Genomic DNA, 68,122 nt, shown 5'->3' with positions numbered 1-68,122 from the left:
GGCGTTCCAGGCGAATGGGGCGGAAAGCAGGCCCCCGCGGCCGGGCCACTAGACCAGTCAGAACCTCCGGAGGGGCCGGGGAGGTGCCCCCAGAGTGGAAAGTGATAATTTCTCGGACTTGACACAGCTCTCTCCCGGTTGTCAAAGCCCATAGGCAGGGCTCTGGGCGTCCCAGGACACTCTGCTCTGAGCTGCCCTTTGGTGGGAGCGATGGGGGCCGGGCCGGGGGGGTTAGAGGGCCGGCCCCGAGGCTCTTGGAGGCCCCTGGGTGTCCTGAAGGGAGGGCTGGCTGGTCTGCCCACGCTTGGGGACCTGGGAGACACCCTGTGAGCAGAGGGCTATGTGCCTTTACATCCCAGTGGTGGGGCTATTCCTCTGTGTTTGGGAGCAGGGCAGGCTGGCTGGTGCTGATCGCTTATTGGTCGAATGGACCAGGGGCGTGGTTTCCGGAACCAGGAGTCGGGCCCAGGCCCACAGCTGAGCCAGGTCAAGTCAAGGAGGGGGCGGGGCCAGGTGAGCAGCTGGAGGCGGTCACGGGATCACGGGGTCGGGGCCAGGTGAACAGCCTGAAGTGGTGAGGTAAGCAGGAGAGAGGGTCGCGGGCAGGGACACGGGTGACCAGCAGAAGGGTCTGCCGGCGGCAGGGACCTAAAGAGGGGGCCCGGCGGCTTGGCCGGCCCCTTAGCTGACCTGCGGGAAGTGGTCAAGGGAAGAGTGGGTTGGGCCAGTGTCAAAAGCTGGAGGTGGTCCAGTGGGGAAGGCCCTGGGGCCCGGTGAAGGTGCCCCAGGAGCGCAAAGTGATTTTCTCGGACTTGACACAGCTCTCTCCCCGTTGTCAAAGGCTCACCGTAACCCTAAAACTAAGCCTATCCCTCAACCTAACCCTCACCAGTGGCTAAGGCCCTGGGGCCCTGTGAAACCTGGACGAGGGTCTCAAGTGCCCACAAAAGCCTCACCTGCCTGAGCTTCAGATTGGATGCCAGCAAGAGGGACCCTTGTCCTCAGGGCTGGGCGTTCCATTCGAAGGGGGCAGAAAGCAGGCCCCCGGGGCCGTTCCACCAGACCAGTCAGAACCTCCGGAGGGGCCGGGGAGGTGCCCCCAGAGTGGAAAGTGATAATTTCTCGGACTTGACACAGCTCTCTCCCGGTTTTCAAAGCCCATAGGCAGGGCTCTGGGCGTCCCAGGACACTCTGCTCTGAGCTGCCCTTTGGTGGGAGCGATGGGGGCCGGGGCGGGGGGGTTAGAGCGCCGGCCCCGAGGCTCATGGAGGCCCCTGGGTGTCCTGAAGGGATGGCTGGCTGGTCTGCCCACGCTTGGGGACCTGGGAGGCACCCTGTGAGCAGAGGGCTATGTGCCTTTACATCCCAGTGGTGGGGCTATTCCTCTGTGTTTGGGAGCATGGCAGGCTGGCTGGTGCTGATCGCTTATTGGTCGAATGGACCAGGGGCGTGGTTTCTGGAACCAGGAGGCGGGCCCAGGCCCACAGCTGAGCCAGGTCAAGTCAAGGAGGGGGCGGGGCCAGGTGAGCAGCTGGAGGCGGTCTCGGGATCACGGGGGCGGGGCCAGGTGAACAGCCTGAAGTGGTGAGGTAAGCAGGAGAGAGGGTCGCGGGCAGGGACACGGGTGACCAGCAGGCGGGTCTGCCGGCGGCAGGAACCTAAAGCGGGGGCCCGGCGGCTTGGCCGGCCCCTTAGCTGACCTGCGGGAAGCGGTCAAGGGAAGAGTGGGTTGGGGCCGGTGTCAAAAGCTGGAGGTGGTCCAGTGGTGAAGGCCCTGGGGCCCGGTGAAGGTGCCCCAGGAGCGCAAAGTGATTTTCTCGGACTTGACACAGCTCTCTCCCCGTTGTCAAAGGCTAACCCTAACCCTAAAACTAAGCCTATTCCTCAACCTAACCCTAACCAGTGGCTAAGGCCCTGGGGCCCTGTGAAACCTGGACGAGGGTCTCAAGTGCCCACAAAAGCCTCACCTGCCTGAGCTTCAGACTGGATGCCAGCAAGAGGGACCCTTGTCCTCAGGGCAGGGGGTTCCAGGCGAATGGGGCGGAAAGCAGGCCCCCGGGGCCGGGCCACCAGACCAGTCAGAACCTCCGGAGGGGCCGGGCAGGTGCCCCCAGAGTGGAAAGTGATAATTTCTCGGACTTGACACAGCTCTCTCCCGGTTGTCAAAGCCCATAGGCAGGGCTCTGGGCGTCCCAGGACACTCTCCTCTCAGCTGCCCTTTGGTGGGAGCGATGGGGGCCGGGGCGGGGGGGTTAGAGGGCCGGCCCCGAGGCTCATGGAGGACCCTGGGTGTCCTGAAGGGATGGCTGGCTGGTCTGCCCACGCTTGGGGACCTGGGAGGCACCCTGTGAGCAGAGGGCTATGTGCCTTTACATCCCAGTGGTGGGGGCTATTCCTCTGTGTTTGGGAGCAGGGCAGGCTGGCTGGTGCTGATCGCTTATTGGTCGAATGGACCAGGGGCGTGGTTTCCGGAACAAGGAGGCGGGCCCAGGCCCACAGCTGAGCCAGGTCAAGTCAAGGCGGGGGCGGGGCCAGGTGAGCAGCTGGAGGCGGTCATGGGATCAAGGGGGCGGGGCCAGGTGAACAGCCTGAAGTGGTGAGGTAAGCAGGAGAGAGGGTCGCGGGCAGGGACACGGGTGACCAGCAGGCGGGTCTGCCGGCGGCAGGGACCTAAAGAGGGGGCCCGGCGGCTTGGCCGGCCCCTTAGCTGACCTGCGGGAAGCGGTCAAGGGAAGAGTGGGTTGGGGCCGGTGTCAAAAGCTGGAGGTGGTCCAGTGGGGAAGGCCCTGGGGCCCGGTGAAGGTGCCCCAGGAGCGCAAAGTGATTTTCTCGGACTTGACACAGCTCTCTCCCCGTTGTCAAAGGCTCACCATAACCCTAAAACTAAGCCTATCCCTCAACCTAACCCTCACCAGTGGCTAAGGCCCTGGGGCCCTGTGAAACCTGGACGAGGGTCTCAAGTGCCCACAAAAGCCTCACCTGCCTGAGCTTCAGACTGGATGCCAGCAAGAGGGACCCTTGTCCTCAGGGCAGGGTGTTCCAGGCCAATGGGGCGGAAAGCAGGCCCCCGGGGCTGGGCCACCAGACCAGTCAGAACCTCCGGAGGGGTCGGGGAGGTGCCCCCAGAGTGGAAAGTGATGATTTCTCGGACTTGACACAGCTCTCTCCCAGTTGTCAAAGCCCATAGGCAGGGCTCTGGGCGTCCCAGGACACTCTGCTCTGAGCTGCCCTTTGGTGGGAGCGATGGGGGCCGGGACGGGGGGGTTAGAGGGCCGGCCCCGAGGCTCCTGGAGGACCCTGGGTGTCCTGAAGGGAGGGCTGGCTGGTCTGCCCACGCTTGGGGACCTGGGAGGCACCCTGTGAGCAGAGGGCTATGTGCCTTTACATCCCAGTCAGTGGTGCGGGCTATTCCTCTGTGTTTGGGAGCAGGGCAGACTGGCTGGTGCTGCTCGCTCATTGGTCGAATGGACCAGGGGCGTGGTTTCCGGAACCAGGAGGCGGGCCCAGGCCCACAGCTGAGCCAGCTCAAGTCAACGCGGGGGCGGGGCCAGGTGAGCAGCTGGAGGCGGTCACGGGATCAAGGGGGCGGGGCCAGGTGAACAGCCTGAAGAGGTGAGGTAAGCAGGAGAGAGGGTCTCGGGCAGGGACACGGGTGACCAGCAGGCGGGTCTGCCGGCGGCAGGGACCTAAAGAGGGGGCCCGGCGGCTTGGCCGGCCCCTTAGCTGACCTGCGGGAAGCGGTCAAGGGAAGAGTGGGTTGGTGCCGGTGTCAAAAGCTGGAGGTGGTCCAGTGGGGAAGGCCCTGGGGCCCGGTGAAGGTGCCCCAGGAGCGCAAAGTGATTTTCTCGGACTTGACAGAGCTCTCTCCCCGTTGTCAAAGGCTATCCCTTACCCTAAAACTAAGCCTATCCCTCAACCTAACCCTCACCAGTGGCTAAGGCCCTGGGGCCCTGTGAAACCTGGACGATTGTCTCAAGTGCCCACAAAAGCCTCACCTGCCTGAGCTTCAGACTGGATTCCAGCAAGAGGGAGCCTTGTCCTCAGGGCAGGGCGTTCCAGGCGAATGGGGCGGAAAGCAGGCCCCCGCGGCCGGGCCACTAGACCAGTCAGAACCTCCGGAGGGGCCGGGGAGGTGCCCCCAGAGTGGAAAGTGATAATTTCTCGGACTTGACACAGCTCTCTCCCGGTTGTCAAAGCCCATAGGCAGGGCTCTGGGCGTCCCAGGACACTCTGCTCTGAGCTGCCCTTTGGTGGGAGCGATGGGGGCCGGGCCGGGGGGGTTAGAGGGCCGGCCCCGAGGCTCTTGGAGGCCCCTGGGTGTCCTGAAGGGAGGGCTGGCTGGTCTGCCCACGCTTGGGGACCTGGGAGACACCCTGTGAGCAGAGGGCTATGTGCCTTTACATCCCAGTGGTGGGGCTATTCCTCTGTGTTTGGGAGCAGGGCAGGCTGGCTGGTGCTGATCGCTTATTGGTCGAATGGACCAGGGGCGTGGTTTCCGGAACCAGGAGTCGGGCCCAGGCCCACAGCTGAGCCAGGTCAAGTCAAGGAGGGGGCGGGGCCAGGTGAGCAGCTGGAGGCGGTCACGGGATCACGGGGTCGGGGCCAGGTGAACAGCCTGAAGTGGTGAGGTAAGCAGGAGAGAGGGTCGCGGGCAGGGACACGGGTGACCAGCAGAAGGGTCTGCCGGCGGCAGGGACCTAAAGAGGGGGCCCGGCGGCTTGGCCGGCCCCTTAGCTGACCTGCGGGAAGTGGTCAAGGGAAGAGTGGGTTGGGCCAGTGTCAAAAGCTGGAGGTGGTCCAGTGGGGAAGGCCCTGGGGCCCGGTGAAGGTGCCCCAGGAGCGCAAAGTGATTTTCTCGGACTTGACACAGCTCTCTCCCCGTTGTCAAAGGCTCACCGTAACCCTAAAACTAAGCCTATCCCTCAACCTAACCCTCACCAGTGGCTAAGGCCCTGGGGCCCTGTGAAACCTGGACGAGGGTCTCAAGTGCCCACAAAAGCCTCACCTGCCTGAGCTTCAGACTGGATGCCAGCAAGAGGGACCCTTGTCCTCAGGGCTGGGCGTTCCATTCGAAGGGGGCAGAAAGCAGGCCCCCGGGGCCGTTCCACCAGACCAGTCAGAACCTCCGGAGGGGCCGGGGAGGTGCCCCCAGAGTGGAAAGTGATAATTTCTCGGACTTGACACAGCTCTCTCCCGGTTTTCAAAGCCCATAGGCAGGGCTCTGGGCGTCCCAGGACACTCTGCTCTGAGCTGCCCTTTGGTGGGAGCGATGGGGGCCGGGGCGGGGGGGTTAGAGCGCCGGCCCCGAGGCTCATGGAGGCCCCTGGGTGTCCTGAAGGGATGGCTGGCTGGTCTGCCCACGCTTGGGGACCTGGGAGGCACCCTGTGAGCAGAGGGCTATGTGCCTTTACATCCCAGTGGTGGGGCTATTCCTCTGTGTTTGGGAGCATGGCAGGCTGGCTGGTGCTGATCGCTTATTGGTCGAATGGACCAGGGGCGTGGTTTCTGGAACCAGGAGGCGGGCCCAGGCCCACAGCTGAGCCAGGTCAAGTCAAGGAGGGGGCGGGGCCAGGTGAGCAGCTGGAGGCGGTCTCGGGATCACGGGGGCGGGGCCAGGTGAACAGCCTGAAGTGGTGAGGTAAGCAGGAGAGAGGGTCGCGGGCAGGGACACGGGTGACCAGCAGGCGGGTCTGCCAGCGGCAGGGACCTAAAGAGGGGGCCCGGCGGCTTGGCCGGCCACTTAGCTGACCTGTGGGAAGCGGTCAAGGGAAGAGTGGGTTGGGGCCGGTGTCAAAAGCTGGAGGTGGTCCAGTGGTGAAGGCCCTGGGGCCCGGTGAAGGTGCTCCAGGAGCGCAAAGTGATTTCCTCGGACTTGACACAGCTCTCTCCCCGTTGTCAAAGGCTAAACCTAACCCTAAAACTAATCCTATCACTCAACCTAACCCTCACCAGTGGCTAAGGCCCTGGGGCCCTGTGAAACCTGGACGAGGGTCTCAAGTACCCACAAAAGCCTCACCTGCCTGAGCTTCAGACTGGATGCCAGCAAGAGGGACCCTTGTCCTCAGGGCAGGGCGTTCCAGGGGAATGGGGCGGAAAGCAGGCCCCCGGGGCCGGGCCACCAGACCAGTCAGAACCTCCGGAGGGGCCGGGGAGGTGCCCCCAGAGTGGAAAATGATAATTTCTCGGACTTGACACAGCTCTCTCCCGGTTGTCAAAGCCCATAGGCAGGGCTCTGGGCATCCCAGGACACTCTGCTCTGAGCTGCCCTTTGGTGGGAGCGATGGGGGCCGGGGCCGGGGGGTTAGAGGGCCGACCCCGAGGCTCATGGAGGCCCCTGGGTGTCCTGAAGGGAGGGCTGGCTGGTCTGCCCAAGCTTGGGGACCTGGGAGGCACCCTGTGAGCAGAGGGCTATGTGCCTTTACATCCCAGTGGTGGGGGCTATTCCTCTGTGTTTGGGAGCAGGTCAGACTGGCTGGTGCTGCTCGCTCATTGGTCGAATGGACCAGGGGCGTGGTTTCCGGAACCAGGAGGCGGGCCCAGGCCCACAGCTGAGCCAGGTGAAGTCAAGGCGGGGGCGGGGCCAGGTGAGCAGCTGGAGGCAGTCACTGGATCAAGGGGGCGGGGCCAGGTGAACAGCCTGAAGTGGTGAGGTAAGCAGGAGAGAGGGTCGCGGGCAGGGACACGGGTGACCAGCAGGCGGGTCTGCCGGCGGCAGGAACCTAAAGCGGGGGCCCGGCGGCTTGGCCGGCCCCTTAGCTGACCTGCGGGAAGCGGTCAAGGGAAGAGTGGGTTGGGGCCGGTGTCAAAAGCTGGAGGTGGTCCAGTGGTGAAGGCCCTGGGGCCCGGTGAAGGTGCCCCAGGAGCGCAAAGTGATTTTCTCGGACTTGACACAGCTCTCTCCCCGTTGTCAAAGGCTAACCCTAACCCTAAAACTAAGCCTATTCCTCAACCTAACCCTAACCAGTGGCTAAGGCCCTGGGGCCCTGTGAAACCTGGACGAGGGTCTCAAGTGCCCACAAAAGCCTCACCTGCCTGAGCTTCAGACTGGATGCCAGCAAGAGGGACCCTTGTCCTCAGGGCAGGGGGTTCCAGGCGAATGGGGCGGAAAGCAGGCCCCCGGGGCCGGGCCACCAGACCAGTCAGAACCTCCGGAGGGGCCGGGCAGGTGCCCCCAGAGTGGAAAGTGATAATTTCTCGGACTTGACACAGCTCTCTCCCGGTTGTCAAAGCCCATAGGCAGGGCTCTGGGCGTCCCAGGACACTCTCCTCTCAGCTGCCCTTTGGTGGGAGCGATGGGGGCCGGGGCGGGGGGGTTAGAGGGCCGGCCCCGAGGCTCATGGAGGACCCTGGGTGTCCTGAAGGGATGGCTGGCTGGTCTGCCCACGCTTGGGGACCTGGGAGGCACCCTGTGAGCAGAGGGCTATGTGCCTTTACATCCCAGTCAGTGGTGCGGGCTATTCCTCTGTGTTTGGGAGCAGGGCAGACTGGCTGGTGCTGCTCGCTCATTGGTCGAATGGACCAGGGGCGTGGTTTCCGGAACCAGGAGGCGGGCCCAGGCCCACAGCTGAGCCAGCTCAAGTCAACGCGGGGGCGGGGCCAGGTGAGCAGCTGGAGGCGGTCACGGGATCAAGGGGGCGGGGCCAGGTGAACAGCCTGAAGAGGTGAGGTAAGCAGGAGAGAGGGTCTCGGGCAGGGACACGGGTGACCAGCAGGCGGGTCTGCCGGCGGCAGGGACCTAAAGAGGGGGCCCGGCGGCTTGGCCGGCCCCTTAGCTGACCTGCGGGAAGCGGTCAAGGGAAGAGTGGGTTGGTGCCGGTGTCAAAAGCTGGAGGTGGTCCAGTGGGGAAGGCCCTGGGGCCCGGTGAAGGTGCCCCAGGAGCGCAAAGTGATTTTCTCGGACTTGACAGAGCTCTCTCCCCGTTGTCAAAGGCTATCCCTTACCCTAAAACTAAGCCTATCCCTCAACCTAACCCTCACCAGTGGCTAAGGCCCTGGGGCCCTGTGAAACCTGGACGATTGTCTCAAGTGCCCACAAAAGCCTCACCTGCCTGAGCTTCAGACTGGATTCCAGCAAGAGGGAGCCTTGTCCTCAGGGCAGGGCGTTCCAGGCGAATGGGGCGGAAAGCAGGCCCCCGCGGCCGGGCCACTAGACCAGTCAGAACCTCCGGAGGGGCCGGGGAGGTGCCCCCAGAGTGGAAAGTGATAATTTCTCGGACTTGACACAGCTCTCTCCCGGTTGTCAAAGCCCATAGGCAGGGCTCTGGGCGTCCCAGGACACTCTGCTCTGAGCTGCCCTTTGGTGGGAGCGATGGGGGCCGGGCCGGGGGGGTTAGAGGGCCGGCCCCGTGGCTCTTGGAGGCCCCTGGGTGTCCTGAAGGGAGGGCTGGCTGGTCTGCCCACGCTTGGGGACCTGGGAGACACCCTGTGAGCAGAGGGCTATGTGCCTTTACATCCCAGTGGTGGGGCTATTCCTCTGTGTTTGGGAGCAGGGCAGGCTGGCTGGTGCTGATCGCTTATTGGTCGAATGGACCAGGGGCGTGGTTTCCGGAACCAGGAGGCGGGCCCAGGCCCACAGCTGAGCCAGGTCAAGTCAAGGAGGGGGCGGGGCCAGGTGAGCAGCTGGAGGCGGTCACGGGATCACGGGGTCGGGGCCAGGTGAACAGCCTGAAGTGGTGAGGTAAGCAGGAGAGAGGGTCGCGGGCAGGGACACGGGTGACCAGCAGAAGGGTCTGCCGGCGGCAGGGACCTAAAGAGGGGGCCCGGCGGCTTGGCCGGCCCCTTAGCTGACCTGCGGGAAGTGGTCAAGGGAAGAGTGGGTTGGGCCAGTGTCAAAAGCTGGAGGTGGTCCAGTGGGGAAGGCCCTGGGGCCCGGTGAAGGTGCCCCAGGAGCGCAAAGTGATTTTCTCGGACTTGACACAGCTCTCTCCCCGTTGTCAAAGGCTCACCGTAACCCTAAAACTAAGCCTATCCCTCAACCTAACCCTCACCAGTGGCTAAGGCCCTGGGGCCCTGTGAAACCTGGACGAGGGTCTCAAGTGCCCACAAAAGCCTCACCTGCCTGAGCTTCAGACTGGATGCCAGCAAGAGGGACCCTTGTCCTCAGGGCTGGGCGTTCCATTCGAAGGGGGCAGAAAGCAGGCCCCCGGGGCCGTTCCACCAGACCAGTCAGAACCTCCGGAGGGGCCGGGGAGGTGCCCCCAGAGTGGAAAGTGATAATTTCTCGGACTTGGCACAGCTCTCTCCCGGTTTTCAAAGCCCATAGGCAGGGCTCTGGGCGTCCCAGGACACTCTGCTCTGAGCTGCCCTTTGGTGGGAGCGATGGGGGCCGGGGCGGGGGGGTTAGAGCGCCGGCCCCGAGGCTCATGGAGGCCCCTGGGTGTCCTGAAGGGATGGCTGGCTGGTCTGCCCACGCTTGGGGACCTGGGAGGCACCCTGTGAGCAGAGGGCTATGTGCCTTTACATCCCAGTGGTGGGGCTATTCCTCTGTGTTTGGGAGCATGGCAGGCTGGCTGGTGCTGATCGCTTATTGGTCGAATGGACCAGGGGCGTGGTTTCTGGAACCAGGAGGCGGGCCCAGGCCCACAGCTGAGCCAGGTCAAGTCAAGGAGGGGGCGGGGCCAGGTGAGCAGCTGGAGGCGGTCTCGGGATCACGGGGGCGGGGCCAGGTGAACAGCCTGAAGTGGTGAGGTAAGCAGGAGAGAGGGTCGCGGGCAGGGACACGGGTGACCAGCAGGCGGGTCTGCCAGCGGCAGGGACCTAAAGAGGGGGCCCGGCGGCTTGGCCGGCCACTTAGCTGACCTGTGGGAAGCGGTCAAGGGAAGAGTGGGTTGGGGCCGGTGTCAAAAGCTGGAGGTGGTCCAGTGGTGAAGGCCCTGGGGCCCGGTGAAGGTGCTCCAGGAGCGCAAAGTGATTTCCTCGGACTTGACACAGCTCTCTCCCCGTTGTCAAAGGCTAAACCTAACCCTAAAACTAATCCTATCACTCAACCTAACCCTCACCAGTGGCTAAGGCCCTGGGGCCCTGTGAAACCTGGACGAGTGTCTCAAGTACCCACAAAAGCCTCACCTGCCTGAGCTTCAGACTGGATGCCAGCAAGAGGGACCCTTGTCCTCAGGGCAGGGCGTTCCAGGGGAATGGGGCGGAAAGCAGGCCCCCGGGGCCGGGCCACCAGACCAGTCAGAACCTCCGGAGGGACCGGGGAGGTGCCCCCAGAGTGGAAAATGATAATTTCTCGGACTTGACACAGCTCTCTCCCGGTTGTCAAAGCCCATAGGCAGGGCTCTGGGCATCCCAGGACACTCTGCTCTGAGCTGCCCTTTGGTGGGAGCGATGGGGGCCGGGGCCGGGGGGTTAGAGGGCCGACCCCGAGGCTCATGGAGGCCCCTGGGTGTCCTGAAGGGAGGGCTGGCTGGACTGCCCAAGCTTGGGGACCTGGGAGGCACCCTGTGAGCAGAGGGCTATGTGCCTTTACATCCCAGTGGTGGGGGCTATTCCTCTGTGTTTGGGAGCAGGTCAGACTGGCTGGTGCTGCTCGCTCATTGGTCGAATGGACCAGGGGCGTGGTTTCCGGAACCAGGAGGCGGGCCCAGGCCCACAGCTGAGCCAGGTGAAGTCAAGGCGGGGGCGGGGCCAGGTGAGCAGCTGGAGGCAGTCACTGGATCAAGGGGGCGGGGCCAGGTGAACAGCCTGAAGTGGTGAGGTAAGCAGGAGAGAGGGTCGCGGGCAGGGACACGGGTGACCAGCAGGCGGGTCTGCCGGCGGCAGGAACCTAAAGCGGGGGCCCGGCGGCTTGGCCGGCCCCTTAGCTGACCTGCGGGAAGCGGTCAAGGGAAGAGTGGGTTGGGGCCGGTGTCAAAAGCTGGAGGTGGTCCAGTGGTGAAGGCCCTGGGGTCCGGTGAAGGTGCCCCAGGAGCGCAAAGTGATTTTCTCGGACTTGACACAGCTCTCTCCCCGTTGTCAAAGGCTAACCCTAACCCTAAAACTAAGCCTATTCCTCAACCTAACCCTAACCAGTGGCTAAGGCCCTGGGGCCCTGTGAAACCTGGACGAGGGTCTCAAGTGCCCACAAAAGCCTCACCTGCCTGAGCTTCAGACTGGATGCCAGCAAGAGGGACCCTTGTCCTCAGGGCAGGGGGTTCCAGGCGAATGGGGCGGAAAGCAGGCCCCCGGGGCCGGGCCACCAGACCAGTCAGAACCTCCGGAGGGGCCGGGCAGGTGCCCCCAGAGTGGAAAGTGATAATTTCTCGGACTTGACACAGCTCTCTCCCGGTTGTCAAAGCCCATAGGCAGGGCTCTGGGCGTCCCAGGACACTCTCCTCTCAGCTGCCCTTTGGTGGGAGCGATGGGGGCCGGGGCGGGGGGGTTAGAGGTCCGGCCCCGAGGCTCATGGAGGACCCTGGGTGTCCTGAAGGGATGGCTGGCTGGTCTGCCCACGCTTGGGGACCTGGGAGGCACCCTGTGAGCAGAGGGCTATGTGCCTTTACATCCCAGTGGTGGGGGCTATTCCTCTGTGTTTGGGAGCAGGGCAGGCTGGCTGGTGCTGATCGCTTATTGGTCGAATGGACCAGGGGCGTGGTTTCCGGAACAAGGAGGCGGGCCCAGGCCCACAGCTGAGCCAGGTCAAGTCAAGGCGGGGGCGGGGCCAGGTGAGCAGCTGGAGGCGGTCATGGGATCAAGGGGGCGGGGCCAGGTGAACAGCCTGAAGTGGTGAGGTAAGCAGGAGAGAGGGTCGCGGGCAGGGACACGGGTGACCAGCAGGCGGGTCTGCCGGCGGCAGGGACCTAAAGAGGGGGCCCGGCGGCTTGGCCGGCCCCTTAGCTGACCTGCGGGAAGCGGTCAAGGGAAGAGTGGGTTGGGGCCGGTGTCAAAAGCTGGAGGTGGTCCAGTGGGGAAGGCCCTGGGGCCCGGTGAAGGTGCCCCAGGAGCGCAAAGTGATTTTCTCGGACTTGACACAGCTCTCTCCCCGTTGTCAAAGGCTCACCATAACCCTAAAACTAAGCCTATCCCTCAACCTAACCCTCACCAGTGGCTAAGGCCCTGGGGCCCTGTGAAACCTGGACGAGGGTCTCAAGTGCCCACAAAAGCCTCACCTGCCTGAGCTTCAGACTGGATGCCAGCAAGAGGGACCCTTGTCCTCAGGGCAGGGTGTTCCAGGCCAATGGGGCGGAAAGCAGGCCCCCGGGGCTGGGCCACCAGACCAGTCAGAACCTCCGGAGGGGTCGGGGAGGTGCCCCCAGAGTGGAAAGTGATGATTTCTCGGACTTGACACAGCTCTCTCCCAGTTGTCAAAGCCCATAGGCAGGGCTCTGGGCGTCCCAGGACACTCTGCTCTGAGCTGCCCTTTGGTGGGAGCGATGGGGGCCGGGACGGGGGGGTTAGAGGGCCGGCCCCGAGGCTCCTGGAGGACCCTGGGTGTCCTGAAGGGAGGGCTGGCTGGTCTGCCCACGCTTGGGGACCTGGGAGGCACCCTGTGAGCAGAGGGCTATGTGCCTTTACATCCCAGTCAGTGGTGCGGGCTATTCCTCTGTGTTTGGGAGCAGGGCAGACTGGCTGGTGCTGCTCGCTCATTGGTCGAATGGACCAGGGGCGTGGTTTCCGGAACCAGGAGGCGGGCCCAGGCCCACAGCTGAGCCAGCTCAAGTCAACGCGGGGGCGGGGCCAGGTGAGCAGCTGGAGGCGGTCACGGGATCAAGGGGGCGGGGCCAGGTGAACAGCCTGAAGAGGTGAGGTAAGCAGGAGAGAGGGTCTCGGGCAGGGACACGGGTGACCAGCAGGCGGGTCTGCCGGCGGCAGGGACCTAAAGAGGGGGCCCGGCGGCTTGGCCGGCCCCTTAGCTGACCTGCGGGAAGCGGTCAAGGGAAGAGTGGGTTGGTGCCGGTGTCAAAAGCTGGAGGTGGTCCAGTGGGGAAGGCCCTGGGGCCCGGTGAAGGTGCCCCAGGAGCCCAAAGTGATTTTCTCGGACTTGACAGAGCTCTCTCCCCGTTGTCAAAGGCTATCCCTTACCCTAAAACTAAGCCTATCCCTCAACCTAACCCTCACCAGTGGCTAAGGCCCTGGGGCCCTGTGAAACCTGGACGATTGTCTCAAGTGCCCACAAAAGCCTCACCTGCCTGAGCTTCAGACTGGATTCCAGCAAGAGGGAGCCTTGTCCTCAGGGCAGGGCGTTCCAGGCGAATGGGGCGGAAAGCAGGCCCCCGCAGCCGGGCCACTAGACCAGTCAGAACCTCCGGAGGGGCCGGGGAGGTGCCCCCAGAGTGGAAAGTGATAATTTCTCGGACTTGACACAGCTCTCTCCCGGTTGTCAAAGCCCATAGGCAGGGCTCTGGGCGTCCCAGGACACTCTGCTCTGAGCTGCCCTTTGGTGGGAGCGATGGGGGCCGGGCCGGGGGGGTTAGAGGGCCGGCCCCGAGGCTCTTGGAGGCCCCTGGGTGTCCTGAAGGGAGGGCTGGCTGGTCTGCCCACGCTTGGGGACCTGGGAGACACCCTGTGAGCAGAGGGCTATGTGCCTTTACATCCCAGTGGTGGGGCTATTCCTCTGTGTTTGGGAGCAGGGCAGGCTGGCTGGTGCTGATCGCTTATTGGTCGAATGGACCAGGGGCGTGGTTTCCGGAACCAGGAGTCGGGCCCAGGCCCACAGCTGAGCCAGGTCAAGTCAAGGAGGGGGCGGGGCCAGGTGAGCAGCTGGAGGCGGTCACGGGATCACGGGGTCGGGGCCAGGTGAACAGCCTGAAGTGGTGAGGTAAGCAGGAGAGAGGGTCGCGGGCAGGGACACGGGTGACCAGCAGAAGGGTCTGCCGGCGGCAGGGACCTAAAGAGGGGGCCCGGCGGCTTGGCCGGCCCCTTAGCTGACCTGCGGGAAGTGGTCAAGGGAAGAGTGGGTTGGGCCAGTGTCAAAAGCTGGAGGTGGTCCAGTGGGGAAGGCCCTGGGGCCCGGTGAATGTGCCCCAGGAGCGCAAAGTGATTTTCTCGGACTTGACACAGCTCTCTCCCCGTTGTCAAAGGCTCACCGTAACCCTAAAACTAAGCCTATCCCTCAACCTAACCCTCACCAGTGGCTAAGGCCCTGGGGCCCTGTGAAACCTGGACGAGGGTCTCAAGTGCCCACAAAAGCCTCACCTGCCTGAGCTTCAGACTGGATGCCAGCAAGAGGGACCCTTGTCCTCAGGGCTGGGGGTTCCATTCGAAGGGGGCAGAAAGCAGGCCCCCGGGGCCGTTCCACCAGACCAGTCAGAACCTCCGGAGGGGCCGGGGAGGTGCCCCCAGAGTGGAAAGTGATAATTTCTCGGACTTGGCACAGCTCTCTCCCGGTTTTCAAAGCCCATAGGCAGGGCTCTGGGCGTCCCAGGACACTCTGCTCTGAGCTGCCCTTTGGTGGGAGCGATGGGGGCCGGGGCGGGGGGGTTAGAGCGCCGGCCCCGAGGCTCATGGAGGCCCCTGGGTGTCCTGAAGGGATGGCTGGCTGGTCTGCCCACGCTTGGGGACCTGGGAGGCACCCTGTGAGCAGAGGGCTATGTGCCTTTACATCCCAGTGGTGGGGCTATTCCTCTGTGTTTGGGAGCATGGCAGGCTGGCTGGTGCTGATCGCTTATTGGTCGAATGGACCAGGGGCGTGGTTTCTGGAACCAGGAGGCGGGCCCAGGCCCACAGCTGAGCCAGGTCAAGTCAAGGAGGGGGCGGGGCCAGGTGAGCAGCTGGAGGCGGTCTCGGGATCACGGGGGCGGGGCCAGGTGAACAGCCTGAAGTGGTGAGGTAAGCAGGAGAGAGGGTCGCGGGCAGGGACACGGGTGACCAGCAGGCGGGTCTGCCAGCGGCAGGGACCTAAAGAGGGGGCCCGGCGGCTTGGCCGGCCACTTAGCTGACCTGTGGGAAGCGGTCAAGGGAAGAGTGGGTTGGGGCCGGTGTCAAAAGCTGGAGGTGGTCCAGTGGTGAAGGCCCTGGGGCCCGGTGAAGGTGCTCCAGGAGCGCAAAGTGATTTCCTCGGACTTGACACAGCTCTCTCCCCGTTGTCAAAGGCTAAACCTAACCCTAAAACTAATCCTATCACTCAACCTAACCCTCACCAGTGGCTAAGGCCCTGGGGCCCTGTGAAACCTGGACGAGTGTCTCAAGTACCCACAAAAGCCTCACCTGCCTGAGCTTCAGACTGGATGCCAGCAAGAGGGACCCTTGTCCTCAGGGCAGGGCGTTCCAGGGGAATGGGGCGGAAAGCAGGCCGCCGGGGCCGGGCCACCAGACCAGTCAGAACCTCCGGAGGGACCGGGGAGGTGCCCCCAGAGTGGAAAATGATAATTTCTCGGACTTGACACAGCTCTCTCCCGGTTGTCAAAGCCCATAGGCAGGGCTCTGGGCATCCCAGGACACTCTGCTCTGAGCTGCCCTTTGGTGGGAGCGATGGGGGCCGGGGCCGGGGGGTTAGAGGGCCGACCCCGAGGCTCATGGAGGCCCCTGGGTGTCCTGAAGGGAGGGCTGGCTGGTCTGCCCAAGCTTGGGGACCTGGGAGGCACCCTGTGAGCAGAGGGCTATGTGCCTTTACATCCCAGTGGTGGGGGCTATTCCTCTGTGTTTGGGAGCAGGTCAGACTGGCTGGTGCTGCTCGCTCATTGGTCGAATGGACCAGGGGCGTGGTTTCCGGAACCAGGAGGCGGGCCCAGGCCCACAGCTGAGCCAGGTGAAGTCAAGGCGGGGGCGGGGCCAGGTGAGCAGCTGGAGGCAGTCACTGGATCAAGGGGGCGGGGCCAGGTGAACAGCCTGAAGTGGTGAGGTAAGCAGGAGAGAGGGTCGCGGGCAGGGACACGGGTGACCAGCAGGCGGGTCTGCCGGCGGCAGGAACCTAAAGCGGGGGCCCGGCGGCTTGGCCGGCCCCTTAGCTGACCTGCGGGAAGCGGTCAAGGGAAGAGTGGGTTGGGGCCGGTGTCAAAAGCTGGAGGTGGTCCAGTGGTGAAGGCCCTGGGGTCCGGTGAAGGTGCCCCAGGAGCGCAAAGTGATTTTCTCGGACTTGACACAGCTCTCTCCCCGTTGTCAAAGGCTAACCCTAACCCTAAAACTAAGCCTATTCCTCAACCTAACCCTAACCAGTGGCTAAGGCCCTGGGGCCCTGTGAAACCTGGACGAGGGTCTCAAGTGCCCACAAAAGCCTCACCTGCCTGAGCTTCAGACTGGATGCCAGCAAGAGGGACCCTTGTCCTCAGGGCAGGGGGTTCCAGGCGAATGGGGCGGAAAGCAGGCCCCCGGGGCCGGGCCACCAGACCAGTCAGAACCTCCGGAGGGGCCGGGCAGGTGCCCCCAGAGTGGAAAGTGATAATTTCTCGGACTTGACACAGCTCTCTCCCGGTTGTCAAAGCCCATAGGCAGGGCTCTGGGCGTCCCAGGACACTCTCCTCTCAGCTGCCCTTTGGTGGGAGCGATGGGGGCCGGGGCGGGGGGGTTAGAGGTCCGGCCCCGAGGCTCATGGAGGACCCTGGGTGTCCTGAAGGGATGGCTGGCTGGTCTGCCCACGCTTGGGGACCTGGGAGGCACCCTGTGAGCAGAGGGCTATGTGCCTTTACATCCCAGTGGTGGGGGCTATTCCTCTGTGTTTGGGAGCAGGGCAGGCTGGCTGGTGCTGATCGCTTATTGGTCGAATGGACCAGGGGCGTGGTTTCCGGAACAAGGAGGCGGGCCCAGGCCCACAGCTGAGCCAGGTCAAGTCAAGGCGGGGGCGGGGCCAGGTGAGCAGCTGGAGGCGGTCATGGGATCAAGGGGGCGGGGCCAGGTGAACAGCCTGAAGTGGTGAGGTAAGCAGGAGAGAGGGTCGCGGGCAGGGACACGGGTGACCAGCAGGCGGGTCTGCCGGCGGCAGGGACCTAAAGAGGGGGCCCGGCGGCTTGGCCGGCCCCTTAGCTGACCTGCGGGAAGCGGTCAAGGGAAGAGTGGGTTGGGGCCGGTGTGAAAAGCTGGAGGTGGTCCAGTGGGGAAGGCCCTGGGGCCCGGTGAAGGTGCCCCAGGAGCGCAAAGTGATTTTCTCGGACTTGACACAGCTCTCTCCCCGTTGTCAAAGGCTCACCATAACCCTAAAACTAAGCCTATCCCTCAACCTAACCCTCACCAGTGGCTAAGGCCCTGGGGCCCTGTGAAACCTGGACGAGGGTCTCAAGTGCCCACAAAAGCCTCACCTGCCTGAGCTTCAGACTGGATGCCAGCAAGAGGGACCCTTGTCCTCAGGGCAGGGTGTTCCAGGCCAATGGGGCGGAAAGCAGGCCCCCGGGGCTGGGCCACCAGACCAGTCAGAACCTCCGGAGGGGTCGGGGAGGTGCCCCCAGAGTGGAAAGTGATGATTTCTCGGACTTGACACAGCTCTCTCCCAGTTGTCAAAGCCCATAGGCAGGGCTCTGGGCGTCCCAGGACACTCTGCTCTGAGCTGCCCTTTGGTGGGAGCGATGGGGGCCGGGACGGGGGGGTTAGAGGGCCGGCCCCGAGGCTCCTGGAGGACCCTGGGTGTCCTGAAGGGAGGGCTGGCTGGTCTGCCCACGCTTGGGGACCTGGGAGGCACCCTGTGAGCAGAGGGCTATGTGCCTTTACATCCCAGTCAGTGGTGCGGGCTATTCCTCTGTGTTTGGGAGCAGGGCAGACTGGCTGGTGCTGCTCGCTCATTGGTCGAATGGACCAGGGGCGTGGTTTCCGGAACCAGGAGGCGGGCCCAGGCCCACAGCTGAGCCAGCTCAAGTCAACGCGGGGGCGGGGCCAGGTGAGCAGCTGGAGGCGGTCACGGGATCAAGGGGGCGGGGCCAGGTGAACAGCCTGAAGAGGTGAGGTAAGCAGGAGAGAGGGTCTCGGGCAGGGACACGGGTGACCAGCAGGCGGTTCTGCGGGCGGCAGGGACCTAAAGAGGGGGCCCGGCGGCTTGGCCGGCCCCTTAGCTGACCTGCGGGAAGCGGTCAAGGGAAGAGTGGGTTGGGGCCGGTGTCAAAAGCTGGAGGTGGTCCAGTGGGGAAGGCCCTGGGGCCCGGTGAAGGTGCCCCAGGAGCGCAAAGTGATTTTCTCGGACTTGACACAGCTCTCTCCCCGTTGTCAAAGGCTCACCGTAACCCTAAAACTAAGCCTATCCCTCAACCTAACCCTCACCAGTGGCTAAGGCCCTGGGGCCCTGTGAAACCTGGACGAGGGTCTCAAGTGCCCACAAAAGCCTCACCTGCCTGAGCTTCAGACTGGATGCCAGCAAGAGGGACCCTTGTCCTCAGGGCTGGGCGTTCCATTCGAAGGGGGCAGAAAGCAGGCCCCCGGGGCCGTTCCACCAGACCAGTCAGAACCTCCGGAGGGGCCGGGGAGGTGCCCCCAGAGTGGAAAGTGATAATTTCTCGGACTTGACACAGCTCTCTCCCGGTTTTCAAAGCCCATAGGCAGGGCTCTGGGCGTCCCAGGACACTCTGCTCTGAGCTGCCCTTTGGTGGGAGCGATGGGGGCCGGGGCGGGGGGGTTAGAGGGCCGGCCCCGAGGCTCATGGAGGCCCCTGGGTGTCCTGAAGGGATGGCTGGCTGGTCTGCCCACGCTTGGGGACCTGGGAGGCACCCTGTGAGCAGAGGGCTATGTGCCTTTACATCCCAGTGGTGGGGCTATTCCTCTGTGTTTGGGAGCATGGCAGGCTGGCTGGTGCTGATCGCTTATTGGTCGAATGGACCAGGGGCGTGGTTTCTGGAACCAGGAGGCGGGCCCAGGCCCACAGCTGAGCCAGGTCAAGTCAAGGAGGGGGCGGGGCCAGGTGAGCAGCTGGAGGCGGTCTCGGGATCACGGGGGCGGGGCCAGGTGAACAGCCTGAAGTGGTGAGGTAAGCAGGAGAGAGGGTCGCGGGCAGGGACACGGGTGACCAGCAGGCGGGTCTGCCAGCGGCAGGGACCTAAAGAGGGGGCCCGGCGGCTTGGCCGGCCACTTAGCTGACCTGTGGGAAGCGGTCAAGGGAAGAGTGGGTTGGGGCCGGTGTCAAAAGCTGGAGGTGGTCCAGTAGTGAAGGCCCTGGGGCCCGGTGAAGGTGCTCCAGGAGCGCAAAGTGATTTCCTCGGACTTGACACAGCTCTCTCCCCGTTGTCAAAGGCTAAACCTAACCCTAAAACTAATCCTATCACTCAACCTAACCCTCACCAGTGGCTAAGGCCCTGGGGCCCTGTGAAACCTGGACGAGGGTCTCAAGTACCCACAAAAGCCTCACCTGCCTGAGCTTCAGACTGGATGCCAGCAAGAGGGACCCTTGTCCTCAGGGCAGGGCGTTCCAGAGGAATGGGGCGGAAAGCAGGCCCCCGGGGCCGGGCCACCAGACCAGTCAGAACCTCCGGAGGGGCCGGGGAGGTGCCCCCAGAGTGGAAAATGATAATTTCTCGGACTTGACACAGCTCTCTCCGGGTTGTCAAAGCCCATAGGCAGGGCTCTGGGCGTCCCAGGACACTCTGCTCTGAGCTGCCCTTTGGTGGGAGCGATGGGGGCCGGGGCCGGGGGGTTAGAGGGCCGACCCCGAGGCTCATGGAGGCCCCTGGGTGTCCTGAAGGGAGGGCTGGCTGGTCTGCCCAAGCTTGGGGACCTGGGAGGCACCCTGTGAGCAGAGGGCTATGTGCCTTTACATCCCAGTGGTGGGGGCTATTCCTCTGTGTTTGGGAGCAGGGCAGACTGGCTGGTGCTGCTCGCTCATTGGTCGAATGGACCAGGGGCGTGGTTTCCGGAACCAGGAGGCGGGCCCAGGCCCACAGCTGAGCCTGGTCAAGTCAAGGCGGGGGCGGGGCCAGGTGAGCAGCTGGAGGCGGTCACGGGATCAAGGGGGCGGGGCCAGGTGAACAGCCTGAAGTGGTGAGGTAAGCAGGAGAGAGGGTCTCGGGCAGGGACACGGGTGACCAGCAGGCGGGTCTGCCGGCGGCAGGGACCTCAAGAGGGGGCCCGGCGGCTTGGCCGGCCCCTTAGCTGACCTGCGGGAAGCGGTCAAGGGAAGAGTGGGTTGGTGCCGGTGTCAAAAGCTGGAGGTGGTCCAGTGGGGAAGGCCCTGGGGCCCGGTGAAGGTGCCCCAGGAGCGCAAAGTGATTTTCTCGGACTTGACACAGCTCTCTCCCCGTTGTCAAAGGCTATCCCTTACCCTAAAACTAAGCCTATCCCTCAACCTAACCCTCACCAGTGGCTAAGGCCCTGGGGCCCTGTGAAACCTGGACGATTGTCTCAAGTGCCCACAAAAGCCTCACCTGCCTGAGCTTCAGACTGGATTCCAGCAAGAGGGACCCTTGTCCTCAGGGCAGGGCGTTCCAGGCGAATGGGGCAGAAAGCAGGCCCCCGCGGCCGGGCCACTAGACCAGTCAGAACCTCCGGAGGGGCCGGGGAGGTGCCCCCAGAGTGGAAAGTGATAATTTCTCGGACTTGACACAGCTCTCTCCCGGTTGTCAAAGCCCATAGGCAGGGCTCTGGGCGTCCCAGGACACTCTGCTCTGAGCTGCCCTTTGGTGGGAGCGATGGGGGCCGGGCCGGGGGGGTTAGAGGGCCGGCCCCGGGGCTCTTGGAGGCCCCTGGGTGTCCTGAAGGGAGGGCTGGCTGGTCTGCCCACGCTTGGGGACCTGGGCGACACCCTGTGAGCAGAGGGCTATGTGCCTTTACATCCCAGTGGTGGGGCTATTCCTCTGTGTTTGGGAGCAGGGCAGGCTGGCTGGTGCTGATCGCTTATTGGTCGAATGGACCAGGGGCGTGGTTTCCGGAACCAGGAGGCGGGCCCAGGCCCACAGCTGAGCCAGGTCAAGTCAAGGAGGGGGCGGGGCCAGGTGAGCAGCTGGAGGCGGTCACGGGATCACGGGGTCGGGGCCAGGTGAACAGCCTGAAGTGGTGAGGTAAGCAGGAGAGAGGGTCGCGGGCAGGGACACGGGTGACCAGCAGAAGGGTCTGCCGGCGGCAGGGACCTAAAGAGGGGGCCCGGCGGCTTGGCCGGCCCCTTAGCTGACCTGCGGGAAGCGGTCAAGGGAAGAGTGGGTTGGGGCCGGTGTCAAAAGCTGGAGGTGGTCCAGTGGGGAAGGCCCTGGGGCCCGGTGAAGGTGCCCCAGGAGCGCAAAGTGATTTTCTCGGACTTGACACAGCTCTCTCCCCGTTGTCAAAGGCTCACCGTAACCCTAAAACTAAGCCTATCCCTCAACCTAACCCTCACCAGTGGCTAAGGCCCTGGGGCCCTGTGAAACCTGGACGAGGGTCTCAAGTGCCCACAAAAGCCTCACCTGCCTGAGCTTCAGACTGGATGCCAGCAAGAGGGACCCTTGTCCTCAGGGCTGGGCGTTCCATTCGAAGGGGGCAGAAAGCAGGCCCCCGGGGCCGTTCCACCAGACCAGTCAGAACCTCTGGAGGGGCCGGGGAGGTGCCCCCAGAGTGGAAAGTGATAATTTCTCGGACTTGACACAGCTCTCTCCCGGTTTTCAAAGCCCATAGGCAGGGCTCTGGGCGTCCCAGGACACTCTGCTCTGAGCTGCCCTTTGGTGGGAGCGATGGGGGCCGGGGCGGGGGGTTAGAGCGCCGGCCCCGAGGCTCATGGAGGCCCCTGGGTGTCCTGAAGGGATGGCTGGCTGGTCTGCCCACGCTTGGGGACCTGGGAGGCACCCTGTGAGCAGAGGGCTATGTGCCTTTACATCCCAGTGGTGGGGCTATTCCTCTGTGTTTGGGAGCATGGCAGGCTGGCTGGTGCTGATCGCTTATTGGTCGAATGGACCAGGGGCGTGGTTTCTGGAACCAGGAGGCGGGCCCAGGCCCACAGCTGAGCCAGGTCAAGTCAAGGAGGGGGCGGGGCCAGGTGAGCAGCTGGAGGCGGTCTCGGGATCACGGGGGCGGGGCCAGGTGAACAGCCTGAAGTGGTGAGGTAAGCAGGAGAGAGGGTCGCGGGCAGGGACACGGGTGACCAGCAGGCGGGTCTGCCAGCGGCAGGGACCTAAAGAGGGGGCCCGGCGGCTTGGCCGGCCACTTAGCTGACCTGTGGGAAGCGGTCAAGGGAAGAGTGGGTTGGGGCCGGTGTGAAAAGCTGGAGGTGGTCCAGTGGGGAAGGCCCTGGGGCCCGGTGAAGGTGCCCCAGGAGCGCAAAGTGATTTTCTCGGACTTGACACAGCTCTCTCCCCGTTGTCAAAGGCTCACCATAACCCTAAAACTAAGCCTATCCCTCAACCTAACCCTCACCAGTGGCTAAGGCCCTGGGGCCCTGTGAAACCTGGACGAGGGTCTCAAGTGCCCACAAAAGCCTCACCTGCCTGAGCTTCAGACTGGATGCCAGCAAGAGGGACCCTTGTCCTCAGGGCAGGGTGTTCCAGGCCAATGGGGCGGAAAGCAGGCCCCCGGGGCTGGGCCACCAGACCAGTCAGAACCTCCGGAGGGGTCGGGGAGGTGCCCCCAGAGTGGAAAGTGATGATTTCTCGGACTTGACACAGCTCTCTCCCAGTTGTCAAAGCCCATAGGCAGGGCTCTGGGCGTCCCAGGACACTCTGCTCTGAGCTGCCCTTTGGTGGGAGCGATGGGGGCCGGGACGGGGGGGTTAGAGGGCCGGCCCCGAGGCTCCTGGAGGACCCTGGGTGTCCTGAAGGGAGGGCTGGCTGGTCTGCCCACGCTTGGGGACCTGGGAGGCACCCTGTGAGCAGAGGGCTATGTGCCTTTACATCCCAGTCAGTGGTGCGGGCTATTCCTCTGTGTTTGGGAGCAGGGCAGACTGGCTGGTGCTGCTCGCTCATTGGTCGAATGGACCAGGGGCGTGGTTTCCGGAACCAGGAGGCGGGCCCAGGCCCACAGCTGAGCCAGCTCAAGTCAACGCGGGGGCGGGGCCAGGTGAGCAGCTGGAGGCGGTCACGGGATCAAGGGGGCGGGGCCAGGTGAACAGCCTGAAGAGGTGAGGTAAGCAGGAGAGAGGGTCTCGGGCAGGGACACGGGTGACCAGCAGGCGGGTCTGCGGGCGGCAGGGACCTAAAGAGGGGGCCCGGCGGCTTGGCCGGCCCCTTAGCTGACCTGCGGGAAGCGGTCAAGGGAAGAGTGGGTTGGGGCCGGTGTCAAAAGCTGGAGGTGGTCCAGTGGGGAAGGCCCTGGGGCCCGGTGAAGGTGCCCCAGGAGCGCAAAGTGATTTTCTCGGACTTGACACAGCTCTCTCCCCGTTGTCAAAGGCTCACCGTAACCCTAAAACTAAGCCTATCCCTCAACCTAACCCTCACCAGTGGCTAAGGCCCTGGGGCCCTGTGAAACCTGGACGAGGGTCTCAAGTGCCCACAAAAGCCTCACCTGCCTGAGCTTCAGACTGGATGCCAGCAAGAGGGACCCTTGTCCTCAGGGCTGGGCGTTCCATTCGAAGGGGGCAGAAAGCAGGCCCCCGGGGCCGTTCCACCAGACCAGTCAGAACCTCCGGAGGGGCCGGGGAGGTGCCCCCAGAGTGGAAAGTGATAATTTCTCGGACTTGACACAGCTCTCTCCCGGTTTTCAAAGCCCATAGGCAGGGCTCTGGGCGTCCCAGGACACTCTGCTCTGAGCTGCCCTTTGGTGGGAGCGATGGGGGCCGGGGCGGGGGGGTTAGAGGGCCGGCCCCGAGGCTCATGGAGGCCCCTGGGTGTCCTGAAGGGATGGCTGGCTGGTCTGCCCACGCTTGGGGACCTGGGAGGCACCCTGTGAGCAGAGGGCTATGTGCCTTTACATCCCAGTGGTGGGGCTATTCCTCTGTGTTTGGGAGCATGGCAGGCTGGCTGGTGCTGATCGCTTATTGGTCGAATGGACCAGGGGCGTGGTTTCTGGAACCAGGAGGCGGGCCCAGGCCCACAGCTGAGCCAGGTCAAGTCAAGGAGGGGGCGGGGCCAGGTGAGCAGCTGGAGGCGGTCTCGGGATCACGGGGGCGGGGCCAGGTGAACAGCCTGAAGTGGTGAGGTAAGCAGGAGAGAGGGTCGCGGGCAGGGACACGGGTGACCAGCAGGCGGGTCTGCCAGCGGCAGGGACCTAAAGAGGGGGCCCGGCGGCTTGGCCGGCCACTTAGCTGACCTGTGGGAAGCGGTCAAGGGAAGAGTGGGTTGGGGCCGGTGTGAAAAGCTGGAGGTGGTCCAGTGGGGAAGGCCCTGGGGCCCGGTGAAGGTGCCCCAGGAGCGCAAAGTGATTTTCTCGGACTTGACACAGCTCTCTCCCCGTTGTCAAAGGCTCACCATAACCCTAAAACTAAGCCTATCCCTCAACCTAACCCTCACCAGTGGCTAAGGCCCTGGGGCCCTGTGAAACCTGGACGAGGGTCTCAAGTGCCCACAAAAGCCTCACCTGCCTGAGCTTCAGACTGGATGCCAGCAAGAGGGACCCTTGTCCTCAGGGCAGGGTGTTCCAGGCCAATGGGGCGGAAAGCAGGCCCCCGGGGCTGGGCCACCAGACCAGTCAGAACCTCCGGAGGGGTCGGGGAGGTGCCCCCAGAGTGGAAAGTGATGATTTCTCGGACTTGACACAGCTCTCTCCCAGTTGTCAAAGCCCATAGGCAGGGCTCTGGGCGTCCCAGGACACTCTGCTCTGAGCTGCCCTTTGGTGGGAGCGATGGGGGCCGGGACGGGGGGGTTAGAGGGCCGGCCCCGAGGCTCCTGGAGGACCCTGGGTGTCCTGAAGGGAGGGCTGGCTGGTCTGCCCACGCTTGGGGACCTGGGAGGCACCCTGTGAGCAGAGGGCTATGTGCCTTTACATCCCAGTCAGTGGTGCGGGCTATTCCTCTGTGTTTGGGAGCAGGGCAGACTGGCTGGTGCTGCTCGCTCATTGGTCGAATGGACCAGGGGCGTGGTTTCCGGAACCAGGAGGCGGGCCCAGGCCCACAGCTGAGCCAGCTCAAGTCAACGCGGGGGCGGGGCCAGGTGAGCAGCTGGAGGCGGTCACGGGATCAAGGGGGCGGGGCCAGGTGAACAGCCTGAAGAGGTGAGGTAAGCAGGAGAGAGGGTCTCGGGCAGGGACACGGGTGACCAGCAGGCGGGTCTGCGGGCGGCAGGGACCTAAAGAGGGGGCCCGGCGGCTTGGCCGGCCCCTTAGCTGACCTGCGGGAAGCGGTCAAGGGAAGAGTGGGTTGGGGCCGGTGTCAAAAGCTGGAGGTGGTCCAGTGGGGAAGGCCCTGGGGCCCGGTGAAGGTGCCCCAGGAGCGCAAAGTGATTTTCTCGGACTTGACACAGCTCTCTCCCCGTTGTCAAAGGCTCACCGTAACCCTAAAACTAAGCCTATCCCTCAACCTAACCCTCACCAGTGGCTAAGGCCCTGGGGCCCTGTGAAACCTGGACGAGGGTCTCAAGTGCCCACAAAAGCCTCACCTGCCTGAGCTTCAGACTGGATGCCAGCAAGAGGGACCCTTGTCCTCAGGGCTGGGCGTTCCATTCGAAGGGGGCAGAAAGCAGGCCCCCGGGGCCGTTCCACCAGACCAGTCAGAACCTCCGGAGGGGCCGGGGAGGTGCCCCCAGAGTGGAAAGTGATAATTTCTCGGACTTGACACAGCTCTCTCCCGGTTTTCAAAGCCCATAGGCAGGGCTCTGGGCGTCCCAGGACACTCTGCTCTGAGCTGCCCTTTGGTGGGAGCGATGGGGGCCGGGGCGGGGGGGTTAGAGGGCCGGCCCCGAGGCTCATGGAGGCCCCTGGGTGTCCTGAAGGGATGGCTGGCTGGTCTGCCCACGCTTGGGGACCTGGGAGGCACCCTGTGAGCAGAGGGCTATGTGCCTTTACATCCCAGTGGTGGGGCTATTCCTCTGTGTTTGGGAGCATGGCAGGCTGGCTGGTGCTGATCGCTTATTGGTCGAATGGACCAGGGGCGTGGTTTCTGGAACCAGGAGGCGGGCCCAGGCCCACAGCTGAGCCAGGTCAAGTCAAGGAGGGGGCGGGGCCAGGTGAGCAGCTGGAGGCGGTCTCGGGATCACGGGGGCGGGGCCAGGTGAACAGCCTGAAGTGGTGAGGTAAGCAGGAGAGAGGGTCGCGGGCAGGGACACGGGTGACCAGCAGGCGGGTCTGCCAGCGGCAGGGACCTAAAGAGGGGGCCCGGCGGCTTGGCCGGCCACTTAGCTGACCTGTGGGAAGCGGTCAAGGGAAGAGTGGGTTGGGGCCGGTGTCAAAAGCTGGAGGTGGTCCAGTAGTGAAGGCCCTGGGGCCCGGTGAAGGTGCTACAGGAGCGCAAAGTGATTTCCTCGGACTTGACACAGCTCTCTCCCCGTTGTCAAAGGCTAAACCTAACCCTAAAACTAATCCTATCACTCAACCTAACCCTCACCAGTGGCTAAGGCCCTGGGGCCCTGTGAAACCTGGACGAGGGTCTCAAGTACCCACAAAAGCCTCACCTGCCTGAGCTTCAGACTGGATGCCAGCAAGAGGGACCCTTGTCCTCAGGGCAGGGCGTTCCAGAGGAATGGGGCGGAAAGCAGGCCCCCGGGGCCGGGCCACCAGACCAGTCAGAACCTCCGGAGGGGCCGGGGAGGTGCCCCCAGAGTGGAAAATGATAATTTCTCGGACTTGACACAGCTCTCTCCGGGTTGTCAAAGCCCATAGGCAGGGCTCTGGGCGTCCCAGGACACTCTGCTCTGAGCTGCCCTTTGGTGGGAGCGATGGGGGCCGGGGCCGGGGGGTTAGAGGGCCGACCCCGAGGCTCATGGAGGCCCCTGGGTGTCCTGAAGGGAGGGCTGGCTGGTCTGCCCAAGCTTGGGGACCTGGGAGGCACCCTGTGAGCAGAGGGCTATGTGCCTTTACATCCCAGTGGTGGGGGCTATTCCTCTGTGTTTGGGAGCAGGGCAGACTGGCTGGTGCTGCTCGCTCATTGGTCGAATGGACCAGGGGCGTGGTTTCCGGAACCAGGAGGCGGGCCCAGGCCCACAGCTGAGCCTGGTCAAGTCAAGGCGGGGGCGGGGCCAGGTGAGCAGCTGGAGGCGGTCACGGGATCAAGGGGGCGGGGCCAGGTGAACAGCCTGAAGTGGTGAGGTAAGCAGGAGAGAGGGTCTCGGGCAGGGACACGGGTGACCAGCAGGCGGGTCTGCCGGCGGCAGGGACCTCAAGAGGGGGCCCGGCGGCTTGGCCGGCCCCTTAGCTGACCTGCGGGAAGCGGTCAAGGGAAGAGTGGGTTGGTGCCGGTGTCAAAAGCTGGAGGTGGTCCAGTGGGGAAGGCCCTGGGGCCCGGTGAAGGTGCCCCAGGAGCGCAAAGTGATTTTCTCGGACTTGACACAGCTCTCTCCCCGTTGTCAAAGGCTATCCCTTACCCTAAAACTAAGCCTATCCCTCAACCTAACCCTCACCAGTGGCTAAGGCCCTGGGGCCCTGTGAAACCTGGACGATTGTCTCAAGTGCCCACAAAAGCCTCACCTGCCTGAGCTTCAGACTGGATTCCAGCAAGAGGGACCCTTGTCCTCAGGGCAGGGCGTTCCAGGCGAATGGGGCAGAAAGCAGGCCCCCGCGGCCGGGCCACTAGACCAGTCAGAACCTCCGGAGGGGCCGGGGAGGTGCCCCCAGAGTGGAAAGTGATAATTTCTCGGACTTGACACAGCTCTCTCCCGGTTGTCAAAGCCCATAGGCAGGGCTCTGGGCGTCCCAGGACACTCTGCTCTGAGCTGCCCTTTGGTGGGAGCGATGGGGGCCGGGCCGGGGGGGTTAGAGGGCCGGCCCCGGGGCTCTTGGAGGCCCCTGGGTGTCCTGAAGGGAGGGCTGGCTGGTCTGCCCACGCTTGGGGACCTGGGCGACACCCTGTGAGCAGAGGGCTATGTGCCTTTACATCCCAGTGGTGGGGCTATTCCTCTGTGTTTGGGAGCAGGGCAGGCTGGCTGGTGCTGATCGCTTATTGGTCGAATGGACCAGGGGCGTGGTTTCCGGAACCAGGAGGCGGGCCCAGGCCCACAGCTGAGCCAGGTCAAGTCAAGGAGGGGGCGGGGCCAGGTGAGCAGCTGGAGGCGGTCACGGGATCACGGGGTCGGGGCCAGGTGAACAGCCTGAAGTGGTGAGGTAAGCAGGAGAGAGGGTCGCGGGCAGGGACACGGGTGACCAGCAGAAGGGTCTGCCGGCGGCAGGGACCTAAAGAGGGGGCCCGGCGGCTTGGCCGGCCCCTTAGCTGACCTGCGGGAAGCGGTCAAGGGAAGAGTGGGTTGGGGCCGGTGTCAAAAGCTGGAGGTGGTCCAGTGGGGAAGGCCCTGGGGCCCGGTGAAGGTGCCCCAGGAGCGCAAAGTGATTTTCTCGGACTTGACACAGCTCTCTCCCCGTTGTCAAAGGCTCACCGTAACCCTAAAACTAAGCCTATCCCTCAACCTAACCCTCACCAGTGGCTAAGGCCCTGGGGCCCTGTGAAACCTGGACGAGGGTCTCAAGTGCCCACAAAAGCCTCACCTGCCTGAGCTTCAGACTGGATGCCAGCAAGAGGGACCCTTGTCCTCAGGGCTGGGCGTTCCATTCGAAGGGGGCAGAAAGCAGGCCCCCGGGGCCGTTCCACCAGACCAGTCAGAACCTCCGGAGGGGCCGGGGAGGTGCCCCCAGAGTGGAAAGTGATAATTTCTCGGACTTGACACAGCTCTCTCCCGGTTTTCAAAGCCCATAGGCAGGGCTCTGGGCGTCCCAGGACACTCTGCTCTGAGCTGCCCTTTGGTGGGAGCGATGGGGGCCGGGGCGGGGGGGTTAGAGCGCCGGCCCCGAGGCTCATGGAGGCCCCTGGGTGTCCTGAAGGGATGGCTGGCTGGTCTGCCCACGCTTGGGGACCTGGGAGGCACCCTGTGAGCAGAGGGCTATGTGCCTTTACATCCCAGTGGTGGGGCTATTCCTCTGTGTTTGGGAGCATGGCAGGCTGGCTGGTGCTGATCGCTTATTGGTCGAATGGACCAGGGGCGTGGTTTCTGGAACCAGGAGGCGGGCCCAGGCCCACAGCTGAGCCAGGTCAAGTCAAGGAGGGGGCGGGGCCAGGTGAGCAGCTGGAGGCGGTCTCGGGATCACGGGGGCGGGGCCAGGTGAACAGCCTGAAGTGGTGAGGTAAGCAGGAGAGAGGGTCGCGGGCAGGGACACGGGTGACCAGCAGGCGGGTCTGCCAGCGGCAGGGACCTAAAGAGGGGGCCCGGCGGCTTGGCCGGCCACTTAGCTGACCTGTGGGAAGCGGTCAAGGGAAGAGTGGGTTGGGGCCGGTGTCAAAAGCTGGAGGTGGTCCAGTGGTGAAGGCCCTGGGGCCCGGTGAAGGTGCTCCAGGAGCGCAAAGTGATTTCCTCGGACTTGACACAGCTCTCTCCCCGTTGTCAAAGGCTAAACCTAACCCTAAAACTAATCCTATCACTCAACCTAACCCTCACCAGTGGCTAAGGCCCTGGGGCCCTGTGAAACCTGGACGAGGGTCTCAAGTACCCACAAAAGCCTCACCTGCCTGAGCTTCAGACTGGATGCCAGCAAGAGGGACCCTTGTCCTCAGGGCAGGGCGTTCCAGAGGAATGGGGCGGAAAGCAGGCCCCCGGGGCCGGGCCACCAGACCAGTCAGAACCTCCGGAGGGGCCGGGGAGGGGCCCCCAGAGTGGAAAATGATAATTTCTCGGACTTGACACAGCTCTCTCCCGGTTGTCAAAGCCCATAGGCAGGGCTCTGGGCGTCCCAGGACACTCTGCTCTGAGCTGCCCTTTGGTGGGAGCGATGGGGGCCGGGGCCGGGTGGTTAGAGGGCCGACCCTGAGGCTCATGGAGGCCCCTGGGTGTCCTGAAGGGAGGGCTGGCTGGTCTGCCCAAGCTTGGGGACCTGGGAGGCACCCTGTGAGCAGAGGGCTATGTGCCTTTACATCCCAGTGGTGGGGGCTATTCCTCTGTGTTTGGGAGCAGGGCAGACTGGCTGGTGCTGCTCGCTCATTGGTCGAATGGACCAGGGGCGTGGTTTCCGGTACCAGGAGGCGGGCCCAGGCCCACAGCTGAGCCTGGTCAAGTCAAGGCGGGGGCGGGGCCAGGTGATCAGCTGGAGGCGGTCACGGGATCAAGGGGGCGGGGCCAGGTGAACAGCCTGAAGTGGTGAGGTAAGCAGGAGAGAGGGTCTCGGGCAGGGACACGGGTGACCAGCAGGCGGGTCTGCCGGCGGCAGGGACCTAAAGAGGGGGCCCGGCGGCTTGGCCGGCCCCTAGCTGACCTGCGGGAAGCGGTCAAGGGAAGAGTGGGTTGGTGCCGGTGTCAAAAGCTGGAGGTGGTCCAGTGGGGAAGGCCCTGGGGCCCGGTGAAGGTGCCCCAGGAGCGCAAAGTGATTTTCTCGGACTTGACAGAGCTCTCTCCCCGTTGTCAAAGGCTATCCCTTACCCTAAAACTAAGCCTATCCCTCAACCTAACCCTCACCAGTGGCTAAGGCCCTGGGGCCCTGTGAAACCTGGACGATTGTCTCAAGTGCCCACAAAAGCCTCACCTGCCTGAGCTTCAGACTGGATTCCAGCAAGAGGGACCCTTGTCCTCAGGGCAGGGCGTTCCAGGCGAATGGGGCGGAAAGCAGGCCCCCGCGGCCGGGCCACTAGACCAGTCAGAACCTCCGGAGGGGCCGGGGAGGTGCCCCCAGAGTGGAAAGTGATAATTTCTCGGACTTGACACAGCTCTCTCCCGGTTGTCAAAGCCCATAGGCAGGGCTCTGGGCGTCCCAGGACACTCTGCTCTGAGCTGCCCTTTGGTGGGAGCGATGGGGGCCGGGCCGGGGGGGTTAGAGGGCCGGCCCCGAGGCTCTTGGAGGCCCCTGGGTGTCCTGAAGGGAGGGCTGGCTGGTCTGCCCACGCTTGGGGACCTGGGAGACACCCTGTGAGCAGAGGGCTATGTGCCTTTACATCCCAGTGGTGGGGCTATTCCTCTGTGTTTGGGAGCAGGGCAGGCTGGCTGGTGCTGATCGCTTATTGGTCGAATGGACCAGGGGCGTGGTTTCCGGAACCAGGAGTCGGGCCCAGGCCCACAGCTGAGCCAGGTCAAGTCAAGGAGGGGGCGGGGCCAGGTGAGCAGCTGGAGGCGGTCACGGGATCACGGGGTCGGGGCCAGGTGAACAGCCTGAAGTGGTGAGGTAAGCAGGAGAGAGGGTCGCGGGCAGGGACACAGGTGACCAGCAGAAGGGTCTGCCGGCGGCAGGGACCTAAAGAGGGGGCCAGGCGGCTTGGCCGGCCCCTTAGCTGACCTGCGGGAAGTGGTCAAGGGAAGAGTGGGTTGGGCCAGTGTCAAAAGCTGGAGGTGGTCCAGTGGGGAAGGCCCTGGGGCCCGGTGAAGGTGCCCCAGGAGCGCAAAGTGATTTTCTCGGACTTGACACAGCTCTCTCCCCGTTGTCAAAGGCTCACCGTAACCCTAAAACTAAGCCTATCCCTCAACCTAACCCTCACCAGTGGCTAAGGCCCTGGGGCCCTGTGAAACCTGGACGAGGGTCTCAAGTGCCCACAAAAGCCTCACCTGCCTGAGCTTCAGACTGGATGCCAGCAAGAGGGACCCTTGTCCTCAGGGCTGGGCGTTCCATTCGAAGGGGGCATGAAGCAGGCCCCCGGGGCCGTTCCACCAGACCAGTCAGAACCTCCGGAGGGGCCAGGGAGGTGCCCCCAGAGTGGAAAGTGATAATTTCTCGGACTTGACACAGCTCTCTCCCGGTTTTCAAAGCCCATAGGCAGGGCTCTGGGCGTCCCAGGACACTCTGCTCTGAGCTGCCCTTTGGTGGGAGCGATGGGGGCCGGGGCGGGGGGGTTAGAGCGCCGGCCCCGAGGCTCATGGAGGCCCCTGGGTGTCCTGAAGGGATGGCTGGCTGGTCTGCCCACGCTTGGGGACCTGGGAGGCACCCTGTGAGCAGAGGGCTATGTGCCTTTACATCCCAGTGGTGGGGCTATTCCTCTGTGTTTGGGAGCATGGCAGGCTGGCTGGTGCTGATCGCTTATTGGTCGAATGGACCAGGGGCGTGGTTTCTGGAACCAGGAGGCGGGCCCAGGCCCACAGCTGAGCCAGGTCAAGTCAAGGAGGGGGCGGGGCCAGGGGAGCAGCTGGAGGCGGTCTCGGGGTCACGGGGGCGGGGCCAGGTGAACAGCCTGAAGTGGTGAGGTAAGCAGGAGAGAGGGTCGCGGGCAGGGACACGGGTGACCAGCAGGCGGGTCTGCCAGCGGCAGGGACCTAAAGAGGGGGCCCGGCGGCTTGGCCGGCCACTTAGCTGACCTGTGGGAAGCGGTCAAGGGAAGAGTGGGTTGGGGCCGGTGTCAAAAGCTGGAGGTGGTCCAGTGGTGAAGGCCCTGGGGCCCGGTGAAGGTGCTCCAGGAGCGCAAAGTGATTTCCTCGGACTTGACACAGCTCTCTCCCCGTTGTCAAAGGCTAAACCTAACCCTAAAACTAATCCTATCACTCAACCTAACCCTCACCAGTGGCTAAGGCCCTGGGGCCCTGTGAAACCTGGACGAGGGTCTCAAGTACCCACAAAAGCCTCACCTGCCTGAGCTTCAGACTGGATGCCAGCAAGAGGGACCCTTGTCCTCAGGGCAGGGCGTTCCAGAGGAATGGGGCGGAAAGCAGGCCCCCGGGGCCGGGCCACCAGACCAGTCAGAACCTCCGGAGGGGCCGGGGAGGTGCCCCCAGAGTGGAAAATGATAATTTCTCGGACTTGACACAGCTCTCTCCCGGTTGTCAAAGCCCATAGGCAGGGCTCTGGGCGTCCCAGGACACTCTGCTCTGAGCTGCCCTTTGGTGGGAGCGATGGGGGCCGGGGCCGGGGGGTTAGAGGGCCGACCCTGAGGCTCATGGAGGCCCCTGGGTGTCCTGAAGGGAGGGCTGGCTGGTCTGCCCAAGCTTGGGGACCTGGGAGGCACCCTGTGAGCAGAGGGCTATGTGCCTTTACATCCCAGTGGTGGGGGCTATTCCTCTGTGTTTGGGAGCAGGGCAGACTGGCTGGTGCTGCTCGCTCATTGGTCGAATGGACCAGGGGCGTGGTTTCCGGAACCAGGAGGCGGGCCCAGGCCCACAGCTGAGCCTGGTCAAGTCAAGGCGGGGGCGGGGCCAGGTGATCAGCTGGAGGCGGTCACGGGATCAAGGGGGCGGGGCCAGGTGAACAGCCTGAAGTGGTGAGGTAAGCAGGAGAGAGGGTCTCGGGCAGGGACACGGGTGACCAGCAGGCGGGTCTGCCGGCGGCAGGGACCTAAAGAGGGGGCCCGGCGGCTTGGTCGGCCCCTTAGCTGACCTGCGGGAAGCGGTCAAGGGAAGAGTGGGTTGGTGCCGGTGTCAAAAGCTGGAGGTGGTCCAGTGGGGAAGGCCCTGGGGCCCGGTGAAGGTGCCCCAGGAGCGCAAAGTGATTTTCTCGGACTTGACAGAGCTCTCTCCCCGTTGTCAAAGGCTATCCCTTACCCTAAAACTAAGCCTATCCCTCAACCTAACCCTCACCAGTGGCTAAGGCCCTGGGGCCCTGTGAAACCTGGACGATTGTCTCAAGTGCCCACAAAAGCCTCACCTGCCTGAGCTTCAGACTGGATTCCAGCAAGAGGGAGCCTTGTCCTCAGGGCAGGGCGTTCCAGGCGAATGGGGCGGAAAGCAGGCCCCCGCGGCCGGGCCACTAGACCAGTCAGAACCTCCGGAGGGGCCGGGGAGGTGCCCCCAGAGTGGAAAGTGATAATTTCTCGGACTTGACACAGCTCTCTCCCGGTTGTCAAAGCCCATAGGCAGGGCTCTGGGCGTCCCAGGACACTCTGCTCTGAGCTGCCCTTTGGTGGGAGCGATGGGGGCCGGGCCGGGGGGGTTAGAGGGCCGGCCCCGAGGCTCTTGGAGGCCCCTGGGTGTCCTGAAGGGAGGGCTGGCTGGTCTGCCCACGCTTGGGGACCTGGGAGACACCCTGTGAGCAGAGGGCTATGTGCCTTTACATCCCAGTGGTGGGGCTATTCCTCTGTGTTTGGGAGCAGGGCAGGCTGGCTGGTGCTGATCGCTTATTGGTCGAATGGACCAGGGGCGTGGTTTCCGGAACCAGGAGTCGGGCCCAGGCCCACAGCTGAGCCAGGTCAAGTCAAGGAGGGGGCGGGGCCAGGTGAGCAGCTGGAGGCGGTCACGGGATCACGGGGTCGGGGCCAGGTGAACAGCCTGAAGTGGTGAGGTAAGCAGGAGAGAGGGTCGCGGGCAGGGACACGGGTGACCAGCAGAAGGGTCTGCCGGCGGCAGGGACCTAAAGAGGGGGCCCGGCGGCTTGGCCGGCCCCTTAGCTGACCTGCGGGAAGTGGTCAAGGGAAGAGTGGGTTGGGCCAGTGTCAAAAGCTGGAGGTGGTCCAGTGGGGAAGGCCCTGGGGCCCGGTGAATGTGCCCCAGGAGCGCAAAGTGATTTTCTCGGACTTGACACAGCTCTCTCCCCGTTGTCAAAGGCTCACCGTAACCCTAAAACTAAGCCTATCCCTCAACCTAACCCTCACCAGTGGCTAAGGCCCTGGGGCCCTGTGAAACCTGGACGAGGGTCTCAAGTGCCCACAAAAGCCTCACCTGCCTGAGCTTCAGACTGGATGCCAGCAAGAGGGACCCTTGTCCTCAGGGCTGGGGGTTCCATTCGAAGGGGGCAGAAAGCAGGCCCCCGGGGCCGTTCCACCAGACCAGTCAGAACCTCCGGAGGGGCCGGGGAGGTGCCCCCAGAGTGGAAAGTGATAATTTCTCGGACTTGGCACAGCTCTCTCCCGGTTTTCAAAGCCCATAGGCAGGGCTCTGGGCGTCCCAGGACACTCTGCTCTGAGCTGCCCTTTGGTGGGAGCGATGGGGGCCGGGGCGGGGGGGTTAGAGCGCCGGCCCCGAGGCTCATGGAGGCCCCTGGGTGTCCTGAAGGGATGGCTGGCTGGTCTGCCCACGCTTGGGGACCTGGGAGGCACCCTGTGAGCAGAGGGCTATGTGCCTTTACATCCCAGTGGTGGGGCTATTCCTCTGTGTTTGGGAGCATGGCAGGCTGGCTGGTGCTGATCGCTTATTGGTCGAATGGACCAGGGGCGTGGTTTCTGGAACCAGGAGGCGGGCCCAGGCCCACAGCTGAGCCAGGTCAAGTCAAGGAGGGGGCGGGGCCAGGTGAGCAGCTGGAGGCGGTCTCGGGATCACGGGGGCGGGGCCAGGTGAACAGCCTGAAGTGGTGAGGTAAGCAGGAGAGAGGGTCGCGGGCAGGGACACGGGTGACCAGCAGGCGGGTCTGCCAGCGGCAGGGACCTAAAGAGGGGGCCCGGCGGCTTGGCCGGCCACTTAGCTGACCTGTGGGAAGCGGTCAAGGGAAGAGTGGGTTGGGGCCGGTGTCAAAAGCTGGAGGTGGTCCAGTGGTGAAGGCCCTGGGGCCCGGTGAAGGTGCTCCAGGAGCGCAAAGTGATTTCCTCGGACTTGACACAGCTCTCTCCCCGTTGTCAAAGGCTAAACCTAACCCTAAAACTAATCCTATCACTCAACCTAACCCTCACCAGTGGCTAAGGCCCTGGGGCCCTGTGAAACCTGGACGAGTGTCTCAAGTACCCACAAAAGCCTCACCTGCCTGAGCTTCAGACTGGATGCCAGCAAGAGGGACCCTTGTCCTCAGGGCAGGGCGTTCCAGGGGAATGGGGCGGAAAGCAGGCCCCCGGGGCCGGGCCACCAGACCAGTCAGAACCTCCGGAGGGACCGGGGAGGTGCCCCCAGAGTGGAAAATGATAATTTCTCGGACTTGACACAGCTCTCTCCCGGTTGTCAAAGCCCATAGGCAGGGCTCTGGGCATCCCAGGACACTCTGCTCTGAGCTGCCCTTTGGTGGGAGCGATGGGGGCCGGGGCCGGGGGGTTAGAGGGCCGACCCCGAGGCTCATGGAGGCCCCTGGGTGTCCTGAAGGGAGGGCTGGCTGGTCTGCCCAAGCTTGGGGACCTGGGAGGCACCCTGTGAGCAGAGGGCTATGTGCCTTTACATCCCAGTGGTGGGGGCTATTCCTCTGTGTTTGGGAGCAGGTCAGACTGGCTGGTGCTGCTCGCTCATTGGTCGAATGGACCAGGGGCGTGGTTTCCGGAACCAGGAGGCGGGCCCAGGCCCACAGCTGAGCCAGGTGAAGTCAAGGCGGGGGCGGGGCCAGGTGAGCAGCTGGAGGCAGTCACTGGATCAAGGGGGCGGGGCCAGGTGAACAGCCTGAAGTGGTGAGGTAAGCAGGAGAGAGGGTCGCGGGCAGGGACACGGGTGACCAGCAGGCGGGTCTGCCGGCGGCAGGAACCTAAAGCGGGGGCCCGGCGGCTTGGCCGGCCCCTTAGCTGACCTGCGGGAAGCGGTCAAGGGAAGAGTGGGTTGGGGCCGGTGTCAAAAGCTGGAGGTGGTCCAGTGGTGAAGGCCCTGGGGTCCGGTGAAGGTGCCCCAGGAGCGCAAAGTGATTTTCTCGGACTTGACACAGCTCTCTCCCCGTTGTCAAAGGCTAACCCTAACCCTAAAACTAAGCCTATTCCTCAACCTAACCCTAACCAGTGGCTAAGGCCCTGGGGCCCTGTGAAACCTGGACGAGGGTCTCAAGTGCCCACAAAAGCCTCACCTGCCTGAGCTTCAGACTGGATGCCAGCAAGAGGGACCCTTGTCCTCAGGGCAGGGGGTTCCAGGCGAATGGGGCGGAAAGCAGGCCCCCGGGGCCGGGCCACCAGACCAGTCAGAACCTCCGGAGGGGCCGGGCAGGTGCCCCCAGAGTGGAAAGTGATAATTTCTCGGACTTGACACAGCTCTCTCCCGGTTGTCAAAGCCCATAGGCAGGGCTCTGGGCGTCCCAGGACACTCTCCTCTCAGCTGCCCTTTGGTGGGAGCGATGGGGGCCGGGGCGGGGGGGTTAGAGGTCCGGCCCCGAGGCTCATGGAGGACCCTGGGTGTCCTGAAGGGATGGCTGGCTGGTCTGCCCACGCTTGGGGACCTGGGAGGCACCCTGTGAGCAGAGGGCTATGTGCCTTTACATCCCAGTGGTGGGGGCTCTTCCTCTGTGTTTGGGAGCAGGGCAGGCTGGCTGGTGCTGATCGCTTATTGGTCGAATGGACCAGGGGCGTGGTTTCCGGAACAAGGAGGCGGGCCCAGGCCCACAGCTGAGCCAGGTCAAGTCAAGGCGGGGGCGGGGCCAGGTGAGCAGCTGGAGGCGGTCATGGGATCAAGGGGGCGGGGCCAGGTGAACAGCCTGAAGTGGTGAGGTAAGCAGGAGAGAGGGTCGCGGGCAGGGACACGGGTGACCAGCAGGCGGGTCTGCCGGCGGCAGGGACCTAAAGAGGGGGCCCGGCGGCTTGGCCGGCCCCTTAGCTGACCTGCGGGAAGCGGTCAAGGGAAGAGTGGGTTGGGGCCGGTGTGAAAAGCTGGAGGTGGTCCAGTGGGGAAGGCCCTGGGGCCCGGTGAAGGTGCCCCAGGAGCGCAAAGTGATTTTCTCGGACTTGACACAGCTCTCTCCCCGTTGTCAAAGGCTCACCATAACCCTAAAACTAAGCCTATCCCTCAACCTAACCCTCACCAGTGGCTAAGGCCCTGGGGCCCTGTGAAACCTGGACGAGGGTCTCAAGTGCCCACAAAAGCCTCACCTGCCTGAGCTTCAGACTGGATGCCAGCAAGAGGGACCCTTGTCCTCAGGGCAGGGTGTTCCAGGCCAATGGGGCGGAAAGCAGGCCCCCGGGGCTGGGCCACCAGACCAGTCAGAACCTCCGGAGGGGTCGGGGAGGTGCCCCCAGAGTGGAAAGTGATGATTTCTCGGACTTGACACAGCTCTCTCCCAGTTGTCAAAGCCCATAGGCAGGGCTCTGGGCGTCCCAGGACACTCTGCTCTGAGCTGCCCTTTGGTGGGAGCGATGGGGGCCGGGACGGGGGGGTTAGAGGGCCGGCCCCGAGGCTCCTGGAGGACCCTGGGTGTCCTGAAGGGAGGGCTGGCTGGTCTGCCCACGCTTGGGGACCTGGGAGGCACCCTGTGAGCAGAGGGCTATGTGCCTTTACATCCCAGTCAGTGGTGCGGGCTATTCCTCTGTGTTTGGGAGCAGGGCAGACTGGCTGGTGCTGCTCGCTCATTGGTCGAATGGACCAGGGGCGTGGTTTCCGGAACCAGGAGGCGGGCCCAGGCCCACAGCTGAGCCAGCTCAAGTCAACGCGGGGGCGGGGCCAGGTGAGCAGCTGGAGGCGGTCACGGGATCAAGGGGGCGGGGCCAGGTGAACAGCCTGAAGAGGTGAGGTAAGCAGGAGAGAGGGTCTCGGGCAGGGACACGGGTGACCAGCAGGCGGTTCTGCGGGCGGCAGGGACCTAAAGAGGGGGCCCGGCGGCTTGGCCGGCCCCTTAGCTGACCTGCGGGAAGCGGTCAAGGGAAGAGTGGGTTGGGGCCGGTGTCAAAAGCTGGAGGTGGTCCAGTGGGGAAGGCCCTGGGGCCCGGTGAAGGTGCCCCAGGAGCGCAAAGTGATTTTCTCGGACTTGACACAGCTCTCTCCCCGTTGTCAAAGGCTCACCGTAACCCTAAAACTAAGCCTATCCCTCAACCTAACCCTCACCAGTGGCTAAGGCCCTGGGGCCCTGTGAAACCTGGACGAGGGTCTCAAGTGCCCACAAAAGCCTCACCTGCCTGAGCTTCAGACTGGATGCCAGCAAGAGGGACCCTTGTCCTCAGGGCTGGGCGTTCCATTCGAAGGGGGCAGAAAGCAGGCCCCCGGGGCCGTTCCACCAGACCAGTCAGAACCTCCGGAGGGGCCGGGGAGGTGCCCCCAGAGTGGAAAGTGATAATTTCTCGGACTTGACACAGCTCTCTCCCGGTTTTCAAAGCCCATAGGCAGGGCTCTGGGCGTCCCAGGACACTCTGCTCTGAGCTGCCCTTTGGTGGGAGCGATGGGGGCCGGGGCGGGGGGGTTAGAGGGCCGGCCCCGAGGCTCATGGAGGCCCCTGGGTGTCCTGAAGGGATGGCTGGCTGGTCTGCCCACGCTTGGGGACCTGGGAGGCACCCTGTGAGCAGAGGGCTATGTGCCTTTACATCCCAGTGGTGGGGCTATTCCTCTGTGTTTGGGAGCATGGCAGGCTGGCTGGTGCTGATCGCTTATTGGTCGAATGGACCAGGGGCGTGGTTTCTGGAACCAGGAGGCGGGCCCAGGCCCACAGCTGAGCCAGGTCAAGTCAAGGCGGGGGCGGGGCCAGGTGAGCAGCTGGAGGCGGTCATGGGATCAAGGGGGCGGGGCCAGGTGAACAGCCTGAAGTGGTGAGGTAAGCAGGAGAGAGGGTCGCGGGCAGGGACACGGGTGACCAGCAGGCGGGTCTGCCGGCGGCAGGGACCTAAAGAGGGGGCCCGGCGGCTTGGCCGGCCCCTTAGCTGACCTGCGGGAAGCGGTCAAGGGAAGAGTGGGTTGGGGCCGGTGTGAAAAGCTGGAGGTGGTCCAGTGGGGAAGGCCCTGGGGCCCGGTGAAGGTGCCCCAGGAGCGCAAAGTGATTTTCTCGGACTTGACACAGCTCTCTCCCCGTTGTCAAAGGCTCACCATAACCCTAAAACTAAGCCTATCCCTCAACCTAACCCTCACCAGTGGCTAAGGCCCTGGGGCCCTGTGAAACCTGGACGAGGGTCTCAAGTGCCCACAAAAGCCTCACCTGCCTGAGCTTCAGACTGGATGCCAGCAAGAGGGACCCTTGTCCTCAGGGCAGGGTGTTCCAGGCCAATGGGGCGGAAAGCAGGCCCCCGGGGCTGGGCCACCAGACCAGTCAGAACCTCCGGAGGGGTCGGGGAGGTGCCCCCAGAGTGGAAAGTGATGATTTCTCGGACTTGACACAGCTCTCTCCCAGTTGTCAAAGCCCATAGGCAGGGCTCTGGGCGTCCCAGGACACTCTGCTCTGAGCTGCCCTTTGGTGGGAGCGATGGGGGCCGGGACGGGGGGGTTAGAGGGCCGGCCCCGAGGCTCCTGGAGGACCCTGGGTGTCCTGAAGGGAGGGCTGGCTGGTCTGCCCACGCTTGGGGACCTGGGAGGCACCCTGTGAGCAGAGGGCTATGTGCCTTTACATCCCAGTCAGTGGTGCGGGCTATTCCTCTGTGTTTGGGAGCAGGGCAGACTGGCTGGTGCTGCTCGCTCATTGGTCGAATGGACCAGGGGCGTGGTTTCCGGAACCAGGAGGCGGGCCCAGGCCCACAGCTGAGCCAGCTCAAGTCAACGCGGGGGCGGGGCCAGGTGAGCAGCTGGAGGCGGTCACGGGATCAAGGGGGCGGGGCCAGGTGAACAGCCTGAAGAGGTGAGGTAAGCAGGAGAGAGGGTCTCGGGCAGGGACACGGGTGACCAGCAGGCGGTTCTGCGGGCGGCAGGGACCTAAAGAGGGGGCCCGGCGGCTTGGCCGGCCCCTTAGCTGACCTGCGGGAAGCGGTCAAGGGAAGAGTGGGTTGGGGCCGGTGTCAAAAGCTGGAGGTGGTCCAGTGGGGAAGGCCCTGGGGCCCGGTGAAGGTGCCCCAGGAGCGCAAAGTGATTTTCTCGGACTTGACACAGCTCTCTCCCCGTTGTCAAAGGCTCACCGTAACCCTAAAACTAAGCCTATCCCTCAACCTAACCCTCACCAGTGGCTAAGGCCCTGGGGCCCTGTGAAACCTGGACGAGGGTCTCAAGTGCCCACAAAAGCCTCACCTGCCTGAGCTTCAGACTGGATGCCAGCAAGAGGGACCCTTGTCCTCAGGGCTGGGCGTTCCATTCGAAGGGGGCAGAAAGCAGGCCCCCGGGGCCGTTCCACCAGACCAGTCAGAACCTCCGGAGGGGCCGGGGAGGTGCCCCCAGAGTGGAAAGTGATAATTTCTCGGACTTGACACAGCTCTCTCCCGGTTTTCAAAGCCCATAGGCAGGGCTCTGGGCGTCCCAGGACACTCTGCTCTGAGCTGCCCTTTGGTGGGAGCGATGGGGGCCGGGGCGGGGGGGTTAGAGGGCCGGCCCCGAGGCTCATGGAGGCCCCTGGGTGTCCTGAAGGGATGGCTGGCTGGTCTGCCCACGCTTGGGGACCTGGGAGGCACCCTGTGAGCAGAGGGCTATGTGCCTTTACATCCCAGTGGTGGGGCTATTCCTCTGTGTTTGGGAGCATGGCAGGCTGGCTGGTGCTGATCGCTTATTGGTCGAATGGACCAGGGGCGTGGTTTCTGGAACCAGGAGGCGGGCCCAGGCCCACAGCTGAGCCAGGTCAAGTCAAGGAGGGGGCGGGGCCAGGTGAGCAGCTGGAGGCGGTCTCGGGATCACGGGGGCGGGGCCAGGTGAACAGCCTGAAGTGGTGAGGTAAGCAGGAGAGAGGGTCGCGGGCAGGGACACGGGTGACCAGCAGGCGGGTCTGCCAGCGGCAGGGACCTAAAGAGGGGGCCCGGCGGCTTGGCCGGCCACTTAGCTGACCTGTGGGAAGCGGTCAAGGGAAGAGTGGGTTGGGGCCGGTGTCAAAAGCTGGAGGTGGTCCAGTAGTGAAGGCCCTGGGGCCCGGTGAAGGTGCTCCAGGAGCGCAAAGTGATTTCCTCGGACTTGACACAGCTCTCTCCCCGTTGTCAAAGGCTAAACCTAACCCTAAAACTAATCCTATCACTCAACCTAACCCTCACCAGTGGCTAAGGCCCTGGGGCCCTGTGAAACCTGGACGAGGGTCTCAAGTACCCACAAAAGCCTCACCTGCCTGAGCTTCAGACTGGATGCCAGCAAGAGGGACCCTTGTCCTCAGGGCAGGGCGTTCCAGAGGAATGGGGCGGAAAGCAGGCCCCCGGGGCCGGGCCACCAGACCAGTCAGAACCTCCGGAGGGGCCGGGGAGGTGCCCCCAGAGTGGAAAATGATAATTTCTCGGACTTGACACAGCTCTCTCCGGGTTGTCAAAGCCCATAGGCAGGGCTCTGGGCGTCCCAGGACACTCTGCTCTGAGCTGCCCTTTGGTGGGAGCGATGGGGGCCGGGGCCGGGGGGTTAGAGGGCCGACCCCGAGGCTCATGGAGGCCCCTGGGTGTCCTGAAGGGAGGGCTGGCTGGTCTGCCCAAGCTTGGGGACCTGGGAGGCACCCTGTGAGCAGAGGGCTATGTGCCTTTACATCCCAGTGGTGGGGGCTATTCCTCTGTGTTTGGGAGCAGGGCAGACTGGCTGGTGCTGCTCGCTCATTGGTCGAATGGACCAGGGGCGTGGTTTCCGGAACCAGGAGGCGGGCCCAGGCCCACAGCTGAGCCTGGTCAAGTCAAGGCGGGGGCGGGGCCAGGTGAGCAGCTGGAGGCGGTCACGGGATCAAGGGGGCGGGGCCAGGTGAACAGCCTGAAGTGGTGAGGTAAGCAGGAGAGAGGGTCTCGGGCAGGGACACGGGTGACCAGCAGGCGGGTCTGCCGGCGGCAGGGACCTCAAGAGGGGGCCCGGCGGCTTGGCCGGCCCCTTAGCTGACCTGCGGGAAGCGGTCAAGGGAAGAGTGGGTTGGTGCCGGTGTCAAAAGCTGGAGGTGGTCCAGTGGGGAAGGCCCTGGGGCCCGGTGAAGGTGCCCCAGGAGCGCAAAGTGATTTTCTCGGACTTGACACAGCTCTCTCCCCGTTGTCAAAGGCTATCCCTTACCCTAAAACTAAGCCTATCCCTCAACCTAACCCTCACCAGTGGCTAAGGCCCTGGGGCCCTGTGAAACCTGGACGATTGTCTCAAGTGCCCACAAAAGCCTCACCTGCCTGAGCTTCAGACTGGATTCCAGCAAGAGGGACCCTTGTCCTCAGGGCAGGGCGTTCCAGGCGAATGGGGCAGAAAGCAGGCCCCCGCGGCCGGGCCACTAGACCAGTCAGAACCTCCGGAGGGGCCGGGGAGGTGCCCCCAGAGTGGAAAGTGATAATTTCTCGGACTTGACACAGCTCTCTCCCGGTTGTCAAAGCCCATAGGCAGGGCTCTGGGCGTCCCAGGACACTCTGCTCTGAGCTGCCCTTTGGTGGGAGCGATGGGGGCCGGGCCGGGGGGGTTAGAGGGCCGGCCCCGGGGCTCTTGGAGGCCCCTGGGTGTCCTGAAGGGAGGGCTGGCTGGTCTGCCCACGCTTGGGGACCTGGGCGACACCCTGTGAGCAGAGGGCTATGTGCCTTTACATCCCAGTGGTGGGGCTATTCCTCTGTGTTTGGGAGCAGGGCAGGCTGGCTGGTGCTGATCGCTTATTGGTCGAATGGACCAGGGGCGTGGTTTCCGGAACCAGGAGGCGGGCCCAGGCCCACAGCTGAGCCAGGTCAAGTCAAGGAGGGGGCGGGGCCAGGTGAGCAGCTGGAGGCGGTCACGGGATCACGGGGTCGGGGCCAGGTGAACAGCCTGAAGTGGTGAGGTAAGCAGGAGAGAGGGTCGCGGGCAGGGACACGGGTGACCAGCAGAAGGGTCTGCCGGCGGCAGGGACCTAAAGAGGGGGCCCGGCGGCTTGGCCGGCCCCTTAGCTGACCTGCGGGAAGCGGTCAAGGGAAGAGTGGGTTGGGGCCGGTGTCAAAAGCTGGAGGTGGTCCAGTGGGGAAGGCCCTGGGGCCCGGTGAAGGTGCCCCAGGAGCGCAAAGTGATTTTCTCGGACTTGACACAGCTCTCTCCCCGTTGTCAAAGGCTCACCGTAACCCTAAAACTAAGCCTATCCCTCAACCTAACCCTCACCAGTGGCTAAGGCCCTGGGGCCCTGTGAAACCTGGACGAGGGTCTCAAGTGCCCACAAAAGCCTCACCTGCCTGAGCTTCAGACTGGATGCCAGCAAGAGGGACCCTTGTCCTCAGGGCTGGGCGTTCCATTCGAAGGGGGCAGAAAGCAGGCCCCCGGGGCCGTTCCACCAGACCAGTCAGAACCTCCGGAGGGGCCGGGGAGGTGCCCCCAGAGTGGAAAGTGATAATTTCTCGGACTTGACACAGCTCTCTCCCGGTTTTCAAAGCCCATAGGCAGGGCTCTGGGCGTCCCAGGACACTCTGCTCTGAGCTGCCCTTTGGTGGGAGCGATGGGGGCCGGGGCGGGGGGTTAGAGCGCCGGCCCCGAGGCTCATGGAGGCCCCTGGGTGTCCTGAAGGGATGGCTGGCTGGTCTGCCCACGCTTGGGGACCTGGGAGGCACCCTGTGAGCAGAGGGCTATGTGCCTTTACATCCCAGTGGTGGGGCTATTCCTCTGTGTTTGGGAGCATGGCAGGCTGGCTGGTGCTGATCGCTTATTGGTCGAATGGACCAGGGGCGTGGTTTCTGGAACCAGGAGGCGGGCCCAGGCCCACAGCTGAGCCAGGTCAAGTCAAGGAGGGGGCGGGGCCAGGTGAGCAGCTGGAGGCGGTCTCGGGATCACGGGGGCGGGGCCAGGTGAACAGCCTGAAGTGGTGAGGTAAGCAGGAGAGAGGGTCGCGGGCAGGGACACGGGTGACCAGCAGGCGGGTCTGCCAGCGGCAGGGACCTAAAGAGGGGGCCCGGCGGCTTGGCCGGCCACTTAGCTGACCTGTGGGAAGCGGTCAAGGGAAGAGTGGGTTGGGGCCGGTGTGAAAAGCTGGAGGTGGTCCAGTGGGGAAGGCCCTGGGGCCCGGTGAAGGTGCCCCAGGAGCGCAAAGTGATTTTCTCGGACTTGACACAGCTCTCTCCCCGTTGTCAAAGGCTCACCATAACCCTAAAACTAAGCCTATCCCTCAACCTAACCCTCACCAGTGGCTAAGGCCCTGGGGCCCTGTGAAACCTGGACGAGGGTCTCAAGTGCCCACAAAAGCCTCACCTGCCTGAGCTTCAGACTGGATGCCAGCAAGAGGGACCCTTGTCCTCAGGGCAGGGTGTTCCAGGCCAATGGGGCGGAAAGCAGGCCCCCGGGGCTGGGCCACCAGACCAGTCAGAACCTCCGGAGGGGTCGGGGAGGTGCCCCCAGAGTGGAAAGTGATGATTTCTCGGACTTGACACAGCTCTCTCCCAGTTGTCAAAGCCCATAGGCAGGGCTCTGGGCGTCCCAGGACACTCTGCTCTGAGCTGCCCTTTGGTGGGAGCGATGGGGGCCGGGACGGGGGGGTTAGAGGGCCGGCCCCGAGGCTCCTGGAGGACCCTGGGTGTCCTGAAGGGAGGGCTGGCTGGTCTGCCCACGCTTGGGGACCTGGGAGGCACCCTGTGAGCAGAGGGCTATGTGCCTTTACATCCCAGTCAGTGGTGCGGGCTATTCCTCTGTGTTTGGGAGCAGGGCAGACTGGCTGGTGCTGCTCGCTCATTGGTCGAATGGACCAGGGGCGTGGTTTCCGGAACCAGGAGGCGGGCCCAGGCCCACAGCTGAGCCAGCTCAAGTCAACGCGGGGGCGGGGCCAGGTGAGCAGCTGGAGGCGGTCACGGGATCAAGGGGGCGGGGCCAGGTGAACAGCCTGAAGAGGTGAGGTAAGCAGGAGAGAGGGTCTCGGGCAGGGACACGGGTGACCAGCAGGCGGGTCTGCGGGCGGCAGGGACCTAAAGAGGGGGCCCGGCGGCTTGGCCGGCCCCTTAGCTGACCTGCGGGAAGCGGTCAAGGGAAGAGTGGGTTGGGGCCGGTGTCAAAAGCTGGAGGTGGTCCAGTGGGGAAGGCCCTGGGGCCCGGTGAAGGTGCCCCAGGAGCGCAAAGTGATTTTCTCGGACTTGACACAGCTCTCTCCCCGTTGTCAAAGGCTCACCGTAACCCTAAAACTAAGCCTATCCCTCAACCTAACCCTCACCAGTGGCTAAGGCCCTGGGGCCCTGTGAAACCTGGACGAGGGTCTCAAGTGCCCACAAAAGCCTCACCTGCCTGAGCTTCAGACTGGATGCCAGCAAGAGGGACCCTTGTCCTCAGGGCTGGGCGTTCCATTCGAAGGGGGCAGAAAGCAGGCCCCCGGGGCCGTTCCACCAGACCAGTCAGAACCTCCGGAGGGGCCGGGGAGGTGCCCCCAGAGTGGAAAGTGATAATTTCTCGGACTTGACACAGCTCTCTCCCGGTTTTCAAAGCCCATAGGCAGGGCTCTGGGCGTCCCAGGACACTCTGCTCTGAGCTGCCCTTTGGTGGGAGCGATGGGGGCCGGGGCGGGGGGGTTAGAGGGCCGGCCCCGAGGCTCATGGAGGCCCCTGGGTGTCCTGAAGGGATGGCTGGCTGGTCTGCCCACGCTTGGGGACCTGGGAGGCACCCTGTGAGCAGAGGGCTATGTGCCTTTACATCCCAGTGGTGGGGCTATTCCTCTGTGTTTGGGAGCATGGCAGGCTGGCTGGTGCTGATCGCTTATTGGTCGAATGGACCAGGGGCGTGGTTTCTGGAACCAGGAGGCGGGCCCAGGCCCACAGCTGAGCCAGGTCAAGTCAAGGAGGGGGCGGGGCCAGGTGAGCAGCTGGAGGCGGTCTCGGGATCACGGGGGCGGGGCCAGGTGAACAGCCTGAAGTGGTGAGGTAAGCAGGAGAGAGGGTCGCGGGCAGGGACACGGGTGACCAGCAGGCGGGTCTGCCAGCGGCAGGGACCTAAAGAGGGGGCCCGGCGGCTTGGCCGGCCACTTAGCTGACCTGTGGGAAGCGGTCAAGGGAAGAGTGGGTTGGGGCCGGTGTGAAAAGCTGGAGGTGGTCCAGTGGGGAAGGCCCTGGGGCCCGGTGAAGGTGCCCCAGGAGCGCAAAGTGATTTTCTCGGACTTGACACAGCTCTCTCCCCGTTGTCAAAGGCTCACCATAACCCTAAAACTAAGCCTATCCCTCAACCTAACCCTCACCAGTGGCTAAGGCCCTGGGGCCCTGTGAAACCTGGACGAGGGTCTCAAGTGCCCACAAAAGCCTCACCTGCCTGAGCTTCAGACTGGATGCCAGCAAGAGGGACCCTTGTCCTCAGGGCAGGGTGTTCCAGGCCAATGGGGCGGAAAGCAGGCCCCCGGGGCTGGGCCACCAGACCAGTCAGAACCTCCGGAGGGGTCGGGGAGGTGCCCCCAGAGTGGAAAGTGATGATTTCTCGGACTTGACACAGCTCTCTCCCAGTTGTCAAAGCCCATAGGCAGGGCTCTGGGCGTCCCAGGACACTCTGCTCTGAGCTGCCCTTTGGTGGGAGCGATGGGGGCCGGGACGGGGGGGTTAGAGGGCCGGCCCCGAGGCTCCTGGAGGACCCTGGGTGTCCTGAAGGGAGGGCTGGCTGGTCTGCCCACGCTTGGGGACCTGGGAGGCACCCTGTGAGCAGAGGGCTATGTGCCTTTACATCCCAGTCAGTGGTGCGGGCTATTCCTCTGTGTTTGGGAGCAGGGCAGACTGGCTGGTGCTGCTCGCTCATTGGTCGAATGGACCAGGGGCGTGGTTTCCGGAACCAGGAGGCGGGCCCAGGCCCACAGCTGAGCCAGCTCAAGTCAACGCGGGGGCGGGGCCAGGTGAGCAGCTGGAGGCGGTCACGGGATCAAGGGGGCGGGGCCAGGTGAACAGCCTGAAGAGGTGAGGTAAGCAGGAGAGAGGGTCTCGGGCAGGGACACGGGTGACCAGCAGGCGGGTCTGCGGGCGGCAGGGACCTAAAGAGGGGGCCCGGCGGCTTGGCCGGCCCCTTAGCTGACCTGCGGGAAGCGGTCAAGGGAAGAGTGGGTTGGGGCCGGTGTCAAAAGCTGGAGGTGGTCCAGTGGGGAAGGCCCTGGGGCCCGGTGAAGGTGCCCCAGGAGCGCAAAGTGATTTTCTCGGACTTGACACAGCTCTCTCCCCGTTGTCAAAGGCTCACCGTAACCCTAAAACTAAGCCTATCCCTCAACCTAACCCTCACCAGTGGCTAAGGCCCTGGGGCCCTGTGAAACCTGGACGAGGGTCTCAAGTGCCCACAAAAGCCTCACCTGCCTGAGCTTCAGACTGGATGCCAGCAAGAGGGACCCTTGTCCTCAGGGCTGGGCGTTCCATTCGAAGGGGGCAGAAAGCAGGCCCCCGGGGCCGTTCCACCAGACCAGTCAGAACCTCCGGAGGGGCCGGGGAGGTGCCCCCAGAGTGGAAAGTGATAATTTCTCGGACTTGACACAGCTCTCTCCCGGTTTTCAAAGCCCATAGGCAGGGCTCTGGGCGTCCCAGGACACTCTGCTCTGAGCTGCCCTTTGGTGGGAGCGATGGGGGCCGGGGCGGGGGGGTTAGAGGGCCGGCCCCGAGGCTCATGGAGGCCCCTGGGTGTCCTGAAGGGATGGCTGGCTGGTCTGCCCACGCTTGGGGACCTGGGAGGCACCCTGTGAGCAGAGGGCTATGTGCCTTTACATCCCAGTGGTGGGGCTATTCCTCTGTGTTTGGGAGCATGGCAGGCTGGCTGGTGCTGATCGCTTATTGGTCGAATGGACCAGGGGCGTGGTTTCTGGAACCAGGAGGCGGGCCCAGGCCCACAGCTGAGCCAGGTCAAGTCAAGGAGGGGGCGGGGCCAGGTGAGCAGCTGGAGGCGGTCTCGGGATCACGGGGGCGGGGCCAGGTGAACAGCCTGAAGTGGTGAGGTAAGCAGGAGAGAGGGTCGCGGGCAGGGACACGGGTGACCAGCAGGCGGGTCTGCCAGCGGCAGGGACCTAAAGAGGGGGCCCGGCGGCTTGGCCGGCCACTTAGCTGACCTGTGGGAAGCGGTCAAGGGAAGAGTGGGTTGGGGCCGGTGTCAAAAGCTGGAGGTGGTCCAGTAGTGAAGGCCCTGGGGCCCGGTGAAGGTGCTACAGGAGCGCAAAGTGATTTCCTCGGACTTGACACAGCTCTCTCCCCGTTGTCAAAGGCTAAACCTAACCCTAAAACTAATCCTATCACTCAACCTAACCCTCACCAGTGGCTAAGGCCCTGGGGCCCTGTGAAACCTGGACGAGGGTCTCAAGTACCCACAAAAGCCTCACCTGCCTGAGCTTCAGACTGGATGCCAGCAAGAGGGACCCTTGTCCTCAGGGCAGGGCGTTCCAGAGGAATGGGGCGGAAAGCAGGCCCCCGGGGCCGGGCCACCAGACCAGTCAGAACCTCCGGAGGGGCCGGGGAGGTGCCCCCAGAGTGGAAAATGATAATTTCTCGGACTTGACACAGCTCTCTCCGGGTTGTCAAAGCCCATAGGCAGGGCTCTGGGCGTCCCAGGACACTCTGCTCTGAGCTGCCCTTTGGTGGGAGCGATGGGGGCCGGGGCCGGGGGGTTAGAGGGCCGACCCCGAGGCTCATGGAGGCCCCTGGGTGTCCTGAAGGGAGGGCTGGCTGGTCTGCCCAAGCTTGGGGACCTGGGAGGCACCCTGTGAGCAGAGGGCTATGTGCCTTTACATCCCAGTGGTGGGGGCTATTCCTCTGTGTTTGGGAGCAGGGCAGACTGGCTGGTGCTGCTCGCTCATTGGTCGAATGGACCAGGGGCGTGGTTTCCGGAACCAGGAGGCGGGCCCAGGCCCACAGCTGAGCCTGGTCAAGTCAAGGCGGGGGCGGGGCCAGGTGAGCAGCTGGAGGCGGTCACGGGATCAAGGGGGCGGGGCCAGGTGAACAGCCTGAAGTGGTGAGGTAAGCAGGAGAGAGGGTCTCGGGCAGGGACACGGGTGACCAGCAGGCGGGTCTGCCGGCGGCAGGGACCTCAAGAGGGGGCCCGGCGGCTTGGCCGGCCCCTTAGCTGACCTGCGGGAAGCGGTCAAGGGAAGAGTGGGTTGGTGCCGGTGTCAAAAGCTGGAGGTGGTCCAGTGGGGAAGGCCCTGGGGCCCGGTGAAGGTGCCCCAGGAGCGCAAAGTGATTTTCTCGGACTTGACACAGCTCTCTCCCCGTTGTCAAAGGCTATCCCTTACCCTAAAACTAAGCCTATCCCTCAACCTAACCCTCACCAGTGGCTAAGGCCCTGGGGCCCTGTGAAACCTGGACGATTGTCTCAAGTGCCCACAAAAGCCTCACCTGCCTGAGCTTCAGACTGGATTCCAGCAAGAGGGACCCTTGTCCTCAGGGCAGGGCGTTCCAGGCGAATGGGGCAGAAAGCAGGCCCCCGCGGCCGGGCCACTAGACCAGTCAGAACCTCCGGAGGGGCCGGGGAGGTGCCCCCAGAGTGGAAAGTGATAATTTCTCGGACTTGACACAGCTCTCTCCCGGTTGTCAAAGCCCATAGGCAGGGCTCTGGGCGTCCCAGGACACTCTGCTCTGAGCTGCCCTTTGGTGGGAGCGATGGGGGCCGGGCCGGGGGGGTTAGAGGGCCGGCCCCGGGGCTCTTGGAGGCCCCTGGGTGTCCTGAAGGGAGGGCTGGCTGGTCTGCCCACGCTTGGGGACCTGGGCGACACCCTGTGAGCAGAGGGCTATGTGCCTTTACATCCCAGTGGTGGGGCTATTCCTCTGTGTTTGGGAGCAGGGCAGGCTGGCTGGTGCTGATCGCTTATTGGTCGAATGGACCAGGGGCGTGGTTTCCGGAACCAGGAGGCGGGCCCAGGCCCACAGCTGAGCCAGGTCAAGTCAAGGAGGGGGCGGGGCCAGGTGAGCAGCTGGAGGCGGTCACGGGATCACGGGGTCGGGGCCAGGTGAACAGCCTGAAGTGGTGAGGTAAGCAGGAGAGAGGGTCGCGGGCAGGGACACGGGTGACCAGCAGAAGGGTCTGCCGGCGGCAGGGACCTAAAGAGGGGGCCCGGCGGCTTGGCCGGCCCCTTAGCTGACCTGCGGGAAGCGGTCAAGGGAAGAGTGGGTTGGGGCCGGTGTCAAAAGCTGGAGGTGGTCCAGTGGGGAAGGCCCTGGGGCCCGGTGAAGGTGCCCCAGGAGCGCAAAGTGATTTTCTCGGACTTGACACAGCTCTCTCCCCGTTGTCAAAGGCTCACCGTAACCCTAAAACTAAGCCTATCCCTCAACCTAACCCTCACCAGTGGCTAAGGCCCTGGGGCCCTGTGAAACCTGGACGAGGGTCTCAAGTGCCCACAAAAGCCTCACCTGCCTGAGCTTCAGACTGGATGCCAGCAAGAGGGACCCTTGTCCTCAGGGCTGGGCGTTCCATTCGAAGGGGGCAGAAAGCAGGCCCCCGGGGCCGTTCCACCAGACCAGTCAGAACCTCCGGAGGGGCCGGGGAGGTGCCCCCAGAGTGGAAAGTGATAATTTCTCGGACTTGACACAGCTCTCTCCCGGTTTTCAAAGCCCATAGGCAGGGCTCTGGGCGTCCCAGGACACTCTGCTCTGAGCTGCCCTTTGGTGGGAGCGATGGGGGCCGGGGCGGGGGGGTTAGAGCGCCGGCCCCGAGGCTCATGGAGGCCCCTGGGTGTCCTGAAGGGATGGCTGGCTGGTCTGCCCACGCTTGGGGACCTGGGAGGCACCCTGTGAGCAGAGGGCTATGTGCCTTTACATCCCAGTGGTGGGGCTATTCCTCTGTGTTTGGGAGCATGGCAGGCTGGCTGGTGCTGATCGCTTATTGGTCGAATGGACCAGGGGCGTGGTTTCTGGAACCAGGAGGCGGGCCCAGGCCCACAGCTGAGCCAGGTCAAGTCAAGGAGGGGGCGGGGCCAGGTGAGCAGCTGGAGGCGGTCTCGGGATCACGGGGGCGGGGCCAGGTGAACAGCCTGAAGTGGTGAGGTAAGCAGGAGAGAGGGTCGCGGGCAGGGACACGGGTGACCAGCAGGCGGGTCTGCCAGCGGCAGGGACCTAAAGAGGGGGCCCGGCGGCTTGGCCGGCCACTTAGCTGACCTGTGGGAAGCGGTCAAGGGAAGAGTGGGTTGGGGCCGGTGTCAAAAGCTGGAGGTGGTCCAGTGGTGAAGGCCCTGGGGCCCGGTGAAGGTGCTCCAGGAGCGCAAAGTGATTTCCTCGGACTTGACACAGCTCTCTCCCCGTTGTCAAAGGCTAAACCTAACCCTAAAACTAATCCTATCACTCAACCTAACCCTCACCAGTGGCTAAGGCCCTGGGGCCCTGTGAAACCTGGACGAGGGTCTCAAGTACCCACAAAAGCCTCACCTGCCTGAGCTTCAGACTGGATGCCAGCAAGAGGGACCCTTGTCCTCAGGGCAGGGCGTTCCAGAGGAATGGGGCGGAAAGCAGGCCCCCGGGGCCGGGCCACCAGACCAGTCAGAACCTCCGGAGGGGCCGGGGAGGGGCCCCCAGAGTGGAAAATGATAATTTCTCGGACTTGACACAGCTCTCTCCCGGTTGTCAAAGCCCATAGGCAGGGCTCTGGGCGTCCCAGGACACTCTGCTCTGAGCTGCCCTTTGGTGGGAGCGATGGGGGCCGGGGCCGGGTGGTTAGAGGGCCGACCCTGAGGCTCATGGAGGCCCCTGGGTGTCCTGAAGGGAGGGCTGGCTGGTCTGCCCAAGCTTGGGGACCTGGGAGGCACCCTGTGAGCAGAGGGCTATGTGCCTTTACATCCCAGTGGTGGGGGCTATTCCTCTGTGTTTGGGAGCAGGGCAGACTGGCTGGTGCTGCTCGCTCATTGGTCGAATGGACCAGGGGCGTGGTTTCCGGTACCAGGAGGCGGGCCCAGGCCCACAGCTGAGCCTGGTCAAGTCAAGGCGGGGGCGGGGCCAGGTGATCAGCTGGAGGCGGTCACGGGATCAAGGGGGCGGGGCCAGGTGAACAGCCTGAAGTGGTGAGGTAAGCAGGAGAGAGGGTCTCGGGCAGGGACACGGGTGACCAGCAGGCGGGTCTGCCGGCGGCAGGGACCTAAAGAGGGGGCCCGGCGGCTTGGCCGGCCCCTAGCTGACCTGCGGGAAGCGGTCAAGGGAAGAGTGGGTTGGTGCCGGTGTCAAAAGCTGGAGGTGGTCCAGTGGGGAAGGCCCTGGGGCCCGGTGAAGGTGCCCCAGGAGCGCAAAGTGATTTTCTCGGACTTGACAGAGCTCTCTCCCCGTTGTCAAAGGCTATCCCTTACCCTAAAACTAAGCCTATCCCTCAACCTAACCCTCACCAGTGGCTAAGGCCCTGGGGCCCTGTGAAACCTGGACGATTGTCTCAAGTGCCCACAAAAGCCTCACCTGCCTGAGCTTCAGACTGGATTCCAGCAAGAGGGACCCTTGTCCTCAGGGCAGGGCGTTCCAGGCGAATGGGGCGGAAAGCAGGCCCCCGCGGCCGGGCCACTAGACCAGTCAGAACCTCCGGAGGGGCCGGGGAGGTGCCCCCAGAGTGGAAAGTGATAATTTCTCGGACTTGACACAGCTCTCTCCCGGTTGTCAAAGCCCATAGGCAGGGCTCTGGGCGTCCCAGGACACTCTGCTCTGAGCTGCCCTTTGGTGGGAGCGATGGGGGCCGGGCCGGGGGGGTTAGAGGGCCGGCCCCGAGGCTCTTGGAGGCCCCTGGGTGTCCTGAAGGGAGGGCTGGCTGGTCTGCCCACGCTTGGGGACCTGGGAGACACCCTGTGAGCAGAGGGCTATGTGCCTTTACATCCCAGTGGTGGGGCTATTCCTCTGTGTTTGGGAGCAGGGCAGGCTGGCTGGTGCTGATCGCTTATTGGTCGAATGGACCAGGGGCGTGGTTTCCGGAACCAGGAGTCGGGCCCAGGCCCACAGCTGAGCCAGGTCAAGTCAAGGAGGGGGCGGGGCCAGGTGAGCAGCTGGAGGCGGTCACGGGATCACGGGGTCGGGGCCAGGTGAACAGCCTGAAGTGGTGAGGTAAGCAGGAGAGAGGGTCGCGGGCAGGGACACAGGTGACCAGCAGAAGGGTCTGCCGGCGGCAGGGACCTAAAGAGGGGGCCAGGCGGCTTGGCCGGCCCCTTAGCTGACCTGCGGGAAGTGGTCAAGGGAAGAGTGGGTTGGGCCAGTGTCAAAAGCTGGAGGTGGTCCAGTGGGGAAGGCCCTGGGGCCCGGTGAAGGTGCCCCAGGAGCGCAAAGTGATTTTCTCGGACTTGACACAGCTCTCTCCCCGTTGTCAAAGGCTCACCGTAACCCTAAAACTAAGCCTATCCCTCAACCTAACCCTCACCAGTGGCTAAGGCCCTGGGGCCCTGTGAAACCTGGACGAGGGTCTCAAGTGCCCACAAAAGCCTCACCTGCCTGAGCTTCAGACTGGATGCCAGCAAGAGGGACCCTTGTCCTCAGGGCTGGGCGTTCCATTCGAAGGGGGCATGAAGCAGGCCCCCGGGGCCGTTCCACCAGACCAGTCAGAACCTCCGGAGGGGCCAGGGAGGTGCCCCCAGAGTGGAAAATGATAATTTCTCGGACTTGACACAGCTCTCTCCCGGTTGTCAAAGCCCATAGGCAGGGCTCTGGGCGTCCCAGGACACTCTGCTCTGAGCTGCCCTTTGGTGGGAGCGATGGGGGCCGGGGCCGGGGGGTTAGAGGGCCGACCCTGAGGCTCATGGAGGCCCCTGGGTGTCCTGAAGGGAGGGCTGGCTGGTCTGCCCAAGCTTGGGGACCTGGGAGGCACCCTGTGAGCAGAGGGCTATGTGCCTTTACATCCCAGTGGTGGGGGCTATTCCTCTGTGTTTGGGAGCAGGGCAGACTGGCTGGTGCTGCTCGCTCATTGGTCGAATGGACCAGGGGCGTGGTTTCCGGAACCAGGAGGCGGGCCCAGGCCCACAGCTGAGCCTGGTCAAGTCAAGGCGGGGGCGGGGCCAGGTGATCAGCTGGAGGCGGTCACGGGATCAAGGGGGCGGGGCCAGGTGAACAGCCTGAAGTGGTGAGGTAAGCAGGAGAGAGGGTCTCGGGCAGGGACACGGGTGACCAGCAGGCGGGTCTGCCGGCGGCAGGGACCTAAAGAGGGGGCCCGGCGGCTTGGTCGGCCCCTTAGCTGACCTGCGGGAAGCGGTCAAGGGAAGAGTGGGTTGGTGCCGGTGTCAAAAGCTGGAGGTGGTCCAGTGGGGAAGGCCCTGGGGCCCGGTGAAGGTGCCCCAGGAGCGCAAAGTGATTTTCTCGGACTTGACAGAGCTCTCTCCCCGTTGTCAAAGGCTATCCCTTACCCTAAAACTAAGCCTATCCCTCAACCTAACCCTCACCAGTGGCTAAGGCCCTGGGGCCCTGTGAAACCTGGACGATTGTCTCAAGTGCCCACAAAAGCCTCACCTGCCTGAGCTTCAGACTGGATTCCAGCAAGAGGGAGCCTTGTCCTCAGGGCAGGGCGTTCCAGGCGAATGGGGCGGAAAGCAGGCCCCCGCGGCCGGGCCACTAGACCAGTCAGAACCTCCGGAGGGGCCGGGGAGGTGCCCCCAGAGTGGAAAGTGATAATTTCTCGGACTTGACACAGCTCTCTCCCGGTTGTCAAAGCCCATAGGCAGGGCTCTGGGCGTCCCAGGACACTCTGCTCTGAGCTGCCCTTTGGTGGGAGCGATGGGGGCCGGGCCGGGGGGGTTAGAGGGCCGGCCCCGAGGCTCTTGGAGGCCCCTGGGTGTCCTGAAGGGAGGGCTGGCTGGTCTGCCCACGCTTGGGGACCTGGGAGACACCCTGTGAGCAGAGGGCTATGTGCCTTTACATCCCAGTGGTGGGGCTATTCCTCTGTGTTTGGGAGCAGGGCAGGCTGGCTGGTGCTGATCGCTTATTGGTCGAATGGACCAGGGGCGTGGTTTCCGGAACCAGGAGTCGGGCCCAGGCCCACAGCTGAGCCAGGTCAAGTCAAGGAGGGGGCGGGGCCAGGTGAGCAGCTGGAGGCGGTCACGGGATCACGGGGTCGGGGCCAGGTGAACAGCCTGAAGTGGTGAGGTAAGCAGGAGAGAGGGTCGCGGGCAGGGACACGGGTGACCAGCAGAAGGGTCTGCCGGCGGCAGGGACCTAAAGAGGGGGCCCGGCGGCTTGGCCGGCCCCTTAGCTGACCTGCGGGAAGTGGTCAAGGGAAGAGTGGGTTGGGCCAGTGTCAAAAGCTGGAGGTGGTCCAGTGGGGAAGGCCCTGGGGCCCGGTGAAGGTGCCCCAGGAGCGCAAAGTGATTTTCTCGGACTTGACACAGCTCTCTCCCCGTTGTCAAAGGCTCACCGTAACCCTAAAACTAAGCCTATCCCTCAACCTAACCCTCACCAGTGGCTAAGGCCCTGGGGCCCTGTGAAACCTGGACGAGGGTCTCAAGTGCCCACAAAAGCCTCACCTGCCTGAGCTTCAGACTGGATGCCAGCAAGAGGGACCCTTGTCCTCAGGGCTGGGCGTTCCATTCGAAGGGGGCAGAAAGCAGGCCCCCGGGGCCGTTCCACCAGACCAGTCAGAACCTCCGGAGGGGCCGGGGAGGTGCCCCCAGAGTGGAAAGTGATAATTTCTCGGACTTGACACAGCTCTCTCCCGGTTTTCAAAGCCCATAGGCAGGGCTCTGGGCGTCCCAGGACACTCTGCTCTGAGCTGCCCTTTGGTGGGAGCGATGGGGGCCGGGGCGGGGGGGTTAGAGCGCCGGCCCCGAGGCTCATGGAGGCCCCTGGGTGTCCTGAAGGGATGGCTGGCTGGTCTGCCCACGCTTGGGGACCTGGGAGGCACCCTGTGAGCAGAGGGCTATGTGCCTTTACATCCCAGTGGTGGGGCTATTCCTCTGTGTTTGGGAGCATGGCAGGCTGGCTGGTGCTGATCGCTTATTGGTCGAATGGACCAGGGGCGTGGTTTCTGGAACCAGGAGGCGGGCCCAGGCCCACAGCTGAGCCAGGTCAAGTCAAGGAGGGGGCGGGGCCAGGTGAGCAGCTGGAGGCGGTCTCGGGATCACGGGGGCGGGGCCAGGTGAACAGCCTGAAGTGGTGAGGTAAGCAGGAGAGAGGGTCGCGGGCAGGGACACGGGTGACCAGCAGGCGGGTCTGCCAGCGGCAGGGACCTAAAGAGGGGGCCCGGCGGCTTGGCCGGCCACTTAGCTGACCTGTGGGAAGCGGTCAAGGGAAGAGTGGGTTGGGGCCGGTGTCAAAAGCTGGAGGTGGTCCAGTGGTGAAGGCCCTGGGGCCCGGTGAAGGTGCTCCAGGAGCGCAAAGTGATTTCCTCGGACTTGACACAGCTCTCTCCCCGTTGTCAAAGGCTAAACCTAACCCTAAAACTAATCCTATCACTCAACCTAACCCTCACCAGTGGCTAAGGCCCTGGGGCCCTGTGAAACCTGGACGAGGGTCTCAAGTACCCACAAAAGCCTCACCTGCCTGAGCTTCAGACTGGATGCCAGCAAGAGGGACCCTTGTCCTCAGGGCAGGGCGTTCCAGAGGAATGGGGCGGAAAGCAGGCCCCCGGGGCCGGGCCACCAGACCAGTCAGAACCTCCGGAGGGGCCGGGGAGGTGCCCCCAGAGTGGAAAATGATAATTTCTCGGACTTGACACAGCTCTCTCCCGGTTGTCAAAGCCCATAGGCAGGGCTCTGGGCGTCCCAGGACACTCTGCTCTGAGCTGCCCTTTGGTGGGAGCGATGGGGGCCGGGGCCGGGGGGTTAGAGGGCCGACCCCGAGGCTCATGGAGGCCCCTGGGTGTCCTGAAGGGAGGGCTGGCTGGTCTGCCCAAGCTTGGGGACCTGGGAGGCACCCTGTGAGCAGAGGGCTATGTGCCTTTACATCCCAGTGGTGGGGGCTATTCCTCTGTGTTTGGGAGCAGGGCAGACTGGCTGGTGCTGCTCGCTCATTGGTCGAATGGACCAGGGGCGTGGTTTCCGGAACCAGGAGGCGGGCCCAGGCCCACAGCTGAGCCTGGTCAAGTCAAGGCGGGGGCGGGGCCAGGTGATCAGCTGGAGGCGGTCACGGGATCAAGGGGGCGGGGCCAGGTGAACAGCCTGAAGTGGTGAGGTAAGCAGGAGAGAGGGTCTCGGGCAGGGACACGGGTGACCAGCAGGCGGGTCTGCCGGCGGCAGGGACCTAAAGAGGGGGCCCGGCGGCTTGGTCGGCCCCTTAGCTGACCTGCGGGAAGCGGTCAAGGGAAGAGTGGGTTGGTGCCGGTGTCAAAAGCTGGAGGTGGTCCAGTGGGGAAGGCCCTGGGGCCCGGTGAAGGTGCCCCAGGAGCGCAAAGTGATTTTCTCGGACTTGACAGAGCTCTCTCCCCGTTGTCAAAGGCTATCCCTTACCCTAAAACTAAGCCTATCCCTCAACCTAACCCTCACCAGTGGCTAAGGCCCTGGGGCCCTGTGAAACCTGGACGATTGTCTCAAGTGCCCACAAAAGCCTCACCTGCCTGAGCTTCAGACTGGATTCCAGCAAGAGGGAGCCTTGTCCTCAGGGCAGGGCGTTCCAGGCGAATGGGGCGGAAAGCAGGCCCCCGCGGCCGGGCCACTAGACCAGTCAGAACCTCCGGAGGGGCCGGGGAGGTGCCCCCAGAGTGGAAAGTGATAATTTCTCGGACTTGACACAGCTCTCTCCCAGTTGTCAAAGCCCATAGGCAGGGCTCTGGGCGTCCCAGGACACTCTGCTCTGAGCTGCCCTTTGGTGGGAGCGATGGGGGCCGGGCCGGGGGGGTTAGAGGGCCGGCCCCGAGGCTCTTGGAGGCCCCTGGGTGTCCTGAAGGGAGGGCTGGCTGGTCTGCCCACGCTTGGGGACCTGGGAGACACCCTGTGAGCAGAGGGCTATGTGCCTTTACATCCCAGTGGTGGGGCTATTCCTCTGTGTTTGGGAGCAGGGCAGGCTGGCTGGTGCTGATCGCTTATTGGTCGAATGGACCAGGGGCGTGGTTTCCGGAACCAGGAGTCGGGCCCAGGCCCACAGCTGAGCCAGGTCAAGTCAAGGAGGGGGCGGGGCCAGGTGAGCAGCTGGAGGCGGTCACGGGATCACGGGGTCGGGGCCAGGTGAACAGCCTGAAGTGGTGAGGTAAGCAGGAGAGAGGGTCGCGGGCAGGGACACGGGTGACCAGCAGAAGGGTCTGCGGGCGGCAGGGACCTAAAGAGGGGGCCCGGCGGCTTGGCCGGCCCCTTAGCTGACCTGCGGGAAGTGGTCAAGGGAAGAGTGGGTTGGGCCAGTGTCAAAAGCTGGAGGTGGTCCAGTGGGGAAGGCCCTGGGGCCCGGTGAAGGTGCCCCAGGAGCGCAAAGTGATTTTCTCGGACTTGACACAGCTCTCTCCCCGTTGTCAAAGGCTCACCGTAACCCTAAAACTAAGCCTATCCCTCAACCTAACCCTCACCAGTGGCTAAGGCCCTGGGGCCCTGTGAAACCTGGACGAGGGTCTCAAGTGCCCACAAAAGCCTCACCTGCCTGAGCTTCAGACTGGATGCCAGCAAGAGGGACCCTTGTCCTCAGGGCTGGGCGTTCCATTCGAAGGGGGCAGAAAGCAGGCCCCCGGGGCCGTTCCACCAGACCAGTCAGAACCTCCGGAGGGGCCGGGGAGGTGCCCCCAGAGTGGAAAGTGATAATTTCTCGGACTTGACACAGCTCTCTCCCGGTTTTCAAAGCCCATAGGCAGGGCTCTGGGCGTCCCAGGACACTCTGCTCTGAGCTGCCCTTTGGTGGGAGCGATGGGGGCCGGGGCGGGGGGGTTAGAGCGCCGGCCCCGAGGCTCATGGAGGCCCCTGGGTGTCCTGAAGGGATGGCTGGCTGGTCTGCCCACGCTTGGGGACCTGGGAGGCACCCTGTGAGCAGAGGGCTATGTGCCTTTACATCCCAGTGGTGGGGCTATTCCTCTGTGTTTGGGAGCATGGCAGGCTGGCTGGTGCTGATCGCTTATTGGTCGAATGGACCAGGGGCGTGGTTTCTGGAACCAGGAGGCGGGCCCAGGCCCACAGCTGAGCCAGGTCAAGTCAAGGAGGGGGCGGGGCCAGGTGAGCAGCTGGAGGCGGTCTCGGGATCACGGGGGCGGGGCCAGGTGAACAGCCTGAAGTGGTGAGGTAAGCAGGAGAGAGGGTCGCGGGCAGGGACACGGGTGACCAGCAGGCGGGTCTGCCAGCGGCAGGGACCTAAAGAGGGGGCCCGGCGGCTTGGCCGGCCACTTAGCTGACCTGTGGGAAGCGGTCAAGGGAAGAGTGGGTTGGGGCCGGTGTCAAAAGCTGGAGGTGGTCCAGTGGTGAAGGCCCTGGGGCCCGGTGAAGGTGCTCCAGGAGCGCAAAGTGATTTCCTCGGACTTGACACAGCTCTCTCCCCGTTGTCAAAGGCTAAACCTAACCCTAAAACTAATCCTATCACTCAACCTAACCCTCACCAGTGGCTAAGGCCCTGGGGCCCTGTGAAACCTGGACGAGGGTCTCAAGTACCCACAAAAGCCTCACCTGCCTGAGCTTCAGACTGGATGCCAGCAAGAGGGACCCTTGTCCTCAGGGCAGGGCGTTCCAGAGGAATGGGGCGGAAAGCAGGCCCCCGGGGCCGGGCCACCAGACCAGTCAGAACCTCCGGAGGGGCCGGGGAGGTGCCCCCAGAGTGGAAAATGATAATTTCTCGGACTTGACACAGCTCTCTCCCGGTTGTCAAAGCCCATAGGCAGGGCTCTGGGCGTCCCAGGACACTCTGCTCTGAGCTGCCCTTTGGTGGGAGCGATGGGGGCCGGGGCCGGGGGGTTAGAGGGCCGACCCCGAGGCTCATGGAGGCCCCTGGGTGTCCTGAAGGGAGGGCTGGCTGGTCTGCCCAAGCTTGGGGACCTGGGAGGCACCCTGTGAGCAGAGGGCTATGTGCCTTTACATCCCAGTGGTGGGGGCTATTCCTCTGTGTTTGGGAGCAGGGCAGACTGGCTGGTGCTGCTCGCTCATTGGTCGAATGGACCAGGGGCGTGGTTTCCGGAACCAGGAGGCGGGCCCAGGCCCACAGCTGAGCCTGGTCAAGTCAAGGCGGGGGCGGGGCCAGGTGATCAGCTGGAGGCGGTCACGGGATCAAGGGGGCGGGGCCAGGTGAACAGCCTGAAGTGGTGAGGTAAGCAGGAGAGAGGGTCTCGGGCAGGGACACGGGTGACCAGCAGGCGGGTCTGCCGGCCGCAGGGACCTAAAGAGGGGGCCCGGCGGCTTGGCCGGCCCCTTAGCTGACCTGCGGGAAGCGGTCAAGGGAAGAGTGGGTTGGTGCCGGTGTCAAAAGCTGGAGGTGGTCCAGTGGGGAAGGCCCTGGGGCCCGGTGAAGGTGCCCCAGGAGCGCAAAGTGATTTTCTCGGACTTGACAGAGCTCTCTCCCCGTTGTCAAAGGCTATCCCTTACCCTAAAACTAAGCCTATCCCTCAACCTAACCCTCACCAGTGGCTAAGGCCCTGGGGCCCTGTGAAACCTGGACGATTGTCTCAAGTGCCCACAAAAGCCTCACCTGCCTGAGCTTCAGACTGGATTCCAGCAAGAGGGACCCTTGTCCTCAGGGCAGGGCGTTCCAGGCGAATGGGGCGGAAAGCAGGCCCCCGCGGCCGGGCCACTAGACCAGTCAGAACCTCCGGAGGGGCCGGGGAGGTGCCCCCAGAGTGGAAAGTGATAATTTCTCGGACTTGACACAGCTCTCTCCCGGTTGTCAAAGCCCATAGGCAGGGCTCTGGGCGTCCCAGGACACTCTGCTCTGAGCTGCCCTTTGGTGGGAGCGATGGGGGCCGGGTCGGGGGGGTTAGAGGGCCGGCCCCGAGGCTCTTGGAGGCCCCTGGGTGTCCTGAAGGGAGGGCTGGCTGGTCTGCCCACGCTTGGGGACCTGGGAGACACCCTGTGAGCAGAGGGCTATGTGCCTTTACATCCCAGTCAGTGGTGGGGGCTATTCCTCTGTGTTTGGGAGCAGGGCAGACTGGCTGGTGCTGCTCGCTCATTGGTCGAATGGACCAGGGGCGTGGTTTCCGGAACCAGGAGGCGGGCTTAGGCCCACAGCTGAGCCATTTTAAGTCAAGGCGGTGGCGGGGCCAGGTGAGCAGCTGGAGGCAGTAACGGGATCACGGAGGCGGGGCCAGGTGAACAGCCTGAAGTGGTGAGGTAAGCAGGAGAGAGGGTCGCGGGCAGGGACATGAGTGACCAGCAGGCGGGTCTGCCGGCGGCAGGGACCTAAAGAGGGGGCCCGGCGGCTTGGCCGGCCCCTTAGCTGACCTGCGGGAAGCGGTCAAGGGAAGAGTGGGTTGGGGCCGGTATCAAAAGCTGGAGGTGGTCCAGTGGGGAAGGCCCTGGGGCCCGGTGAAGGAGCCCCAGGAGCGCAAAATGATTTTCTCGGACTTGACACCGCTCTCTCCCCGTTGTCAAAGGCTAACCCTAACCCTAAAACTAAGCCTATCCTTAAACCTAACCCTCACCAGTTGCTAAGGCCTTGGGGCCCTGTGAAACCTGGACGAGGGTCTCAAGTGCCCACAAAAGCCTCACCTGCCTGAGCTTCAGACTGGATGCCAGCAAGAGGGACCCTTGTCCTCAGGGCAGGGCGTTCCAGGCGAATGGGGCGGAAAGCAGGCCCCCGCGGCCGGGCCACCAGACCAGTCAGAACCTCCGGAGGGGCCGGGGAGGTGCCCCCAGAGTGGAAAGTGATAATTTCTCGGACTTGACACAGCTCTCTCCCGGTTGTCAAAGCCCATAGGCAGGGCTCTGGGCGTCCCAGGACACTCTCCTCTCAGCTGCCCTTTGGTGGGAGCGATGGGGGCCGGGGCGGGGGGGTTAGAGGGCCGGCCCCGAGGCTCATGGAGGACTCTGGGTGTCCTGAAGGGAGGGCTGGCTGGTCTGCCCACGCTTGGGGACCTGGGAGGCACCCTGTGAGCAGAGGGATATGTGCCTTTACATCCCAGTGGTGGGGGCTATTCCTCTGTGTTTGGGAGCAGGTCAGACTGGCTGGTGCTGCTCGCTCATTGGTCGAATGGACCAGGGTCGTGGTTTCCGGAACCAGGAGGCGGGCCCAGGCCCACAGCTGAGCCAGGTCAAGTCAAGGCGGGGGCGGGGCCAGGTGAGCAGCTGGAGGCGGTCACTGGATCAAGGGGGCGGGGCCAGGTGAACAGCCTGAAGTGGTTAGGTAAGCAGGAGAGAGGGTCGCGGGCAGGGACACGGGTGACCAGCAGGCGGGTCTGCCGGCGGCAGGGACCTAAAGAGGGGGCCCGGCGGCTTGGCCGGCCCCTTAGCTGACCTGCGGGAAGCGGTCAAGGGAAGAGTGGGTTGGGGCCGGTGTCAAAAGCTGGAGGAGGTCCAGTGGGGAAGGCCCTGGGGCCTGGTGAAGGTGCCCCAGGAGCGCAAAGTGATTTTCTCGGACTTGACACAGCTCTCTCCCCGTTGTCAAAGGCTCACCCTAAACCTAAAACTAAGCCTATACCTCAACCTAACCCTCACCAGTGGCTCAGGCCCTGGGGCCCTGTGAAACCTGGACGAGGGTCTCAAGTGCCCACAAAAGCCTCACCTGCCTGAGCTTCAGACTGGATGCCAGCAAGAGGGACCCTTGTCCTCAGGGCAGGGCGTTCCAGGCGAATGGGGCGGAAAGCAGGCCCCCGGGGCCGGGCCACCAGACCAGTCAGAACCTCCGGAGGGGCCGGGGAGGTGCCCCCAGAGTGGAAAGTGATAATTTCTCGGACTTGACACAGCTCTCTCCCGGTTGTCAAAGCCCATAGGCAGGGCTCTGGGCGTCCCAGGACACTCTCCTCTCAGCTGCCCTTTGGTGGGAGCGATAGGGGCCGGGGCGGGGGGGTTAGAGGGCCGGCCCCGAGGCTCATGGAGGACCCTGGGTGTCCTGAAGGGATGGCTGGCTGGTCTGCCCACGCTTGGGGACCTGGGAGGCACCCTGTGAGCAGAGGGCTATGTGCCTTTACATCCCAGTGGTGGGGGCTATTCCTCTGTGTTTGGGAGCAGGTCAGACTGGCTGGTGCTGCTCGCTCATTGGTCGAATGGACCAGGGGCGTGGTTTCCGGAACCAGGAGGCGGGCCCAGGCCCACAGCTGAGCCAGGTCAAGTCAAGGCGGGGGCGGGGCCAGGTGAGCAGCTGGAGGCGGTCACTGGATCAAGGGGGCGGGGCCAGGTGAACAGCCTGAAGTGGTTAGGTAGGCAGGAGAGAGGGTCGCGGGCAGGGACATGGGTGACCAGCAGGCGGGTCTGCCGGCGGCAGGGACCTAAAGAGGGGGCCCGGCGGCTTGGCCGGCCCCTTAGCTGACCTGCGGGAAGCGGTCAAGGGAAGAGTGGGTTGGGGCCGGTGTCAAAAGCTGGAGGAGGTCCAGTGGGGAAGGCCCTGGGGCCCGGTGAAGGTGCCCCAGGAGCGCAAAGTGATTTTCTCGGACTTGACGCAGCTCTCTCCCCGTTGTCAAAGGCTCACCCTAAACCTAAAACTAAGCCTATACCTCAACCTAACCCTCAACAGTGGCTAAGGCCCTGGGGCCCTGTGAAACCTGGACGATTGTCTCAAGTGCCCACAAAAGCCTCACCTGCCTGAGCTTCAGACTGGATTCCAGCAAAGGGACCCTTGTCCTCAGGGCAGGGCGTTCCAGGCGAATGGGGCGGAAAGCAGGCCCCCGCGGCCGGGCCACTAGACCAGTCAGAACCTCCGGAGGGGCCGGGGAGGTGCCCCCAGAGTGGAAAGTGATAATTTCTCGGACTTGACACAGCTCTCTCCCGGTTGTCAAAGCCCATAGTCAGGGCTCTGGGCGTCCCAGGACACTCTGCTCTGAGCTGCCCTTTGGTGGGAGCGATGGGGGCCGGGCCGGGGGGGTTAGAGGGCCGGCCCCGAGGCTCTTGGAGGCCCCTGGGTGTCCTGAAGGAAGGGCTGGCTGGTCTGCCCACGCTTGGGGACCTGGGAGACACCCTGTGAGCAGAGGGCTATGTGCCTTTACATCCCAGTCAGTGGTGGGGGCTATTCCTCTGTGTTTGGGAGCAGGGCAGACTGGCTGGTGCTGCTCGCTCATTGGTCGAATGGACCAGGGGCGTGGTTTCCGGAACCAGGAGGCGGGCTTAGGCCCACAGCTGAGCCATTTAAAGTCAAGGCGGTGGCGGGGCCAGGTGAGCAGCTGGAGGCAGTAACGGGATCACGGAGGCGGGGCCAGGTGAACAGCCTGAAGTGGTGAGGTAAGCAGGAGAGAGGGTCGCGGGCAGGGACATGAGTGACCAGCAGGCGGGTCTGCCGGCGGCAGGGACCTAAAGAGGGGGCCCGGCGGCTTGGCCGGCCCCTTAGCTGACCTGCGGGAAGCGGTCAAGGGAAGAGTGGGTTGGGGCCAGTATCAAAAGAAGGAGGTGGTCCAGTGGGGAAGGCCCTGGGGCCCGGTGAAGGAGCCCCAGGAGCGCAAAATGATTTTCTCGGACTTGACACCGCTCTCTCCCCGTTGTCAAAGGCTAACCCTAACCCTAAAACTAAGCCTATCCTTAAACCTAACCCTCACCAGTTGCTAAGGCCTTGGGGCCCTGTGAAACCTGGACGAGGGTCTCAAGTGCCCACAAAAGCCTCACCTGCCTGAGCTTCAGACTGGATGCCAGCAAGAGGGACCCTTGTCCTCAGGGCAGGGCGTTCCAGGCGAATGGGGCGGAAAGCAGGCCCCCGCGGCCGGGCCACCAGACCAGTCAGAACCTCCGGAGGGGCCGGGGAGGTGCCCCCAGAGTGGAAAGTGATAATTTCTCGGACTTGACACAGCTCTCTCCCGGTTGTCAAAGCCCATAGGCAGGGCTCTGGGCGTCCCAGGACACTCTCCTCTCAGCTGCCCTTTGGTGGGAGCGATGGGGGCCGGGGCGGGGGGGTTAGAGGGCCGGCCCCGAGGCTCATGGAGGACTCTGGGTGTCCTGAAGGGAGGGCTGGCTGGTCTGCCCACGCTTGGGGACCTGGGAGGCACCCTGTGAGCAGAGGGATATGTGCCTTTACATCCCAGTGGTGGGGGCTATTCCTCTGTGTTTGGGAGCAGGTCAGACTGGCTGGTGCTGCTCGCTCATTGGTCGAATGGACCAGGGTCGTGGTTTCCGGAACCAGGAGGCGGGCCCAGGCCCACAGCTGAGCCAGGTCAAGTCAAGGCGGGGGCGGGGCCAGGTGAGCAGCTGGAGGCGGTCACTGGATCAAGGGGGCGGGGCCAGGTGAACAGCCTGAAGTGGTTAGGTAAGCAGGAGAGAGGGTCGCGGGCAGGGACACGGGTGACCAGCAGGCGGGTCTGCCGGCGGCAGGGACCTAAAGAGGGGGCCCGGCGGCTTGGCCGGCCCCTTAGCTGACCTGCGGGAAGCGGTCAAGGGAAGAGTGGGTTGGGGCCGGTGTCAAAAGCTGGAGGAGGTCCAGTGGGGAAGGCCCTGGGGCCTGGTGAAGGTGCCCCAGGAGCGCAAAGTGATTTTCTCGGACTTGACACAGCTCTCTCCCCGTTGTCAAAGGCTCACCCTAAACCTAAAACTAAGCCTATACCTCAACCTAACCCTCACCAGTGGCTCAGGCCCTGGGGCCCTGTGAAACCTGGACGAGGGTCTCAAGTGCCCACAAAAGCCTCACCTGCCTGAGCTTCAGACTGGATGCCAGCAAGAGGGACCCTTGTCCTCAGGGCAGGGCGTTCCAGGCGAATGGGGCGGAAAGCAGGCCCCCGGGGCCGGGCCACCAGACCAGTCAGAACCTCCGGAGGGGCCGGGGAGGTGCCCCCAGAGTGGAAAGTGATAATTTCTCGGACTTGACACAGCTCTCTCCCGGTTGTCAAAGCCCATAGGCAGGGCTCTGGGCGTCCCAGGACACTCTCCTCTCAGCTGCCCTTTGGTGGGAGCGATAGGGGCCGGGGCGGGGGGGTTGGAGGGCCGGCCCCGAGGCTCATGGAGGACCCTGGGTGTCCTGAAGGGATGGCTGGCTGGTCTGCCCACGCTTGGGGACCTGGGAGGCACCCTGTGAGCAGAGGGCTATGTGCCTTTACATCCCAGTGGTGGGGGCTATTCCTCTGTGTTTGGGAGCAGGTCAGACTGGCTGGTGCTGCTCGCTCATTGGTCGAATGGACCAGGGGCGTGGTTTCCGGAACCAGGAGGCGGGCCCAGGCCCACAGCTGAGCCAGGTCAAGTCAAGGCGGGGGCGGGGCCAGGTGAGCAGCTGGAGGCGGTCACTGGATCAAGGGGGCGGGGCCAGGTGAACAGCCTGAAGTGGTTAGGTAGGCAGGAGAGAGGGTCGCGGGCAGGGACATGGGTGACCAGCAGGCGGGTCTGCCGGCGGCAGGGACCTAAAGAGGGGGCCCGGCGGCTTGGCCGGCCCCTTAGCTGACCTGCGGGAAGCGGTCAAGGGAAGAGTGGGTTGGGGCCGGTGTCAAAAGCTGGAGGAGGTCCAGTGGGGAAGGCCCTGGGGCCCGGTGAAGGTGCCCCAGGAGCGCAAAGTGATTTTCTCGGACTTGACGCAGCTCTCTCCCCGTTGTCAAAGGCTCACCCTAAACCTAAAACTAAGCCTATACCTCAACCTAACCCTCAACAGTGGCTAAGGCCCTGGGGCCCTGTGAAACCTGGACGATTGTCTCAAGTGCCCACAAAAGCCTCACCTGCCTGAGCTTCAGACTGGATTCCAGCAAAGGGACCCTTGTCCTCAGGGCAGGGCGTTCCAGGCGAATGGGGCGGAAAGCAGGCCCCCGCGGCCGGGCCACTAGACCAGTCAGAACCTCCGGAGGGGCCGGGGAGGTGCCCCCAGAGTGGAAAGTGATAATTTCTCGGACTTGACACAGCTCTCTCCCGGTTGTCAAAGCCCATAGGCAGGGCTCTGGGCGTCCCAGGACACTCTGCTCTGAGCTGCCCTTTGGTGGGAGCGATGGGGGCCGGGCCGGGGGGGTTAGAGGGCCGGCCCCGAGGCTCTTGGAGGCCCCTGGGTGTCCTGAAGGAAGGGCTGGCTGGTCTGCCCACGCTTGGGGACCTGGGAGACACCCTGTGAGCAGAGGGCTATGTGCCTTTACATCCCAGTCAGTGGTGGGGGCTATTCCTCTGTGTTTGGGAGCAGGGCAGACTGGCTGGTGCTGCTCGCTCATTGGTCGAATGGACCAGGGGCGTGGTTTCCGGAACCAGGAGGCGGGCTTAGGCCCACAGCTGAGCCATTTAAAGTCAAGGCGGTGGCGGGGCCAGGTGAGCAGCTGGAGGCAGTAACGGGATCACGGAGGCGGGGCCAGGTGAACAGCCTGAAGTGGTGAGGTAAGCAGGAGAGAGGGTCGCGGGCAGGGACATGAGTGACCAGCAGGCGGGTCTGCCGGCGGCAGGGACCTAAAGAGGGGGCCCGGCGGCTTGGCCGGCCCCTTAGCTGACCTGCGGGAAGCGGTCAAGGGAAGAGTGGGTTGGGGCCAGTATCAAAAGCTGGAGGTGGTCCAGTGGGGAAGGCCCTGGGGCCCGGTGAAGGAGCCCCAGGAGCGCAAAATGATTTTCTCGGACTTGACACCGCTCTCTCCCCGTTGTCAAAGGCTAACCCTAACCCTAAAACTAAGCCTATCCTTAAACCTAACCCTCACCAGTTGCTAAGGCCTTGGGGCCCTGTGAAACCTGGACGAGGGTCTCAAGTGCCCACAAAAGCCTCACCTGCCTGAGCTTCAGACTGGATGCCAGCAAGAGGGACCCTTGTCCTCAGGGCAGGGCGTTCCAGGCGAATGGGGCGGAAAGCAGGCCCCCGGGGCCGTTCCACCAGACCAGTCAGAACCTCCGGAGGGGCCGGGGAGGTGCCCCCAGAGTGGAAAGTGATAATTTCTCGGACTTGACACAGCTCTCTCCCGGTTGTCAAAGCCCATAGGCAGGGCTCTGGGCGTCCCAGGACACTCTCCTCTCAGCTGCCCTTTGGTGGGAGCGATGGGGGCCGGGGCGGGGGGGTTAGAGGGCCGGCCCCGAGGCTCATGGAGGACTCTGGGTGTCCTGAAGGGAGGGCTGGCTGGTCTGCCCACGCTTGGGGACC

This window comes from Pipistrellus hanaki (genome assembly GCF_964339955.1).
Source record: "Pipistrellus hanaki genome assembly, chromosome: 6".
NCBI classification, from domain to species: Eukaryota; Metazoa; Chordata; class Mammalia; order Chiroptera; family Vespertilionidae; genus Pipistrellus; species Pipistrellus hanaki.
Note: the sequence above shows the minus strand (reverse complement) of the source record.